Below are 72,089 nucleotides of genomic sequence, written 5' to 3'. Positions count from 1 at the left end.
TAGATTAGTTGATTCTGCCTATACAAGCACTGCCTATACAAGCACATGAGGCATAATTCTTTCTCATTTTTGTTAAATAATTATTGCAAATAGGCTATAAGTTCTCCATCTTAAAAACAAATAAGCCCGACCTTGACCCCAGTTCCCTTTAGCAATGATACCCATTCCCATTTCTCTAATGCTGATTACAGCAAAGTGTATTGACAGCATGGTTTATGCTTATAATTTTATTCCCTTTCTTCCTTCTTCCTCTTAACCAGGTCTTCATCCCATCACTCTCTTAAAATCTTATTTTCAGGTTATGCAGACTTCCATTTTACCAAACAGGTCACTAATCAGTCTCCTGATCACCTGATCTGTCAGAAAGATTTGACATTCTACATCATTTCCCTTCTTGAAATACTTTATTCTGTTGATATCAAGGGAACCTACCTCTCTTGGATTTGCTCCTACCACACTGACCCATCTTTCTCAGTCTTATAGGCCATGTTCTCTCGTCCTTCTGACCTTCAAATGTTGGGTCACCCTCGGGTTTAGTCTGGGATCCCCTTTTCTTCTTCATTAAAAAAAAATTTTTTTTTAACGTTTATTTATTATTGAGAGACAGAGACAGACCATGAGCAGGGAAGGGGCAGAGAGAGGAAGACACAGAATGTGACGCAGGCTCCAGGCTCTGAGCTGTCAGCACAGAGCCCGACATGGGGCTCGAGCTCATGTACTGCGAGATCGTGACCTGAGCCGAAGTTGGAGGCTTAACCGACTGAGCCACCCAGGTGCCCCTTCTTCTTCATTTCATACTCATTCTCTAGGTGATCTTATATAATCCCATGATTGTATACCATGCAGTCTGTATGCTAATAATGCCCAAATTTATATTTATGTAGCTTCTCTCCTTTGATTTGAATATTCAAACTCCATGATGTCTCCTTTAGGAATTAATATTTACAGGGAAAAAAAAAACAAAATAAAACAAAAAAAAAAACTTCTTTGCTTCCCTCCAAACTTGATTTCCTAGTGTCCCCAGTTTGATAAATGGCACCACCATTTGATAAATGACATCAAGCTTGATACATGGCATTTAACCAGTGGTTCAGCCCATTTATTACTCTTCTGTTTTTCTACCCACCCTCATCTAGCCCAGGAGGAAATTGTGCAGCTTTTCCCTCCAAACACATCAGGAATTTGATGGTGCAGCACCTCCTTCAACCACTATCCATGTTTCTCCTGTACAATTGCAATAGCTTCCCAGTTCTGTACTCTTGCTCCCTAGAGTGTATTGTCCACCCCACCATCTAAGAAAATTTTCTGTATCATAAGATCTTGTGAGGTCACTGGTCTTGATTCTCCAATTTCATACTATGACACTCAGCATGAAAACAAAGTCTATATCATGCCCCATGAGATCCTACAGGTCCAAATGCTGTTCTATAGGTACTAACATGGTTTCTTATTCACTCCTTCTTTTTAAAATATAATTTATTGTCAAATTGGTTTCCATACAACACCCAGTGCTCATCCCAACAAGTGGCCTCCTCAATGCCCATAACCCACTTTCCCCTTTCCCCTACCCCCATCAACCCTCAGTTTGTTCTTAGTATCCAAGAGTCTCTATGGCTTGTCTCCCTCCCCCTCTGTAACATTTTTTCCCCCTTCCCCTCCTCATGGTCTTCTGTTAAGTTTCTCAAGATCCACATAGGAGTGAAAACATATAATATCTGTCTTTCTCTGACTGACTTATTTCACTTAGCATAATATCCTCCAGTTCCATCCACGTTGCTGCAAATGGTCAAATTTCATTAGCTCTCGTTGCCAGGTAGTATTCCATTGAATATATAAACCACATCTTCTTTATCCATTCATCAGTTGATGGACATTTAGGCTCTTTCCATAATTTGGCTATTGTTGAGAGTGCTGCTATAAACATTGGGGTACAAGTGCCCCTATGCATCAGCACTCCTGTATCCCTTGGGTCAATTCCTAGCAGTGCTATTGCTGGGTCATGGGATAGATCTATTTTTAATTTTTTGAGGAACCTCCACACTCCTTTTAGACTTTTTCTTAGAATTATTCTCTTTAGATAGACCTCTGATATATCTTCATAGCAGTTTCTATTACTCTATCTCCTTACCTTGCTTAGAGGTTATTATACTAAGAACTGATGGATATTACATTAAATATGTGCTTGTTTGTTCAGTGTTTCTCATTCCCACTGGAATATAAACTACGTGAGGGCAGGAACTTTGCTTTATCCACTCAGATATTCTCTATACTTAGAATCACACTTGGCACAGCCAATTTCCTTACTGGGCTTCCATATTATATAGAATCATTAATATTGCCAAAATCATTCCTCTATCTCACAACACTGCTTCCCCACCCCCACTTTGGTTTTTTATTAAGCTAGTCCACTGAAATTAATATTACACATATTTTCTGTCTTCTTTTTTTTTTTTAATTTTTTTTTTCAACGTTTTATTTATTTTTGGGACAGAGAGAGACAGAGCATGAACGGGGGAGGGGCAGAGAGAGAGGGAGACACAGAATCGGAAACAGGCTCCAGGCTCTGAGCCATCAGCCCAGAGCCCGATGCGGGGCTCGAACTCACGGACCGCGAGATCGTGACCTGGCTGAAGTCGGACGCTTAACCGACTGCGCCACCCAGGCGCCCCTTTTCTGTCTTCTTTTAACAAAAGGAGACAGCACTGAAAAATTTGTCACCTACCTCTCTAACCAGCATAGAGAAAATGAGTTGACCTGGACAAATTTTGTTCTGAAAGAGTCACAACTTTGGTTATGTGTATCTGAGACATGAGACATCCATTCTTGGGGAAAGGTAGAGCTGTGCTTCCCAAGATGTTTCATCTAACATCAGGAGAACAATGTTATTACTGACAACTCTGAGTGTTTAAAGGTGCCTATCTCAGTTGGGCTTGATAAAATTAACTGTATTTTCCAAATATATTTAAAAACATAAATTAATAGAGAACAAATTAAATAGTGAACTTGTATAACATTTCAAAATCAAGTATTTTAAAATTTAAAAGGACGAATTTGAATTTTTCTTACAGACATGACTTTTTCAAGTCAGGGTTTATGTATGAGATGCCATATGTAATCCTGATCAGGACATTTAAAGATAATCTCATCAAACTTCCCAAAATCCCTGTAGACAAGACACATTATTAGCATCAATAGATGATAAAATTTTAAAAAATTGTTTATGTTTATTTATTTTTGAGAGAGAGACAGACAGAGTGGGAGGGGGGTAGGAGCAGAGAGAGAGGGAGACACAGAATCCAAAGCAGGCTCCACGCTCTGAGCTGTCAGCACAGAGCCCAACACGGGGCTCGAACTCAAACTACAAGATCATGACCTGAGTAGAAGTCAGACACTCAACTGACTGAACCACCCAGGCGTCCTGATGATAAAAGGTTTGAAAAGATATTGCCTACCTTACATATTGGTAATTGTAATTTATGCCAATTTGATGGGTATAAGTCAAAATGTTACAACTGCAATTATATTTAAAGAACTAAACAGACTTTTTTCTTTCATTAATGATTATAAAGTCAAAATTTCTTGTGGCAAAGCAAATCAACTTCCAATCATGTTGACTATTTTCATGTTAAATACAGTATATCAAGATAATCATGGAACTCTGGTTTGACAAATGGCACCGCGTGGTTAGGATGGTGAGAGCAGTGACCCTGCAGCTAGCCATGGGTGTTACTAAAATCTCACACAAACTATGAAGTCAGCATATGCTTGAAGACAGAACTGTGCCTTCTGGGTGACTCCATCTGACCTCCAGGAGCTCTCCAACTTCCATTGGTTCTACCTGGGCTGCCCACCATAGTTGTGATTCTTGGGGACCCAAGAAACAAACTCCCCCAGCAGCCCCTGGACCCCTGTGATCTACCCTACAGTTAGCCACTGAAAGAAATTGCATACAGTTAAGGATCTTTAAAGTCAACGTAGAGCAGTGGCTTGCACTGTTCCTCACTGTGTAGCAATCTGCAAGTTCAGCGCGGTTTACCTGCAAGGGCTCCTTGTAGCACCCTTCTAGAAACACATATCAAGCAGTTCGCAGCTGGTGGTGATTGCCTTGACCGGGGCCCCGCGCCAAGCCTCTTCTGACCACCCTGACAAAGAGACACATAATTGTAGCATCCACACCACATCAGCGTGCTTTCGTTCTTTCTTGTGCCTTGACACGCCAGTTTGGAGTTTAGGGGAAAGAAAATATAACTAGGAAGACTTGTGGAGCCGTTTCATTTGGACCTCACAGTGTTAATGCTAAGAGTCTTGTTTGTTTAGTTGATGTAGTTGGTCATACAGAAATTTATTAAATATGTAAAAATACGAATTTTGTTGCTGAGAAAGAGCTAGGTTCTGTATCCCTAGTTTATCATTATCCTTATCCCTCCTTTTTTTTTTTTTTTTTTTTTGGTCTGTTCAATATAGAGATCATGTGACAATTGCACTCATCAGCTTTCTTGTAGAGTTAGAAAGAAAGCCAATGTTTCTTTTATTTGTTTTAAGTTTATTGATTTATTTTGAGAGAGAGAGAGCAGGGGAAGGGCAGAGAGAGAGGGAGAAAGAGAATCCCAGGCAGGCTCTGCACTGTCACCATGGAGCCCAATGTAGGGCTCGAACTCATGAACCTATGAGATCATGACCTGAGCCAAAACAAAGAGTCAGATACTTAACTGAGTGAGCCACCCAGATGCCTCCAAATGTTTCTTTTTTTTTTTTTTTTTTTAATTTTTTTTTTCAACATTTATTTTATTTTTGGGACAGAGAGAGACAGAGCATGAACAGGGGAGGGGCAGAGAGAGAGGGAGACACAGAATCGGAAACAGGCTCCAGGCTCTGAGCCATCAGCCCAGAGCCCGACGCGGGGCTCGAACTCACGGAGCGCGAGATCGTGACCTGGCTGAAGTCGGACGCTTAACCGACTGCGCCACCCAGGCGCCCCTCCAAATGTTTCTTTTAATCACATCTGTTAAAATGGGAAATCTGAAGACAGAGATGGCTTTATGTTTTAAGAAAAACAGAAGCAGTCACATTTCTTGGTGGAAGTGAAATTACCCCTATGTGTTCTAAACCAAGTCTGTGTGTATTGAAAAACTAGACATTCCATTCCTGCCCTCTGTGCAGGGCAATATGGCGATATCCTTCGTAGTCAAAATGCATGTATCTTTTCATCCAGCAATTCCAGCCGTCAGCCTTGTTGCTTTGATGGTACTTACCCTCATGTAAAATGATGCGGACAAGATTCTTCTCTACCACATATCATCCGAGTGAAAGGTAGGTGAAGGAAATGGCGCAGACTTGACCTGATGAAGACGAAGTGTTAAACAAAGACAGAGAGAATTTTGAGGAATAGCCTGGCAGGTATATTTTATGGTTAAAAAATCTTGAGGTTTTTCAAAGACTCCATCATAACTGAAATTGTCTTCTCCAATGATCTATCCAGCTGTCCAAGGCAGAAGACCCCAACCAGTTCCAGAGAGTTGCCAGCCAATCACCAATTTACCCAAGGACATGAAAACAGGTCACATTTCCACGTAGTTGGTGTTTTCTCCTTCTTCCTTTTTGCTTCTTTTCCTCTTATATAAATCCTGTTGGCTTTTTTAAATGACAAAATAAATTTATTGACTGGCTTCCCTTGTATACAAGTAAAATCGTATGTTAATCTTAATGTAACTGCATGATTTATTATTCGACACTGTAATACCGCTAAAGGATTGGAAATAGTCTTTTAAAAGGGGACTATCCAAGTAACTCATCAAATATCCATACTTTGTAATAGCATATAACTATAAATAAGAACAAAATATTTCTATGTGCAATAACCTGGAAAGTTTTCCAAGATACAAGCACTGTGCAGCAAACTACAAGTAGTAAAATATTATTTGAAGCTGCTAAAAAGAACAAATAATTCTATGCTTTTAATATATACAATATCTTGGGGCGCCTGGGTGGTGCAGTCGGTTGAGCGTCCGACTTCAGCCAGGTCACGATCTCGCGGTCCGTGAGTTTGAGCCCCGCGTCAGGCTCTGGGCTAATGGCTCAGAGCCTGGAGCCTGTTTCCGATTCTGTGTCTCCCTCTCTCTCTGCCCCTCCCCCGTTCATGCTCTGTCTCTCTCTGTCCCAAAAATAAATAAACGTTGAAAAAAAAATTAAAAAATATATATATATACAATATCTTTAGGAGGACAAACAAAAACTGGTATTAACAGTTGTCTTTTGGAAAGGGACCTTGGTGGTGAAGAACAGCAAAGGGAGACATTTTTTTTTTACTGTTTGAGAGAGAGAGAGAGAGAGAGAAAGAGCGTGAGTGCCAGGTGGGGTGGGGGCGGTGGAGGCAGAGAAAAGGAAGAGAAGGAGACACAGAATCCCAACACAGGCTCCAGGCTCCAAGCTGTCAGCACAGAGCCCAAAGGCAGGGCTTGAACTCACAAACCACAAGATCATAACCTGAGCCAAAACCGGATGCTTAACCGACTGAGCCACCAAGGCACCCAGGGAGACATTGTTTTTTAATGTTTATTTTATTTTTGAGAGACAGAGAAAGTGCACACGTGAGGTGGGGAGGGGCAGAGAGAGAGAGAGAGAGAGAGATTGAGAATCCAAAGCAGGATCTATGCTGATGGCAGCAACCCTGACACAAGACCTGAACTCCCAAGTTGTAAAATCATGACCTGAGCCAAAGTCAGACGCTCAACCGACTGAGCCACCTAACCTCCCCAAAGGGAGACATTTTTGACTGTATACTCTTTTATACCTTGTTAAATGGATTCGGTACCTTAATACCATTGTGTGGAGGTTTTTCCACACCATCAGTAAGCAATTCTGTAACACCACCTGAGTGTTCTACAATTTAACTCAATTCTGACATCATATACCCATTGAGCATCAGGTTCCACAGGTTAAGAGCTCAGTCCCACATGACTCTCCCCACCTTCCCGCAACCACCATACCATCACTTCAGAAGGCAGTTGCAAACCCGGGTTATTTATCATCTGTGCTTCTGATTGGAGGTTCCCATGATCCCCTCCTTGGGTTTGATTAATTTGCTAGAGTGGCTCACAGAACTCAGGAAAACATTTTGCTTACTAGATTACTGGTGTATTATAAACAGCTGTAATTCAGGAACCGCCTGAGGATTCAGAAAGAGATCCATAGGGTAAGGTATGGGGAAGGAGCACCGAGTTTCCATGTCCTATCCCAGCGTACTACTCTCTCCAAATCTCCATGCGTTCACCAACCTGGAACCTCTCCAAGCCCCATTCATTTGGGGTTTTATGGATGCTTCATTACCTAAGACATGACTGATTAAATCTTCAGTTGCTAGCAGTTAGTTGATTCAACCTCCAACCCCTCTCCCCTCCCTGGAGTACACCTGAAAGTTCCAACCCTCTAATCACGAGGTTGGGTCTCCTAGCAACCAGCCCGCATTCTAAAGTACAGTCACCTCATGAGCATAACAAAAGACACCTATGTTGCTCTCTTAAGTAATTCCAAGAGTTTTAGGAGCTCTGTGCCAGAAATGAATACCAAATATTTATTTCTCATTACCACAACACCACACTTGTGAGTTTAGTACTTTGTGAATCTATCAGCTATTCGCTCTGGAATACATTATTAAGTTTGTGTTTGTGTTTTGCTTGACAAACAGTGACCTTCATAAATATTTATTAGTATGCAAAATTGGAAAGTTGTCGAAAAAAGGCGAGGAAAGTGGCAAAGAGCCAGACAACTTCCTGAAGTACAGACACAGAGATACTTCTTTTTAATTACCCCTTGTCACGATGTACTGAAGTGGCTCCTGCTCAGCCTGGTAGGAGAAGGCAAAAAAGGCTTTCCAAATAGCAAGAGAAGTGGTGATTGGCCTTGTGTCTGGGGTCAACACCGGGCATGGGTTGTCTTGGGATATGGTTGCTTCCTGGTACAGATCACGGCCCATGCTTGAAGTAAATCCGCCCACTTGAACTACAGACCTTCTGGAACTTTGAGTGTGCCATGGGGTTCTGTATGGTACGTGCTAATTAAAGAGCATCTAGGGCCAGACACAAACTGGGATCAATCAGCTCTCCATTCCCTAATCTCTTCACTAGGCTCAGAGACTTCTGGCATCAATCCTTACAAATCTATGAGCCACTTCCCATATCCTGCATCCCCAAATTTGTCCAACCACTTTTTGTTACCTCCACTGCTACAACACCAGACCAAGTCTCCATTAATCCTTATCTGGGCTAGTAAGGAAACCTCCCAGTGCGTTACCCCTCATAGTAGCCTAAGAGAATTTTTTTTCAATGTTTATTTATTTTTGAGAGAGAGAGAGAGAGAGAGAGAGAGAGAGAGAGAATCCAAAGCAAGTTCCAGGCTCTGAGCTGTCAGCACAGAGCCCGACATGGGGCTTGAACCCACAAACTGTGAGATCATGACCTGAGCTGAAGTCAGACACCCAACCAACTGAGCCACCCAGGAGGCCCAACAACTTTTGTAAGTGTATGTCTGTTCTGTATAGAAGTTGTTTGTGCGACTTGTCATGTATTTCTGCCCAGAGCTGCACATACACTATCATGGCGGGGGGGGGGGGGGGGGGGGGGGGTGCATGCTCCGTATCTGGCCTTGGGATCAGAACTGGCTCTTTGTTCCTGATGCCAAGAAGGATTAATGTGCTCCACCTCCTTGAGCCAGATGAGGCCCGCCCCCTTGGAATAAATCAGGGAGGACGCCCAGGCTCCTAAGATTTCAGAAACAGCAAAACCAGCTCATTTGGGACTGCACTTCGGCACACATAATGACTAACCGTAAATCACACATGCGTACTATATATATCGCCCTGGCAGGAATAGCTAGCTGGAAGCCTCACTTGAGGACAGGATGTTCCACCCAGGACCCTCAGTTGGGACTCCAACCAGGCTCTTCACTGTGGGGCTTCCTCATACAGAAGGTTGGAGGTTGTAAGTGCCCCAGTTGACGTTTTAAGCCTTCTTTGTTTTTCTCTATACTTCTCTCCCTTTATGTTGACTATAATTGTTTAATTCTTTATATTCCCTTTCCCTTATAATTAATAGCTTTCCTCCACGAAACTGAGAGTGCGTCTATTGCACTTAGAACAATGTCACATCTCTTCAGCCCCCAACTAACGCTCTTCCATTGCACTTGGAATAGAATACAGACTTCTTAAAATGGCCTCAGACTCTCTACCTAATCTAGAACCTTCCTTCCTCTCTGGCCTCATTCCCTTCCTCTCTGCTTCTTGTTTACCACCCACCATGTTGGCATTTACCCTCCTCAAAGCCTCTACACTCAATGCACCTGCTGCTTGGGCTGGTTTTCCAAGTCATCCCAGAGTTGCTTTCTTCTCATTTCAGGTTATGACTCAAATATCTTTTTCTTCAGAGATGCCTCCTCTAACCTTCCTGCTGAAAAGCAACCTTCCACCTCTCAGTCACGCTCTATCACATTAAACTATTTTACCTTCTTCATAGAGTTTATCAGAGACTGGAGTTATTTCATTTGTATATTTGTTCATGTGATTTCTGTTCGCCTCCTCCTTACCTCACTGTAAATTACATGAAAGCAGGGGCTATTACTGCTAAATCCCTAAGGTTCATAGAAGAGTCTCACACACTGGCAGCTTGTTCACTGCTTGATAAACCAGCAGCTTTGATATGGAGCAATCAACATCTGGTAGCCTTGTGATCATACTCACAAGCTTTAAAGGTGTAGCTCTGAGTTCTAAATCTAGTAATGACACTCAGCGTAGCCACAGAGTGACCATGCACTCCACTCACCAGGACTGAGACCTCTCTGCAGAGTGTGGTTCAGCACCCACACTTGGCATATCTGAATTTAAGCTTTAGTTAAAAGATTATTCTACCAAGATTCATCCTTCAGCCTGAATGAGCTAGTGAGCCCAGGGCTTGCTTGCTATCTTTCCTTCCTCCCTCCCTTCCTTCCTTCCTTCCTTCCTTCCTTCCTTCCTCCCTCCTTTCCTTTCCTTCCTTCCTTCCTTCTTGCTTGCTTCCTTCCTTCCCTCTCTCCTCCCTCCCTCCCTTGTTTCCTCCCTCCCTTCCTTCTTTCCTCCCTTCCTTCTTTCCTTCTCTCTCCCCTTCCTTCCTTCCTTCCTTCCTTCCTTCCTTCCTTCCTTCCTTTTCATTGTTGTTGCTTAATATTACCATAGGAAGGATAGCAAGAAGGAAAGAAGAGTTCTCTTGATAGGGCTCAGCCTATTTAATTGTAAATTTTAGAAAATATATGAACTTTTCCAACTTAATGCAGTCACATACACATATATGCACACACAGAACTTCCATTTTTTTTAATTTTTTTTTCAACGTTTATTTATTTTTGGGACAGAGACAGAGCATGAACGGGGGAGGGGCAGAGAGAGAGGGAGACACAGAATCGGAAACAGGCTCCAGGCTCTGAGCCATCAGCCCAGAGCCTGATGCGGGGCTCGAACTCATGGACCGCGAGATCGTGACCTGGCTGAAGTCGGACGCTTAACCGACTGCGCCACCCAGGCGCCCCACAGAGCTTCCATTTTTAAAATTTTTGTTTTTTGGGGGGTGAAAAATTATGTCGTATCTAAAATAACATTTTAAACTATTTGCAATAGTCATTAGAACTCTCATTTTTAATGCCATTTTAATAAAAAAAATGTTTATTGTTTATTTTTGAGAGAGAGAGAGAGAGTCAGAGCATGAGCAGGGGAGGGACAGAAAAGAGAGGGAGACACAGGATCCAAAGCAGGCTTCAGGCTCTGAGCTGTCAGCACAGAGCCCAACACGGGGCTTGAACTCACAAACCATGACATCATGACCTGAGCCGAAGTCAGATGCTCAACTGACTGAGCCATCCAGATGTTCAGCCATTTTAATTATATATAAAATAATTTATATAATTGCATCAAATAATAGGGTCCTAGCTCGTATATGTACTATATACATATATGCACATATATATATACATTACGAAAAACATGCAACGTTTTATATTCTGTTTTTATGTGGGGGGTGGTGGTGAGGGCAGAGACGGATGGAAAGATAATCCTAAGAAAGCTCCATGCCAAGCACAGAGCCCTATGCAGGGCTTGATCTCACCACTGTGAGATCATGACCTAAGCTGAAATCAAGACTTGGATGTTTAATAGACTGAGCCACCCAGGCGCCCCTTTTATATTCTGTTTTGAACTTGCCCTTTAATCAGCCAAGAAATATTCATCCAGACACCACTGAAAAAGTAGAAATACCAAGATGTGTAAAATATAGTTCCATCCTCCTAAAGCTCTCATTTAAGTTGGGGAATTGCATATACATATATAAGTACAAAGGTGAGACCTTCAATAAGAGTTATTTAAGGCAGGGAAACAGTGTAGAAAAGAAAGTAACTGAGTTACTCTGGGTGTGTGTAGGATCACAGTGGATTTTCCCTAAAGGGAATCCATGAGCACCATAGAGTTCATTAATTTTAAGAGTTAAATGGCTACACATACAAAAATGTGAGTGAACATTAATCAGTCTCAGAAAGGGGTTGGTTTCATTCTATTTTTTTTCAAACCAAAAGGTTTTCTTACGCGTGCGTGCTTACCGCAATTCTACCGATAATAATTTTGTTTTAAAAGCTTAGAAAGAACCCTAAAGCTTATCTCAAAAATGAAGTGGGCAAGAAGAATATCCAAGACAAAATACCTGAAAGGAGTTATTAGAAGGTGTGGTGGGAATGTTGCTTTTCTACTCAGTGTTCAATCTCGGTTTAAGCCCAGCTAGGACAGTCCTCAAAACTGTAATTGAATCAAGGATGAGTCGTCTGGGATGAGTAAGTCGATCTGATCAGACCAAAAGAAAAGACATATCTGTAATGAGAAGTTTTTTCTGTATCTCTCTATATCTATATTCATATAGATGAATGAGTCACTGTTTTGTTTTGCTGTGCAGTGTTTTAAAAATTGTAGTAAAATGGACACAAGACTTACCATCTTAACCATTTTTAAATGCACAGTTCAGTAGCATTAAGCACACTCGAATTGTCATGAAGCCAATTTCCAGAAGTCCTTTCATCTTGCAAAACTGAATTTCCATACCCATTAAGTAACTTTGTTCCATGTTAGTTCTGGCAATATAAAAAGGTTTCTAGTTTTATTTATGAAATTTCTTTTATTTACTGGTAATTTGATGGGATCTAAGTGACCCGTGACATCTTGAGATGTCATATGGACATACGTCATATGGAAATATGTTCATATGTTCATTATATATTGTTGAGCGGTAAATTCTGGTAACCAAATACACAGCTTGATCTCTATTTTAAGGAATAAAAAAAAGTTTGTATATATGCATGTTATGTGTATGTGTTCTATTTCTTTATGTAGAGAGAGAGAAAATATAGAAATGCAACACATATAGGTAGCATGGGAGAGACAGAGACAGAGATAGAGAGACACGGAGGAAAACAGAGATAGAGGGAACTATATCTCTGCCTTCTTCATTCTCAGCTTAATTTCAACTACAAGAAAAAATGCACCGGAAATTAAAAGCTGGGAGCGTACAGAGTATGTTAACTATGAATGTTTCGGGGAGATGGGAATGTGGGTTATTTTTGCTATTTGCACTTATGATTATTATTAAGAGAGAGAGAGAGAGCGTGCACAAGTCAGGGGGCAGAGGGAAAAAAAGAATCCCATACAGGCTCCACTCCACGCTCAGGGCAGAGCCCGATGTGGGGCTCAATCCTACCACCCTAGGATGATAACCTGAGCTGAAATCAAGAGTTAGATGCTCAACCGACTAAGCCACCCAGGTGATGCTGCACTTTCTAATTATTTCATAATTTTATAATTACATTACCTTTGTAATTTGTGTAGTATTTCAAGTAAAAAAAAAAGTTTATATCCAAATTTTCTTTTTTTTTCAAAATTTCAGTCATTTCTAATAAAAGGTATATCAGCATAATATAATTATTTCATCTTTAAAAAAGACTTTTGTGTGGTTAACATAGTGTTATATTAATTTTAGGTGTACAATATAGTGATTCAACCATTCTATACATTACTCAGTGCTCATCATAAGTGTACTCTTAATCCCCCTCACCAATTTCCCCCATCCTCGCCCCCGCCCCCCACCTCCCTTCTGGTAACCATCTGTTTGATCTCTATAGTTAAGAGTCTGGTTTTTTGGTTTGTCTTTTTTTTTCTTTTTCTTTTCTTTGTTCAATTCGTTTTCTTTCTTAAATTCCACATATGAGTGAAATCATACGCTATTTGTCTGTCTCTGGCTTATTACGCTTAGTATTATACTCTCTAGATCCATCCATGTTGCTGCAAATGACAATGATCATTTCACCTTTAGCCCACAAATAAAACTCACACCACATTTTCCAATGTTATGAAATGAAATTTGGCACAATCAATAAATAAGAGGACCCAATAAAATAAATCTTCAATGATTAACTTTAATTAAGCAGAACATGAAGTATGCTACTAAAAAGCAGACATTAAATACATCTCCTCAAGTAATTCTTAAACATCCTAAATTTAGTGCCAATAATTTAATTAACATTATACAATTACATGTAACATGTTCCAAAATAATCAAATCACAAGAAATTTTAAAATAAAAAGAATTCAGGGAAGTCTCTAGTTAAGCATTTACATAGCATTCATTATTCTGTCAGCCAATGTACCTAGGAAGCAGGACAATTGGTAATATCTTTGCTTTGTGTAGAATGGAAGCATATGGGTTTAAATACCTTTTATTACAGCACTATTGAAATTAGAGCCAAGATTACCTCAGGAAAATTTGTTTTCCATACTAGTTTATTCTTGGGAACTACTTTGGCTAACATGCAATTTCTCCCATTTTGAGAAATTCCTTTTTTCCATTTTACTGTAGCCTGTGACCCAGAGCTTAAGAAACTTCAGTACTCCCCCCACCCATGAAATAATGGTGGAGGTGCCCAAAGAGCTTTGATCTGGTGGAGTTATGGAGAAGGCACTGGAAGAATAAGGGACCACTGGAGAGAATCGAAACGAACTAAGTTGGTAATGACCATGGCTACAAAAGTTAGTGTGAAAGTTTTATCAGATCTCAAAATTGTGGAATGGCGGGCTGATTACAACCGGAAAACTGGACACCTGATTTCTAACTTTGGATTCTTATGGTTAGTGATCTGAGCTTGGGAAAGTCAAAGCAGTCATTCAACTTAGAAATAGTGTTTGGGCCAACTTTATGAAATTATTAAAACCCTTCTAGATCCATAGTTTTATCACTCCAAGGTATATACAACTGGGAACACTTAACTATTTTCAGCTACCGCTTTGGCAACAGTGAGACATCAGTTTCAATACTATTTAGAACAATAAATGAACTACTAACATTTTCAAAACAGGATGCAATACAAACCACTGGAAAATTGTTATCCCTGAATGGTTCTTATTTTCTTTAAGAAAACTGCCACTTCCTACTGATCTAAAATGCCATATAGTTTTTCTCTATTTATAGAACACACTACTGTTTTCTTGCTTGTTACGGGGAAAATACATTCTGTATACAATTTTATTTTTGTATTAATCTGACAATTTCTAGGGAAATTGTTTTCAGTCATATTGCAAAATATTCATTAAATTCTTATTTTCTGTACTTTGAAGTGTTAGCATTCAAGTGATCAATACAGTTTACAAAAGTAGAATTTTAGTCTGAAAATCTATATGCTTTTAGTGTCTTTAATTTGAATTTGAATTCCCTATTATAAATTAATGAAAACTTGATGAGCAAATGTATTGATATTTGATACTTTAAAGGATATATGGGAAAATCATACCCCTTAAATAGATAAATGCATTCAAGAGAATATTACCAGGTTGGATTCTCTCCTTTGGATCTCAGAAAGTCAACAGTACTTTACTTTCATCCAGCTCTTAAAACTCAGCTTTATTTTTGCTACGGGAAGAAGAGAGGATTTCATTCAACTAGATAACTGATCAGCAGGTGTTACTGTAAACAGGAAGTAATTTATTATTTATCGTAGTTAAGACAAAATTCCCCACTGAGGGAGATGAATTGCTGGGTCTTCGCAAACACCTCAATTTCCCATTTCATTCTACTTCACAAGCAGTGCTAAGATTTAGATTTCTTTGGATTTCTTTTTAGGAGGTCTCTAATCCAACTCACCTCCATATTCTCTTTTGATGGCCAGACTGGCCAGGAAAGTGGAGATTTCTTCTTGCATGCTAAGAACGTGTAAGTCAAATAACCATTATCAATCCCATCTGTGTTGACCTTCTCCTCACATACATGAAGTGGGGAAATGCAGGGCTTATGGAAGTAAGTAAGTGAAAATGAACATTTATTAAGTCCTTATTATGTGCCATAGGCTTTACATTAATTACTAACTTCATTCAGTGCTCCTGCAACTAAGAAGCAACGATAGCAAGCCACTAAATGATAATGAAGAAGAAAATAATTGGGAAGTGTAAATATTTAATGTGAAATTTATGACATATGCATTTATGATCTCATATCCCTGACCTTTTTTCCTTTAACTTTCCTGGAATTTGCAAATACCTTCTTAGCTCTGAATAGCTAATTAGATACCATAAACGATTCATCCTGGTAGGCACTATATATATCTATTTGGTGAAAAACAGAGGAGCTAAATCCCATATTGATAATACACATTGGTGATAATAGTTTCAATTTCATGAAGTATTCTCCTGGTTCCCGGCAGTATAAAAAGGCTTCTAGTTTTATTTATAATAAAAAAAAAAACCAAAAAACAAAAAACAACTACCTGTAGCACTGACGTGATCCAGTGATCCGTGATGTCTCTTATCTTGAACACACTGCAGCCAGCCTAATCCTCAGAGTGGGACCTTCTGAGTGACTATCTCAAAAGCCTATGTTCCACTACCTGCTGGGTTTCCTGACATTCTAATACTACATACAAGGCATTTGACTAATTCTTTACATATTATGAAATCTTCTTTCATTTTATAGATCTAATAAAGTTCACCATCTCTAATAACAAACAGATATTTCTTAAAAGGAAATACAAGCTCTAAGTAACAATGCACGATTTTAGGATCTGAGAGGTAAAATGTGTTTATAAAGTTGATATAATACAGAGCATAAAAATGAGCCTATTGATTCTGGGGGGAGGAAGACTTACTCAATTCTAATCTCAAATGTCACATGCTAAATGTATGGCAAGTTACTTCTCTGAGTCTCAGTATTTTTAATCTGAAAAATAATACCTGCGTTGAATACTTGTTGCAAAGAATTAACATTTGTAAAGACCCAGAAGAGACCATACAATAGGTGCTTAATAAATAGTAATTATATTCTCACCCATCATTGCATCCCATCATTGCCTAAAGTAGTATCACAACTCTGAGAGCATACATTTGGTCTGTGATAAATTAGCTGACCAGTTCAAGTATGAGTCCAATTAATATAAAGATATGCACAGATCAAATAAATAAATAAAGATTCTTTGGGCATTTTCTACAAGTTACCTTCCTATACAGCTGTCTTCTAAATATAAGCTATAAGACTCTAGAATAGGTTAAGAGGTCAAAAATTGCCTTTATCACCTATATGGCTTAAATCTGGAAAATAATATTAGTGATAATGACCTTGAACTCTTGTGGAATTTCCATCTCAATTGTGTGAGTATTTCACTGCCAAGAAACGGATATCTTTTGATATCACCGAAATAATAAAGTGAGATAGAATTTAGAGGACAAATTTGAGAGGTCTACTCAAATGCCTATGTCTATGATTGTCATAGAAATCTGGGACAGATACACTCATATTAAAACATAAGGCATACTCCTTAAATAGAACGCCTGGAGGATTAGAGTTCTACTGAACTACTGCCTCACCTGACCAAAACCTAACTTGTACAGTGCAAGTGCAACCGCTCAAGTTAAAGATAAGTTTTGGAAAAAATAATACATGCGTACTGCCAGCAATGATTCCTTTTAAAACCTGAGTCTAGGTGGACAATCATTCACAGAATGATTCAATTATTTCTATGATTGTCATACCTAAATGGTTTCCTTTATTCTGGGGAATACACACACTTCAATACCGGGCACGGCTGAAAGTGGTCATGGGTCACCTGATTGTAACAATGGCAAAGACATGATAAAGGGTTCTTTTAATGGTAAGAGCGATCTGATTATTAGCTTCTCATTTGAGGCAGCTTATCTACGGTCCAAAAAAAAATGCCTTCAATTATTTCATTGATTAAACTCCAAAGCATCTTATCCACAGTCAGTGGAAATGGCTGGCGTTTAATAACATAGAACTCTTCTAACTATAACTAACTGAATAAATAGTTTGAAACTCACGGCTAAAATTAGTGAATTGATAAATAACTACATCTCACGTAAGAATGAGAATTATCAAAACACTTTTGAGAACACAGTTCGACTTGGAGGGCTCCAGGGAGGAAGTGCCTCATTTTCAAGAAAGGAATGACGTTTCTTCTGTTTTCGTTCAATTCTTTCCTGCCTTTCTTTCTTTTCCTAAAGAGAAAACAGAAAACTGTAAATTTACATACATATATGAACATTATTGTCAAATAAAGTTGCTCATTGAAGAACAAAATAATCCATTACAGGAGATTTAAATGTCATTTCCTATTTAATTGTTTATAAAGGAATAGTAGTTAGAGAATATTGCTTATAAAGAATACTACCAACAGGAACTAATACACCACTTAATCACTTATTTTTTAATATTAAAAGTGATAATATTTAAATAAAATTGTGAAAAATGGGAAAAAAAAACCCTAAAATTCCATAACTCAAAGAGAATAATTATTAGAGGTTGGTGGATGACTTTCTGAGAACAGATTCTCAGAACTAAATTTACTGGCTGCAAAGGTTGAATTTGCCATAGCAGCAGGGATACTTCAAAATTTTCATAAATAGTTGAAAGCTAAGTCTCATGTTTCTTTGCTTATTATTGAGTTTGAGCACATTTTGATTTCTTTAGCACTTTTAAGTGAATTCTTTTCTCAATTATTTAGCTCATCGATATGGATATCATAAACACCTTTTTCAGAATTTATTTATTTATTTATCTTGAGAGACATAGAGCATGAGTCGGGGAGGGGCAGAGAGAGAGGGAGACAGAGAATCAGGCTCCGTGCTGCCAGCACAGAGCCCAATGCGGGGCTCGAACCCGTGAATGATGAAATCATGACCTGAGCCGAAATCAAGAGTTAGACACTTAACTGACTGAGTCATTCAGGCGCCCCCTGCAGAGTTTCATACAGTAAATATTATCTTTGCAGCAAACATTTTATCTATGTTACTTTTAGTCCTTTTTACCAAAATAAATAAATAAATAAATAAATAAAACAAAAAATAAGAAATATTTCAGCCCTGACAACTGTTTAAAGAGTAATATGGTCAAAACCTGTGAACCACTATCTGCCTTCTAAAAGAACATGACCAATACTTTTTTTTTTCAACATTTATTTATTTTTGGGACAGAGAGAGACAGAGCATGAACGGGGCAGGGTCAGAGAGAGAGGGAGACACAGAATCGGAAACAGGCTCCAGGCTCCGAGCCATCAGCCGAGAGCCCGACGCGGGGCTCGAACTCACGGACCGCGAGATCGTGACCTGGCTGAAGTCGGACGCTTAACCGACTGCGCCACCCAGGCGCCTCTACTTTTGAAGCTCTCGGTGTTCATTCTCTTATCACAGTCCTTCCTCTCCACCCCACTGAGGTATCCATTGCTCTGAATTCGATGCTTATCATTCAAGTGTATCTCTTAATTTTATTGTAATATTTTATTATAATATTTAATACTTTTATCATATATGTATTAATCCCCCAATAAGTAACTTTTTTTGCATGTTTTTACAATTTAGAATAAAAGGGAACACACTATATTATTTTTTGCAACATCCTCTTTTATTCATCTTAATATTTCTAACATCCAGCTATATGAGGTATAACTCTAGTTCCTTGATATTCCATAGAATACTCATAGAATTCCAGCATAGCAACTTATCACAACTGATCAATTTTTATTGTTGTTGTTGAAAGAATGATGTTCTTTTTTTTTTTTTTCCACGCAACGACCATGTTATAAACATCCTTGTTTGATTCCTTGTATTTATAAGTGAAGATTTTCTCTCCATGTATATGCTTGGAGTAAAATTGGTTTGTAGGGTTTGACTACGTTCAACTTTACTGGGAAATAATTTTTCAAAGCTGCTGTAGGAATTCACCAAGCAGCACCTACACTGACTTTTTATGTTAGTGCATTAATGATTTTAAATTTCATATCTGTTCATGTTTTTCTGTTACTTCCACAGCACTTCGAGGTTTAGAAAAGCATCTTATCTTGTGAGACTTGATACTGTTTTATTTTCTTTTGGTTCTTCTATTGTTTGGCATTTTATATTCATTGCTTTAGTTCTTTTGGAGTTTCTATTGTTGTAGGGTAATTTTCTGAAGGGATTTTATGTCCAAATGACACACAAATAACCAAATTATAATTTCCCTGCATGTATTAATTTGCGTTACTTTATTATATAGCATATCCTTACTTGTAACATGTTCTGAGGGGCCCTGGGGGGTCTAATATTTTACTGGTACTATATTGCTTTGATTTGTGTTTATTCATTCACCTTTTAAGCACTGAGATCCTACTCTGGGTCAAGTAGCATAGTGAGGGCCATGCATAAAGTGATTCTAAAATCCAAACACACCGATTTGGTCCCTGTCCCTCAGGGGATTTTCAAAATAGGCAGTTAATAAACAACCAAATAAACCACAGATCATTTCGAGTTGTGAGAATTTCTATGGAACATCATGAAAAAATCGTTGTGATTGTTAAAGAGCAAAAGGGAGTACTTCCTTGCAAAGAATAGTGGACTCAGGAATGTCACTGTGAGTGAGACAAGATGGGTAAGAGAAGCCACTTGTGATATGCGATGGGGAGAGAGCATTTCAAGCAGAGGGAGCAGTATATGTCAGGGCTCTGACAAGTCAGAGAACCTTGGGATGTGAGGAGAAACGAGAGAGCCAGAGTGACTCAAACTGGGAAGATGGGAAGGGGGTGCCAGGTGAGAATAAAAAGACAGGGGAGTGAGGTGCGGTGGGGCCCGCAGGCCACAGTAACAACTGGCACATATGTAAGAGAAGAGAAGTCAACAAGTGACGCTGGGAAGGAAGGCCGGGAAGTGAGAGAAACCAGGGGAACAGGGCACCCAGGAGAGAAGATGGTTGCAAGAAGGAGGATGCGACTATCTAGAATGTTTGAGAGGTCCGGGGAATGTGGCAGAAAACAACACATTGGATGGCTACATGGTCTGACAAAACTAACTGTCAAAGCGTAGTTTCTGTAACACAATGGCAAAAGAGACAAGCTCGGAGTGTGTGGAGGGTGAAAAGGGTATGGAGAACTAAGAAGTGTAAATAAAGCTTTAGAAGTTTAGCTGTAGAAAAAGCAGTGAAATGTGGGACCACCTCTGGAGGCAAATGAGCAATTAAGGGCTACATATCCTGGAAAGTGGTGGGAATAATCCAGGCGAGAATGCTGGCTTCTGGGTGAATGGAATGGTAAGTTTTTATTTTACTGCTTGATGGGAACAGTTCTGACCTTCATCTTATTTGAAAATATTATCTTCCAGAACCTCACATTTTCATGAAAGCAGATGAATTTTCGAACCATTCTGTTTCCCCGTACACATTCCCGTCAAAGAGATGACTATGTGGGAAGTACCGTGAAATCTAGACATTAATCTAGGACTACCTGAAATGTTAACAGCTCTCGCTCCTTTCACCCTGCAGCTCAGATTGTCTTTCCATTTCTCCAAGTCTCTGCTAACACCTGCAAGTTGGGTGGTTTCCTCACCTTGGTGATTTTCTCAAAGAGCAGCAGTACCCAGGAACCCTTAAACAGCACTGCCTCTGCAGACTGGGCGGCTTGGGAGGGACAGCATTTTTGGTAAATTATTAGGTGTCTACGGTTCTTTTACCCGTACCTGTGTGGAACTGATAGATGTCACAAAGAGAATACGATAATGCAAGGTTTCCATCGACATACAATTATTCACATAAAACAAAAGGAATAGAGAGGTATGAAATTATTTTAACACCTTGCTCCAGATCATGAAAATGTTTGCATGCCTGCTAGTCCTACTAAAGCAAAGAGGGAATCTCCTTTCAGAATCTTAATTGAGAAAACAAAAAAAACTATCATTGAGTCACAATCATTTTAGTATCTCAGAGGGAGGCAGACCCTCTTGCTAGGTAGCAGAAAAGCAGACTAGGCTGTGTCCACAGAAACTGACCAAACAAACCTCTTTTTGTCTGTTCCATTTAACATGGGGAGAGAGAGGGAAACATGAAACAAGTTTGTTCTTACTGGTAGATACTAAAAAGGTCAGAATAGAAAATAAGCAACTATCAACCTTAATATCAATTCAGATGATCTACAATGTTATCTTGAGTAATAATTAATTATTGGTAATATTACTCAAGCAATAATTAAAAATTAAAAGAACCTTGTTATAAAGTCCTTCTGACTGTTGTCTGTTGGAGACTGAACTTTTTATTCATTTTCTTACTAAAGGCAACTATTAATTAATCTGGGAACCAGCGTAAAGAAGAGAGTCTTACTGATCTTTGGCTATAACTTTCCCCTAAAATAATAACTCATCCAATGCTCACTACTCAAATTAGATTTTATAACAAAATTTTGACACATAACTTTACATTAAAATGAAAGTCCTTAGATTTCTAAATAGGGGTATTTTTCCAAACTATCTGCAAACAAATTTTAATAAGAGATTGGTAAAATGGAGGAGTAGTTCTGTAACATATTGTATATGGATGTTTTTATAAGTAGCATTATATTTGTTGAGGTTATACTGACATCAAAACAAGTCATTTTCATCGTAGATCTTTGATTGATGAGTTTTTGTTCTCTAGAGGACTGATCAGGATGAGAAAGTGACTAAGTACTGTAATAAAACACAATGTACCTAACTGTGGCTTAGTCATTAAGGAGATTCTATTCCACTTTCAAGAATAAGTGAAAATAAAACTGAAAACTTAAACACGTACATTTAGTTGCTATAAGTGATACTAGCACACAGTATATGTCTCCTTGATCTATGAAGAGTTTTCATTTTTCTTAGAACCAAGCACTATTTAGGAGTTTAAGGAAGGGGCGCCTGGGTGGCTCAGTCAGTTAAACGTCCAACTTTGGCTCAGGTCGTGGTCTCATAGTTCATAGGTTTGAGCCCTGCATAGGGCTCTGTGCTGACAGCTCAGAGCCTGGAGCCTGCTTCGGATTCTGTGTCTCCTTCTCTCTCTGCCCCACCCACCCCCCTCTCTCTCTCAAAAATAAACATTAAAATTTTTTTTAAAAAAGTTTAAGAAAGCCATCACGAAACACTACCTTCCTCATTCAAACCATTAAACCAATTTTGATCACCTTATTCCTTACTGTTTTTCTGCCTGAAATTGGCATAAAGCAGCACTAAAGTCAACACATAAACAATAATAAATTCTGTTGCTATTTTTATTAGGATTGAATTAAATTTGTAAATTACTGCAGGGAGAACTGACATCTATAACATCATTATAAGACTGAGTGTTTCTATCCAAGAGCAGGTTTTTTTTTTTTTTAATTTTTTTTTTTCAACGTTTATTTATTTTTGGGACAGAGAGAGACAGAGCATGAACGGGGGAGGGGCAGAGAGAGAGGGAGACACAGAATCGGAAACAGGCTCCAGGCTCTGAGCCATCAGCCCAGAGCCCGACGCGGGGCTCGAACTCACGGACCGCGAGATCGTGACCTGGCTGAAGTCGGACACTTAACCGACTGCGCCACCCAGGCGCCCCTATCCAAGAGCAGTTTTGATCCATGTTCTCAAGTCTTCATTTGTGTCCTTTAGGAGTGTTCTAAAATTTTCTTCATAGTTGTCTTTGTCTTGTACATTTCTTAAGTTTATTCCTAAATGCTTCATGTTTTTATCTTATCTTTACATAGTCTGCCTTGTGTCCTGAATGTTTCTCTAGCTACTGTTGATTCTAAAGTTTATGTGAAAAAGTAAATAATAATAGATACTTGAAAGTGGAGCTATGAAGGAAGATTAAACAAAACAGATATGAAAACATATAAAGTCCTGATAATGAAACAGTATATGGAATATGTACAGTGAGATCTGAGATTGACCCATGGACCAGAAAGTCAAGAAACAGATCCTGGGGCACCTGGGTGGCTCAGTCAGTTGGGCGTCCAACGTCAGCTCAGGTCATGATCTCATGGTTTGTGAGTCTGAGCCCCGTGTCAGGCTCTGTGCTGACAGCTCGTAGTCTGGAGCCTGCTTCGGATTCTGTGTCTCCTTCTCTCTCTGTCCCTCCCCCACTTATATTCTGTTTCTTTCTCTCTCTCTCCCTCAGAAATAAATAAACATTAAAAAAAAAAAAAGAAGAGAAGAAACAGATCCTAAATTCTGGGAATGTATCAGATAACAAAGGCAGTACCTCAAATCATTGTGTAAGAGGCTTTTTTATAGGAGATGTGTTTGGAAAAAATAAAGTTGGAATCATATATCCCATCACGAGTAAGATAAATTATAAGCTGGTCAAATGTTAAAATGTCAAGATATTAAAATCATAAAGTTACTAGAAGAAAAATGAGAACACTTTATTTAACTTCAAGTTATGAAGAAAGTCTTTTCAACTATGCCTGAAAATAGAACTCAAAAGACTGATAAATTTGACACCAGAAGATAAAACAAAATTGTTCATCGCACAAAATACTATATGCAAAGTTGAGAGATCAACAAAAGCATGGGAAAAAATGGTTGTAACTCCTACCAGAAATAGGCTTATTTCCCTAGTGTATAAAAAAGCTTCTGAAAATTAATATGAAAAAGACCAACAGAAAAATGTGCAAAGCCTATGGATTAAGTCTACAAAAAAAAATGACAAGTGACCCTTCCACAAATGAAAAGATGCTAAAAGTCAGTCCTAACCAGAGAAATACAACAACAAAATACCCTGAACAGTATTTTTAACTAGCACATTGACATGAATTCAAAAAGTTTATAAGAAATCTTACTGGAGAGAGCCCTACCGGATGCTATGCCCCTTGGAGCAACTTTGACACTTTGTGATTGCTGCCCCAGGCGGAATGCTAACTACCCACATGAATGTGCCACCTATGGGGGTGCTAACTACCCGCGTGAATGTGCCACCTACCGATGTAAAGTGCTCTTCATATGAACACGTTACTTAGTCAAAAATTGATAAACACGTATATATATGATGATATGTTAAAACAGAAAACAGTATTTTGCTTAACATCAATGAAAAGGAACTATAAACATAAGTAGACTAAAACAGAAGAAAAATATTTAAAAAACAGAAACATGTTAAGTCCAGCTAGACATTTTCCTCCCGAACTTCTTATTTGCTTTCTTTCGTTAAAAAGCACCAAAATGAGACTTTCTCCTTGAGGTCATTGGAAAGAGCAAAAGAGAGAATTTAAAAAGTGGAATAACTTTCTCACCGTTCAATTTTACTATGTGTCATGACAAGTCCCACCTAAAAGCTGACAAGTCCTTCAGCAGTGCACTTGTCAGCTTTCCGTGATTTTACACCTAAGAGTCATTGCAAAGGAAGACTAGGCACGACTGGTAAGTGACTAACCCTGGGAATGCGGGTAAGGAAGAGTATCATGCCTGAAGGCTTAAGCCTGAGTGCTTGAAGGAATAGTAGAAGCGTTAACAGAAATGAGTAAATCAAAGACAATATGATAGACATAGGGAGAGAACAGATTCAACAAGGCAGCTTTGAGTAGAAATGGCCAGCAGGCAGGGGCAAAAAGAACTGGAATTAGGCACAGAAAAGTCATGAATAAAGTACATTAATAAGACACAGGTTCATTAACAAACAATACCTACCAGCCATTTTTCATATTCATCAATAGCTTGCTTGTCTTTATCTTTCTTCTCTGCTTTTTTCAGTTCTTCTCTTCTTTTCTCATTTATTCTCTCTTTCTCCTTTTCTTTGAAAAAGGCGTCCTTCTTTTCATTCCTATGTAGGACAGTACAAAACACTGGGTGGTTAAAGGAGAGGCTATAATAAAGATTTCCCAGTACATCTTTGTGGTAATGAGATGCCGATACATTAGTAAATTTCAAGCAAACAATGTTTTAAAAGCCTAGAGCGTTATTCATTTGAAATGGAGCAAAACAGTTCTCATTTGGGATTACCATTTCTCTACAGCTGTTAAGTTATCTTTCCTTTTCTCAGCAATAGTTTCCTCCTCTTTCTGCTTCTTTGCTCTTTCGTATTCTTTCTCCTTTTTATTTTTCTCTCTAAGATACTCCATCTTTTTCTCTTTCCATCGTTCAAACGCCTGAAAGAGTTCACAACGAGTTTCTTACTGACCGTGGATGTGACCAGGTAAGGAGAAGCGCAGTCAATCAGTACCATAGGTGCTGAGCGAGGGAGGATAAGGAAGGCAGATGTCCGAAGCCCCTGCATACCTGTAGTGCCTCTCCTTTTCTCACAGCATTTTCTTCCTCGGTTTTTTTCTTGTTTTTTTCCTCAAGTCTTTTTTTGGCGGCGATTTTCTTTGCTTCCTTTTCTTTCATAGCCTTCCAGGCCTCAAATGATGCTAATGCTTCCTCTCTCTTAGCAGCTCTTTTCTATTTCAGAAAAAATAAGAGACAGTTAGATGTGTGCAGGTAAATAGATGGCCAAATATCGGGAGATGCCGATATACACATTCAGATTGTATTTCATTCCCTACATAGTCATCGTTTCTAGAAATTGTTTTTCAAAGAAGATAATTTATTTAGGATAGTTTAGACAAGTTGATTTACAAAAAAAAAAAAAGTCATCTGATTTTTTCATTGCATTTTAATTTTATTTTTACTCATTGCATTTTAAAATGTCCTTTTCTTAAACCATTTATCTGATATTGATCTGCTATTCATGGGAAAGAACTGTTTTTTGGAAGTGTACTGAACAAATGTCAAAACAAACTAATAGGCCAAGTACTACTGCAAAATACTAATAATAAAACATTCTATTAAGGGGGCACCAGGGTGGCTCAGTCGGTTAAGCAACCTACTCTTGATTTCGGCTCAGGTCACGATCGCAGGGTCATGAGATACAGCCCCGCCGTCGGGCTCTGTGCTGACAGCCTGCTTGGGATTCTCTCCTTCCCTCTCTCTCTGCCCTTTCCCTGCTCTCTCTCTTTCAAAATAAATAAATAAATTGCAAAAAAAACCCCACATTCCATTAAAAGAAAGATATCAGGAAAGTTATAGGCTTATAAAGTAAGTCAGAGTGAGGTAGATTGGCCAAGTCACACAGATTTTTGCTTTGAACCGGAGTTCTGACTGACATCAAAGCATAAAATTGTTACTAAACAACAGAGCCCACATGTTGAAACTATGTGCAGACGGGAAAATATGTGGGTGAGTGTACGGTAAGTATGTTATGACTTTACTTACCTCCATCTAATCCCATATTCTTGGCTTGCTCTAAAATATTGCTTACCATTAAACGACAGAAAGCCTTAGAGAAAACACGATTCAGAAGGGAAGGCACGACGTACCTCCCCGAGTTGCGCAGATCACACGAGAAGGTGTCTGGCACTGAGCACAGCAGAGAAACGCTGCAAAAGTGGTGACGGGGATGTGGCACACCCCTGCAGGGCTGCTCCATGCAGTACCCTGCACTTGGGAAATAGTTTCCTCTCTGAACCCATTGAAGTATTGCACAGCACAGTAGAGGGCTTTTAGTTTAGAAGATGTGAAGGAACTAAGCATGTCGGAGACGACCAGGCCGGAGTTAGAGGTAGAGACTCAAGTACTAAAATAAGAGCCTGCCTCTGGACAGCGGGAAGGATATGGCTCAAGAGTTCACGTAGGGGTTGGTCTTGAAGATACATATAAAATTCAAGGTGGAGGGGCGCCTGGGTGGCTCAGTCGGTTAAGCGGCCGACGTCGGCTCAGGTCATGATCTCACGGTCCGTGAGTTCGGGCCCCGCGTCGGGCTCTGTGCTGACAGCTCAGAGCCTGGAGCCTGTTTCAGATTCTGTGTCTCCCTCTCTCTGACCCTCCCCCGTTCATGCTTTGTCTCTCTCTCTCTCTCAAAAATAAATAAACGTTAAAAAAAAATTTAAAACAAAAAAAAAATTCAAGGTGGAAAAGAGGAAAACTAGAGGTCAATGTCTGATGACCCTTTACATTCTTGGCTAAGTTGTAAGATTGAAGTCAATTTTTCACAGGGAAAAGTGAAGTAAGAGTGAACAGGTGTCCACAAGCAACAACAAGTTCACGATGAGTATGGTCAAATGAGTACGAAAAACAGAAATCTCTGTGTATCTGTTTTCATGTAAAACGGTTATATTCATATCAAACTAAAAATGTATGGTACCAGAGAAATAAAATCAGAAATCAATTCTTTTATGCATGTTATTTTGCCATTTAAACAACAGTAGATTTAGCAATGTTAAATATTTAGAGATCTTTTACTGACTTAAAAATCCACAGTATTTTCCACTTCTATATTTCAGAATACCTGTTCGTTTTGGATCCTTAGGTTTTCACTTTCAATCCTTTTAATTCTGTGCATTTCATGTAAATACACATTTTTCTTTTCTAACCACTCCTGTGAGAATAAGAAAGAAACTATATGATATTCAAAGTTTCCCAAATGAATTAGAATTCTTATCCATTTCTGAAATATTTGATTAAAATTTTAAAAAGGCAAAACACAAAATTTAGAAATTCTATATACACTAGTATCATTTTTCTTTTTCTAATAATATTGTAATATATAAAGATAAGTATGAATAAAAAATATGTCTGTCATCTTTCTTAGATTTAACAACAGAATTCAAAGATTGAATATAATGGCTACAGGAAAGTTCACATTTTTCTCCAAATTTCTCAAGTACAATTTTCTAAAGTGTACTATGTAGTGTAATAAACAAGACAAGAAAAAAAAAAAAGGACCTTTTTGGAAATGAGGAAAAATCAGGAAAGTCTTTTGCTATGCAAGCTTACTTCAAATACAAATTCTTAGGAAAGAAAAAAATTAAAACTTTTTGTTCATAAATTTGTTCATACATTTGTTCATTTGTTCATACATTTTAAGAAGAAAAAGCATAAAAACGTATATAGACCTTAACCATATTTTTGCTTTGGCTGGAATTTTATAAATTTTCATGGCATATTCTCTTTCTTTAAAAACAGCTATGGGGGCGCCTGGGTGGCTCAGTTGGTTGAGCATCCGACTTAGGCTCAGGTCGTGATCTCACAGTTTGTGGGTTCGAGCCCCACATGAGGCTCTGTGCTGACCGCTCGCTTAGAGCCTGGAGGCTGCTTCGGATTCTGTGTCTCCTTCTCTCTCTGCCCCTCCCCCGCTCATGCTTTGTCTCACTCTGTTTCTCAAAAATAAATGAATGTAAAAAAAAAAAAGAAAAGAAACTTACAAAATAAAAATTAAAAAAAAACAGCTATGATTGGTTAAGCAAAGCTTAGAAAGAAATAATTTAGTAAAAACAAAACAAACAAAAAAAAAACTTTGGGTTGCTCAGGTATTATAAAGGAACATTTTTCCCAATAAACTAAGTATTAAACCACCATTTCTGACAGGGTCATTTTATTCCTTGATAAACGGGTAACCTTATTAGGTGACTCTTCATTTTTAAAGAATGTTTTCCTTTTTACCTGATAAACAGCTGCCCTTATGTTATCTGCTCGTTCAGGTTCTAGGTTCTGTTTCTGTGGGGGCTTTTGGTCCAAGACTTTCAAAGTCCCTAAATAGTGAGAAGAGGTAGATGCTGATGGTGGTCTCCTTATAGAACTAGATTTCTTTAAAAAGTCAGAGGTCATTAATCTGAAAAGATCCAAAGAAACCAACACAGTTACTACAATTGCACTTGGTAGGAGAAAAATACATTAGAATTTACAGCTACTATATTTGAAATTACATTATAAATTAATAAGTTATAAGTACTTTGAAAATGTAAAAAAAAGACGATGATAGTCTTTTCTTACTAAGAGCTTCAAAGTGCTTGCTCTTTCTAGAAAATTGTAATTAGAACATTTTGAAGAAACATGGATTACATCTCAAGTTACATGGAGAAAATAAATAAAGTAGATTTTAAGTCTCTTGTATCATTTTGTTACAAAAAAACCATTCTAAATAGTTAGAATAGCATTTTCTACTTCAGGGGTTGGCAGGAAAATATGGCCCACTGCCCAGTTTTGTACAGTTTACTTATTTTGTAAGTTTACTGAACCACAGCTAAGATCATTCATTTACATGTTGCCTAAGGCTGTTTCCCTGCTATAACAGCAGAACTGAGTCGTTACAAGAGAGTATGGCCCATAAATCCTAATCCATGTACTAACTGGCATTTTACACTTAAGGTTTGCTGACCCTTGCTTTATTTGATCAATGGTAATTTAAAAGACAGAAGCTTTTGATTAGCATTTATGAGTTAGACATTCATTATCATCAGCGTGAATGAAGCAATATAGAATCTTGTCATTTTAATAAACCACCTTAGTCCACAGAACCTCAAGGTTTTAAGTATAATTGTCATGTATTAGACAAAGACACTTAATAGAGAAGTCCAATGCTGGACTTTAGCTTTATTACCATACAGCAAAGAAACTCTAACCCAGGAATAATGTAGAGTATAGAGAATCCCTAATAAATTCCTCATCATAAAAGAACATGATCAACTGAGGAGTCTTATCATGAAATAACTACTTCATTCATTTCATGAGATGGGAATTTAAAGAAAATCAAGTAACACCAAATGAAATTCACTTTACAGAAGTTAAGCTAAAATTAGCTCTGTTGGAAATAAACTCATAAATTTGGGATAATAATAACTTTATTACCTGCCAGATGCACTGGATGCTCTATTATTTGTTGATTTTTTATTCTTCATATTTCTGTCTTCAATTGTTTTCTATTAAATAGAAAATACCATAGATGGATTACTCCCCATAACTATCACAGTTAGACTTAGGGGCCAAGCTGCAAGGAAATCAATGTTTTTGAAGCATCTACTATGCGTCAAGTACAGCAGTCCCTGGGAACTAATAAGGATACTACACTTTAGGGAGGGCTGACGGACATGAAACACAAAAACAAATGTGAGTCAAGAAGGGGTTAAGCTAGGGCCCTGTGACAGTGACTAGAGTGAGGGATTATGTTAAGGACAGTGATCAGGAAAGGCCTCCCTGAGGTCTTGACATCAGTGCTAAGATAAATGACGAGAACAAAGGGGCCACATGAAGGAAGGTCTACGGAAAGAAGTAGTAAGGGCTAAGAACCCGAGAAGGGAGAGAACTTGATAATGTTGAGAAACAGAAAAAGGTGAATGATGCTGAAGCATAGTGAATGACAGGGAGAGTGGAGGAACAGATGGTCAGAGAAGAATGTGTGAGGTCCTTAGGAAGTGGTAAAATGTTTGCATTTTATTTTATTTTACTTTATTTTATTTTATTTTAAGTCGATTAATTTATTTTGGGGGAGGGAGGGAGAGAGAGAGAGAGAGAGAGAGAGAGAGAGAGAATCCAAAGCAGGTTCCGCGCTGTTAGCACAGAGCCAGACCTGGGGCTCAAACTTATGAACGGTGAGATCATGACCTGAGCAGAAATCAAGGGTCAGACGCTTAACCAACTGAGCCACCCAGGTGCCCCTCTGCATTTTATTCTTATGATGACAATCCAACAAAGAGACCTTAGCAGGGAAATGATGTGATTCAGACTTAAGGAAGGTCCTTTAAGGGGAGTAAGGATAAAGCCAAGGATTCAGTCAAAAGAAATGTCATGGTCTTACTTATTATATATAAATTGCCTGTCGTAATTTAGAACTGCCTCTGTTTGACATTTCTAGGATCCCATCTATAAATTCCAAATACCCTTCTTCTTTTTAAGGAGTAACTTCTCTCCTTTACACAGAAGGCTGCTAGCATTCAAGTGAGAACACAGATAGAAACCTACATGGCTTACTTGGCATGAGTGATTTTTCCTAAGGAAAGTGGTTACGAACAATATACCTGGAACATGGTTTAATGAGCCTTCTCTGTAAATTTTAATACAAAGCATTAGTATTCTGTATTATAAAAGTCCTATTCAACCACAAGTCTTCAACTAGCACTGTTACCTTCCCCAATAGTAAATACACATAGTCACCAGCTGACTATAGCTATAAGAAATAAAGACTAGCTTCAAGAGAAATAAAGACTAAAAATGCTATACCATAAATTTTAAAAGTATACTACTCTGGCATAGTTTCAAGTAATCCTACACACCATAAATCTTGTTCTCAAGGTTATAATAATAATAATGTTTCTAATAATGATACTGTCCATCCATTTAAACAAGAAAGATGTTGGTAAACATTTCTTAAAGATTTCCTTTAAAATGTATAAAATGTTTAAAAATGATATCCAAAATGTTTAAAAATTCACTAATTCAAAACCTTAGAAATTGTTTCAGATAGATGCATTTTTATAACACGAAGACCTATAGAAACCTACCCACTTATGGGTTTATGTTTCTAGATATTTAAAAGTATATTATGATCATATACCTTTGATAGTTTTTAATGAAATATTGAATTTTATTATATTCACTGCAAATCTTCCCTGAAGTAAAACAGTACTGAATTAAATAAGAACCACTTGATAATATACCAGTATCAAAAGATGAGTTTTCTACGGATAATTCAAGAGTACATAATACGGCAGGTAAAATATTTAACAGATCTATTTTGAGTTTTGCTGTAGTATAAAAAGTATAATTTTATACAAATACCTTTGAAGACGCAGTTGCATCAGTGGATATTACGATACTCTGAGATTTCAATAGCGGTGGATCAGCTGTCAACTCATTCATGATCAGTTCAGCTTTCTCCTTTTCTTCTTCAAGGTCATCAGCAATCACTTGACTTTCCTTGGATTTCTCATGTGGAGTAGTAACAAAGTCTATCAAAAATGAATTCTCTTCATTTTCATTTGATTTCAAGGAATTGTGGTTTTCAGTAAGTTCTTCATTCTGATCTATTTTGAGACAGAGTCACAAAACTAAAACTCTCTTCTGAACTAATAAGGTAGATAACAGATTCATTGGCTTTCTACTAAATGAGGATTGCCTAGGATGTCTTTGTCATGCAAAATAAAATGTGAAGAGAGCTATTGTATTCAACTTGAATAAACTTTTCTCCAAAGTGATGTACAAAAGAGAAAGTGGCTACTTAATGTACTAAAGCATTTGACTTACCTAATACTTAGGAAAAAAAAACATATTAGTAAGTAGAATGGAATAACTACCCTAAACCAAAGGCACACCAAAAGCTCCTGTTGATGATAAACCAAGTAAGTGAGAGGGCAGTATCTATTCTATTTGAAAGCCTGTGTTTCTTAGCTGGAACAAGAAGCTGTACGGGCAGGAGGTACACATCTCTATGCTACTATAGGTACAAGTGGTACGGGAGCAAAATTGCTGAGCTGCAGGAGAACCAAGAATTCATGAAATTTTAGAAGAGTCCACCACACAGAGAGTAAAGCCTTTTTCTAGACAGGTTGTTTTTTTTTTTTAATTTTATTTTAATGTTTATTATTTATTTTTGAGAGAGAGACAGAGTGTGAGCAGGGGAGGGGCAGAGAGAGTAGGAGACACAGAATCCGAAGCAGGCTCCAGGTTCTGTCTGAGCTGTCAGCACAGAGCCCGATGCAGGGCTCGAACTCATGAACCGCGAGATCATGACCTGAGCTGAAGTCGGAAGCTTCACTGACTGCGCCACCCAGGTGCCCCCATCTAGACAGTTTTATTTCTGCCAAGATGCAGAAATGTTGTCTATGATACCAACAGGGCACTAAGAGCTGGCCTATTACTCATCTCCATGCTCTAAGGGACAGCCTCAAGCAGTGGCATGACAAGATTCTGTTTCATTATGACAGAACTTCTCCTATTATTCTGCCTGCCCCACTTTGGAATGTTCAACAGAAAGAAGTCCGTGATCACCAATTTTCAGTTCTACTAGGATCCACCTACTGGCCAACTTTGTATTTTTATTGTCAAAGTCTTAATTCTGCTGCTTTCATTATTACAGCCATTTTTTGGAACTGGTTTTGAACTCAGCCGGATTTTAAATAATTTTGCAATTATAGTTATACATTTTCATTTGGGGAGCACTCACGACTCCAAGTATCATTAATGAATTCTTTAGAACTGCTAATTAATGTATTCAGTAAAAAGAACAAGGACTTTGGAGCCAAAGATTCAAATTATGGTTTTAGCACTGACTTTTGGTATGTTTCCCAATATCTTTGCACTTCAGTTTTTCTCATCTGTAAAATGACAAAAATTATACTACATGGCAAGCACTTAATAAATGCACACATCCTGGTCCTAGAAATAGCTATGCCTTTTAGCTCCCATCAAGCTATATGTCACAGGACTAAGGAAAGAAATGCATTAGTAAGTCACAGCTCACACTTACTTACGTGCTTACCGTGGCACTGTTCTAAGGGCTTTACAGGTATTATTAGCTCATTTAATTCTCACAGCCATGAGAGACGAGGTAGCTTGCTCTTAGATCCCCCTTTGCAAGATCAGTATACAGGGCCAGAGAGATTAGGTAACTTTGCTCTCGTAACCTTGTCTAGTTCTGCATCTAAAATCACATGGTTAGTAAACAGCACACGGGGGGTTAAAACTAAGGCAAATACAAACGTATCATTCTGAAAAGTATGTCTTTTGCAAACAAGATTCTTAGCAATATGGAGTTCAAACATAAAATGCGATGTAACAATTTGATATAACTACCTTGTATGGATGCTTTTTCCCCAGATCCTGGTGATAAGGAATCTCCAAGACTTTCTTTAAGAGATGACGATGATAGACTTGTTAACCATGGATCCTGTTCAAAAAAAAAAAAAAAAAAAAGAAAAAGAGTATTTACTATGTAAGTTTACTTCTTAAGATTTGTGTGGGACAATAGCATTATTAAGACTATTTCATAACTCTGAAATCGGCCTTATGAGGAGTTTGCAGATGAAACACCAAAAGCATTAAGCCTGTGGAGGCTAATATGCTTTACTTTCAAACATTGATGTCTTGATCATTAACAGGGGTCACTAAAGAGTTTTTCTAGCTCTTTCATGGGCATCTCGATATTTGTTTTTAGCAATTTTCAAAACTCTTGCTCTCAAATCAGATCTCATAAGTATTTGAGACAAAGATTTGATATCTTTTTCTCTAATTCTTATTTCTAAGAAGGTATGAAGAGAGTAGAACAAAAACCCTTGGTGTCAAATGTCCAAATAAAAGCCATTTATAAAACCAAGTAGACAACAACTACCAAATATTTAGATAGAAAAAGTGCATAGACTCCACACACTTGAGTTTTCCTCACAATTCTGAAAATTATATCTGAAGTGAAATAATTAATATTTGTATGTCTGCACCATAATCTAGCCTAAAGTTGATGGCATCATAATGTAAGAGTTTGACTTTACTGCATAAGTAACAAATTCTATTTTTCTTTCCCACGATATTTTATGGGAACAAAGACAATTATTTACCAAAAGCAAGAAGCAGAAACTATCTGAGAAAATGGCAGAAGGGCTGACACACGGCAATCTACTTTGAGAGACAAAGCTCTGCCAGAGGAGACTGGCAAGTTAGTAGATTTTTGCCTGAGTTCATTCACCCATCCTTGCGGCCCAAGTGGTAGAAGGTTGCAGCCTCACCAGGCTGGCTTAAAGGGAGAGGGCACGGAGTTTGGGACTATAAAGTCAGCCAGTAAATTTGAGGAAGAGCTGCAGTGGCACGAACCCCAACATTTGTTTATAAAATTCGTCCCAAACCCTTGGTTCATCTATGCATGGCACAGGGACGACATCGGAAGATCCTGTAAAATCAGAGCAATTAGAAACCAAAAGAACTAAGCAGAGATTTCTGTTGATATCCATGGCAAGGGAGACAGACTTGGCAATTTGACGTTTATTTATTTTTGAGACAGAGAGAGACAGAGCATGAACGGGGGAGGGTCAGAGAGAGGGAGACACAGAATCTGAAACAGGCTCCAGGCTCTGAGCTGTCAGCACAGAGCCCGATGCGGGGCTCGAACTCATGGACCGCGAGATCATGACCTGAGCCGAACTCGGCCGCCTAACCGACTGAGCCACCCAGGCGCCCCCAGACTTGGCAATTTGAGTCCAGCCACAATATCTGTACACTAAAACACATGTTCAGAGGAACATAACAGACTCTAGAATCTCTATAACATATTGTTCATAATATACCGTATTCAGTCAAAAAGTTTCTAGATAGGTGAAGAAATGGAAAATGGTGACTCATATTTATGAAAACAAAAACAAAAATAATAAAAACAGCCCTTGGGGGGCACCTGGGTATCTCATTCGGTTAAGTGTCCGACTTCAGCTCAGGTCATGATCTCATGGTTCATGAGTTAGAGCCACGCATGGGGTTCAGTGCTAACAGCTCAGAGCCTGGAACCTGCTTCAGATTCTGTGTCTCCCTCTCTCTGCCCCTCCCCTGCTCACACTCTGTCTCTCTCTGTCTTTAAAAAAAAAAAAAAAAAAAAAAATTAAAAACAAACGAACAAGCAAAACAGTCCTTAGGAGTCAAGCTAGAGATGACCCAGATGTTGCAATTAACAAATGAGGACTTTAAATAGGTATTAAAAATATTTTCAAGCACTTAGAGGAAATGCATGCATGGAAGTTGACTAGATGGGGATCTTATTAAATATATGAAAAATAAATAAAAAAACCAATGGACACTATAGAGTTGGAAACTATAATACTAAAATAAAACATCTGCTGGGTAGACAACAGCAGATCAGGGATGGCAAAAATGGGCAGTGTACTCAACGACAGACCAATACATTGTTCAATCTGAATAACAAAGGGAAGAAAGACTGAAGAAACATGAACAGAATTTTAGAGACTGAATGAGACATATCAAAGATTTCAATACTAAAAAGAAGAAAAGAAAACTAGGGCAGGAAAAAAATACATAAAAACTTTCCATTTTCAAAGAAAGTATCAGTTTATAGATCCTGAAAGCTCAGTGAAACCCAAACAGAATAAATATTAAAAAACAAAACACACATCGGGCACCTCGGTGGCTCAGTCGGTTAAGCGTCCGACTCTTGGTTTCAGCTCAAGTCATGATCTCACAGTTTCGTGGGATTGAGCACCACATCGGGCTCTGTGCTGGCAGTGCAGAGGCTACTTGGAATTCTCTCTCTCCCTTTCTCTCTCTGCCCCTCCCTCACTTGTGCTGTCTCTCTCTCTCTCTCTCAAAGTAAATAAATGGATAAAAATTAAAAAAAAAAAAAAACACGCATCTAGTTACCTTGCAGTCAAACTATTGTAATAAAAAACTTTTTTGAAAAAAATCTTGAAAACATTTTGCCGGAAAAAAGAAAACATACATGGGAAGACAACAAAATGAATTATTGCTGATTTCACACCGGAAATAATACCGGCCAGGAACAATGGAAACTGATAAAGAGCTGGGGGAATGGGGTTGATGAGAAAGGAACTGTCATCAGCCTAGATGTATATACTCAGCTAAGCTGACCCACAGTTCCCGGGTTTGAGCCCCACTTTGGGCTCTGTGCTGACAGCTAAACCTGGAGCCTGTTTCGGATTCTGTGGCTCCCTCTTTCTCTGCCCTCCCCTGCTCATGCTCTCTCTCTCTCAAAAATACATAAACATTAAAATTGTTTTTAAATGAAGATGAAATAAATATTTTTTAGATAAGTAGGATCGAGAGAACCCATCACTAGCAAACCTGCATTACAAGAAATATAAAAATAAGTTCTTAAAATTGAAGGGAAATAATACCAGAAAGTAATCTGGCTCTATAGGAAGGAATAAAGATCCTTAGAAATGGTAGACACATTTAAGAAAACTGTAAATATTTATTCTTTTTTTTCTTTTAATTCCTTAAAAGTCAAAGACAAAAAAGTTTTTTTAAAGGAAAATTGTAACACTGTATTGTGGGAATTATGTGATATGTAAATGCAGTGTTTATGACAACAATAACAGGATGGATGAGGGAATACATGGAACTACACTATGACAAGATTTCTATATTAAATATGAAATAGTACAGTACTGACACTAGGTAGATTGTGAGAATTTATATCTGCATCTTGTAATCCACAGAGCAACTACTAAAAATATAACACAAATAGGTACAGTTAAAAAGGCAATAGAGGAATCAAAATTGGAAACTAAAACCTATGTGATTAACTCTCAAGGAAAAAAAAGAAAAAAAAGTCAGGGAAAATGTTACAGAGGAACGACAATGACAGCACTAACTTAAAAAACAAAACAAAACAGATAAATAGAAAACACACAGCAACAGATTGGTCCTAAATTAAAAGTAAATGGACTAAGCACTCCCAAATGGACAATAATTAAAAAGAAGACTGTCAGGTTTGATTAAAAAAAAAAAAAAGTGACAGTTTTTTATAACCTAACAGTTATTATAAAAGAATTATTATAAAAATTATATAAAAAAGAAAAAGTCACAAATAGTTTGCAGAGAATGATACAAGATAAACTATGCAAACACCAGTAGTAAGAAAGCTGAAATATTAGACAAATCAAACTGCAAGATAAGGAGAATTACCAGAGGAAGAAACATTTCATAATGTAAATAGGGTCAAGACATAATAATGATAAATGTGTATGTGCCTAATAGAGTCATAAAATACTGATAGAACTAAAGGGAAGAACAGACAAATTCACAAACATAACTGGAGATTTTAACACTGTTGGTACTTGGTAAACCAGCCAGACAAAAAAATCAGTGAGGATAGAGAAGATCTCAGTGACACCACCAGCCACCTTGACCAAACAAATTATAGAACAGTATATCCAACAGCTGCAACACTTACATCTTCTGTAAATGCAAATGGAATTTTCACAAGATACACTTAGGCTGATCCATAAAAAAAATCTAAAAAAATCTGTAAAATGTGAAATTATGTAAGATATAGTCTCTGATCATAACAAACTAAATTACAAATCAATACAAAATTACGTATAGAAAAAAATCCAGATATTTGAAAGTAAAATCACTCACCACAAATTAACCAATCAGCCAAAAATGAAATCACAAAGGAAATTAGAAAATATATTTAAAAGAAATGATAATGAAAATAAAAGGTATTAAAATTTGGGTGCTGCTAAAGCAGTGCAGAGAGGGAAATTTATAGCATTCAAAGGTTTTAATAGAAAGGATGAAAGGCTTAAAATCAATGAATACATTTTCCAACTTATGGGTATGCAAATTAAACCAAAACAAAGTAAAAGAAAAAAAAAGGAAGAAAAAAAAAATGAAGAGTGAAAATCAGTGAAATTGGAAACAAACAACAGAGAAAACTGACAAAGCCAAAGTTGGTTCTTAGAAAAGTTAATAAAACTGGATGATGCTTATCAAGATATTACAAGAAAGACAGAAAACATAATCTATATATTAGAAATAAAAGATGGAATGTTATGATAATCTCACTATCATCAAAAGAATAAAGGAATTATCACAACCTCATGTTTATAGATTCAACATCTCAGATGAAATGGACAAATTTCTTAATAGACTTAAATTACCAAATTGATGAAATAGAAAACCTGAATACCAAAATATCTATCAAAAAATACACTTTAGGGGCGCCTGGGTGACTGAGTCGGTTAAGCGTCCGACTTCGGCTCAGGTCATGATCTCACGGTCCGTGAGTTCAAGCCCCGCGTCGGGCTCTGTGCTGACAGCTCAGAGCCTGAAGCCTGTTTCAGATTCTGTGTCTCCCTCTCTCTGACCCTGCCCCATTCATGCTCTGTCTCTCTCTGTCTCAAAAATAAATAAATGTTAAAAAAAAATAAAAAAAAAATACACTTTACTATCAAATACCTCTCCACAAAGAAAATCCCAGACAATTTCACTAGTGAATTCTCTTAATTAAAGAAAAAAAAAATGGTACCAAACTTTTAGAAAATAAAAGAGGAAGAGATACTCCCCAACTCATAGGATACCCAAGCCTGATAATAACATTATAAGGAAAAAAATATACACAGATAGCCTCTATAAGTATGGATGTGGAAATCTTAACAAAATATTAACAAATCAAATCCCACAATGAAATATTCTACTGTGATCAACCAGATCTTATCCCAGGAATGCTAAGTTTGACATATGTACATACATACGTATCATCTCCACCTTTCTCTCTCTCTCTCTCTCTCTCTCTCTCTCTCTCACACACACACACACACACACACACACACACACACACACACACACAAAAGGTAGGAGGTGAGGATGGTAAGAAAGTAAATGTCACCTTTCAAAATCTAGCTGAGACATTTGCAGGAAGGTAAGGTTGGGGGGGAAGAGGTGTGGTATCAAGCGAGAGTGTATACACAATTAAAGAGACTTGAGCATAGTAGAATGCGGATAGACACAGACCCCTCCAGTTTTTGACTTCCAGTAAAGAGCCAAAGGTTATAGACATAGAAGAGAGAAGAGCTGAACAAAAAATAGATGAGAAATCCCTGAGGAGGTGGGCTTAAAGAAGATTCAGAGCATAGTCCACAAGATCTTTATAATGAGAAATAAGGAACATTCGGATTATTAAAAATAGAAGTATCCAACATACCCAGAAATAACATAAGAGTTTTATGTTATGGGCTATGTTATAATCAGTAAGGTGAATGTAGTCTTCTCAAGATCACCCAGCAATGTGGAAATACTTTATGACCCAATGCTAAGAGACAAAGAAAAAGTAGGATACAAATTACGTTATGACAAGTATGCTAAAACAGGTATAGGAAAGTAGCCTAGAGGGGAATAAGAATGATGAATGTAGTTGTTATTAAATGGTGCGATTATGGGTTGATATTTCATTTGATTAAATCTTGTCATAATATGATGTTAGTTTAAAAACTTTAGGAATACCTTCTTTTTTTTTTTTTTTTTTTAAGCAAGGGATGCAGAAATGCTAGCAGGGAGCATCTAAAGTTAGGTGTCAGTACCACTTTGAAGAGTGTTCCCTCAAAATTTCATCCAGAACCTCAGAATGTGATCTTACTTGAAAACAAGGTGTCTGCAAAAGGAATTAGTGAAGATGAGAACATAGTGGATTAGGTGGGCCCTAAATACAATGACTGGTGTCCTTTTAAGAGAAAAGAGAGGGAAACACTGAGACACAGGGAAGAAGAGAAGGCCACATGATGATGACGGCAGGGATGGAAGTGAGGCAGCTCTAAGCCACGGAGCGCCAAAGACTGCTGGCAACCGACAGACGCTGGAAGAAACGAGGAAGAATTCTTCCCTGGAGCCTCCGGAGGGAACACGGCCCTGCCCATAACTTGATTTTGAACTTCTGACCTCCAGAATGGAGACAGTAAATTTCTGTTGTTTTAAGTCATCCAATTCATGGCAATTTGTTACAGTAGCTACGGTAAACTGACACAAAACCCACGTGGGCAATTAGTTTTACTAAATATAAAAAAATACCAGTTTGATTACACCCTCTTTTCTTCTCCTGATTTCAGAACAAATTAGGAAATAGCACCTTGAGCTCAGATAGATTTATATCAAATTGTTGGCTTTACTGGTAAAGCTAAGCTACAAAGCCAGATTTGAATCAGTAGCTTATTGTGCTCACACTTCCCCTCCGAATTGGAAGGATCCATCTGTTTAGTCCTAACATGAAGGAGGTGCTCCAGCTCCCTTTGTGCCGCCTCGAAGGGACCGGATCCTTACACGCACACCACCACAGAGGAGTGAGGAGAAAAAGAAAGAAGCTCAACCAGGTATCATTTAGTTCTTTTCCCTGATCTGCTAAAGCAGATTATGGAGAGCAAACATTCTTCCCATAATTACTCCTTCTGAACTGTTACGTGTAAGTTCACTAACCATAGTGAAAGGTGAAGAGAGGGGCCCAAGTGTTCTCCCCTAATAACAATACCTAGTGTACTCTCTGATGAAATCCTGAAGGATCACATTTACCGTATCCCCCCCAAATATGGGACATTGCCATGATCATTCAATATACACTTGCTGAGGGGTGCCTGGGTCGCACAGTCGGTTAAGTGCCTGACTCTTGATCTCGGCTCAGGTACTATTCTCACAGTTCGTGAGATCAAGCTTTGCATTGGGGGCATTGTCAGTGCACAGCCTGCTTCTGATTCACTCTCTCTCTCCCTCTGCCTCTCCACCACATTCTCTCTCTCTCAAAATAAACAAATAAACATTTAAAAAATACACACACACACACACACACACACACACACACACACACACACATTTGTTGAGTGAATAAAACCAAATGAATAAAATGACACTGGCTATACTCTTCTTAGCCATAAGTTATAAAATTCAAAGATATGTGACTAAAACTATAAATTAAAAAAAATTGTTTACTTATTTTTGCAAGAGAGAGACAGAGTGCAAGCAGGGGAGAAACAGAGACAGAGGGAGACAGAATCTGAAGCAGGCTCCAGGCTCTGAGCTGTCAGCATAAGCCCGACATGGGGCTCGAGCCCACAAACCATGAGAGCATGACCTGAGTTGAAGTTGGACACTTAACCGACTGAGCCACCCCAGGCACCCCTAAAACTATAAATTCTGAACAATTAAAGACAGACATTATTGCATAGACTCAAAAGGGCAACTTCTTTTTTTCACATTTACTTTCCCTGAAATTGGATGGTGCATCTTATAATTACTGCTGGATTACAGATTCATTGTCAGAGTTTTCTTCTTTCTTCGCAGTACATAAAATAATGTTATGTACATCTGTGTTATATCTTACAGTTGGAGCTTTAGATTCAATGGAATACTGTATATTATTAAAAACATCTTTAAATTATTTCCTTGTCAAAATAAATCAAAATAAGTAATTTCTCTATCAAGTGCTGAAAAGAACATGTAACACACACACACACACACACACACACACACACACACACACACACAAATTCTCTTCTTCGTAATCAGATGCAAAGTCCTGAGTTCAAGAACAAATTCAGCAGTTGCACAGTAGCACTAACCTCAGGATCTAGGTTTTCCGAGAATGCTTTTTTCTCAGCTTCTAGTTGTCCGTCATTTAGCACTGGGAGGGGGGAAGGTGCAGAATGTGGCTCTAATTCTTCACGGAGAGCAGTTGTTTTATCTTCTCCTGGCCCATCTTTCTCCTCCTTGTGGCTGTGTGTTTTCAACATGCTCCGTGGCCGAGGTGAAGGCCTGAAGTGGTTGTCTGCTTCAAGGCTGCTGTTGTTTTCTGCCAAAAAATAAAGTGTTTTAAGGTGAGCATACCAAAAAAATGACCATGACTTCAATTACACCCTAAGGTGCTGCCATACTTCCCTCCTGTGTCCATGCACCTTAGCTCTCTTCCCTGGACAGTCCAGAAGCCCACAACCCTTCTCTACACAGAGCTCCAGGAAGCACAAATGAGCCATAGTTCAAGGTCGATTTTTTTTTTTCTTTTCAAAGTAGCTACCATCCTGGAAGTAACTAGTTTACTTTTGTGAGAAGTTGACTCTTCAAGTTTATGAACTCTCATAGTCAAAAAAATAACAACTAAAAACCAAAACACCAACGGTGCCCCAGTTTCTGCCTCTATGGGGGTTCATGCATAAACCTTGAGTGAATGTCTGCTGTCAGGCCCTGAACACAGTACATTGCTGGACTTCATAATCAAGACAGCGACAATGACCCTGTCCAAGGATTTACACATTTGGAGGGGAGATGATTCTAAACAAAAGAAATTGTAAGAGCAAGGTAAGTTGCGTCACAAGCATGAAGATGATGTGGGTACCGGGGACAGGAGCGCTACTCTCATTGCAGAGAGGAACGAAGAACTACATTTGTGAACTGTGTTCTTTTGAGTCCATAAAACCTCTCCACAGTTGTTAAAGCGTCTGAGTTACTATTTCCCTTACTTCCAAGTTTAAAACGACAATGTAATGCTGCTATACTTCCAGCCCTCAAAGGTAAGAAAGCGTTTTACGTAAACTTCTTGCTTAAATGTTACCTGTTATACATATTCGTTTCTCCATTGTTCTACCAGTGCTTTCTTCTGACAAACTTCAAAACTGAAGTAATCAACACCTTCCTCCTCGTTAGCTATAAATGGGCTTATGAATGCTGCTAGAAGATTCCGTCACCATACCAAGCTGGCACCACTATAAATGTTTTATTGCCAATTTTAGCTATGTTCTCAACTCGGGCCAAATGTTCAAGCCATCCTGGATTCCTCCTCATGTTCCCCTTATGTCCGAAGCATCAGGACCCCCTGTTGAGTCTTCTTGCTAAATCTCTCTTTTACCCCACTTTCCACATCCCCGCCATCAGCAACTCATTTGCTCTCTCCTCAGAGATATTTACAAAATGCAAATCAGATCACATCACTCTTCCCCACAAAATTCCCCAATGGCTCCCCAGCATCCAATCCTACCGAATAAAAGCTTAATTGCCTCTGAACGGTATAAAAGGTCTCATGGTCTTCTGCCTGGCTACCAGCGCTGCCTTGTCTCCTGGTACACCCACTGTGTAGTCTGTGTTCCTGAAATACTCGGCTCACTGCTCTCTTGGGGCTGCGCCACAGACCCTCCTGCTACCATACCTTTACCCAAGCTGATCCCTCTGCCTAGAATGTCCGCCTGCTGCTTCTTCTCCTGACAAATGCTTGCATGCCATTCGAGCCTCAGTGTAAGCGGAATATTGTATAATGCCTGAAAGAAGGGGCTGAGTCAGTTTTTTTTTTTTTTTTACTGTGATAAGAACACTTAACAAGGGATCTTACCCTCTTAGCAAATTTTAAGTGCATAATACAGTATTGTCAACTAAAGGATCCGTGTCGTACAGCAGCCCTCTAGAACGTTTCATCTTGCCTGAGGGAAACTTTACACCTGTTGAATAGCAAATGCCCTTTTCCTCTCCCCAAAGGCCGTGGCCACTACCCTTCTACCTGCTCTCTGGATGAGTTTGTCTATTTAAGATATTTCATGTTTGAACCTTGGCTCTGACAGTCATTGGCACCATACTCTTACACAATCATATAACCTCCACATACCTCAGTTTTCCCGTCGGTAACATGAGTTAAGAATTCCTAAGGCACCTGTGGGACCTGAGTAAGAAAATACATATAAAGTGTATGGTACTCAATGAACATTGATAACTCTGGTAAACTATTCCCTTCCTTTTTCTTTCTTTGTTTGTTTTTTGGTTTTGGTTTTGGTGTGTCCATCACTCCTGTTTTCTTTGGGGTAGTCTCTCCTCTTCTCCATCCTTGTGATTCTAGTGGATTAACAAATACCTCCTCTGTACCTCAGTGAGGGGGGGGGTCCGCAATGCACCCCACCCTCCCAGCATATCACAGAAACTTCATCTCCCCCATCCACAGCAGGCGGTCAGGAGGTCAGTACTTTTCTATTTAGAGTTGAAGAATATACCTTTAAGATCACATGCGTCTATGAGGATACAATTTGGAGACTGCTAGTGGCATTCTTTCCTGCCAAGTGAAGGGATGGCTGAGACAGAGACCAAATGATTAAAAAACAAACAAACAAACAAACAGACAGACAGACAGACAAAAAACAACTGGACCAAGGGATGGAGTAACTGGGCCAGTGACAGGGGTGAGAGGAGAGAGTGAGAAGGTCTCAGAGTCAGGGAGGAAAGACAGAAGTGGAGAGAATCCAGATGACATAAAAGGACTCTCTCTAAACTTAATCACACCTAAAGAGAGGTCTTCTGACATTCATGCTCAATTAAGTGATAAATTCCTCTTTCCACTGAAGTCTGAACTGAGTCATTTGCAACCAAGACTTCTGACTATGGGTACTATTATTTGTCAGTTATTACTATTATTGCCATTTCCAGGAAGACTTCCCTGATGCCCTCAAGTAAACTTAGGTGCCTACTTTCCTTAGGTACCTTTTATATACTTTGCCATTGAATTGTAAAGTCTTTGCTATGGCTTAAATGTTTGTGTCTCCACCCTCCCCTCAAATTCTTAGGTTGAAATCCTAACCACAGAGTTGATGGCATTAGGAGGTGGGGCCTTTGGGAGGTGATCAGACCATGAGAGTGGAACTTTCATGAATGGGATTAGTGCCCTTATAAAAGAGGCTCCAGAGAGCTCCCTCACCCCTTCTACCACACAGAGATACGATCAGAAGTCTGAGACCCAGAAGAGGGTTCTGTCTCATCTGACCATGCTGGTACTGTGATCTCAGACTGCTAGCTTCCAGAACTGTGAGAAATAGGTTTCTGTCATTTAAAACCCATCCAGTCTATGGTGCCTTGATACAGTGGTCCAAATGGACTATGACAGTCTTGGAGGATTGGTATTAGGTCTTTATAATGTCGTATTCTCAGTTATCATCACAGCACTTGTAACATTATGGAAAGAAAACTATATTCACAATAAATATGTGTGGAGAAATAAATTGATCTGCTTAAGAGCAAATGCTAAATAATAAAATAAATAATAAAAGCACTTAGAAAAGTGCTGAATTTCCACCAGATTGTTCTAAACACTTCAAATATATAAACCCACTTAATTGTCTCAAACCTGTAGCACACGTTCAACTATTCTGCCCAATTCACAGACAAATAAATGAGGAACAAAGAGGTTGTACACCCATGATCATAAACTCTAGCTTGTGGGATTAAAACAAGAGCACCCTGACTCTGAAGTTCATGCCTTTAGTCATTTTAATGTTAAAATAAAAACAACATACCCTGTAAAAATTACTTTCTACAATCACTGCCCATGTGACATTTGCTTGAAGAAATGAGAATCTACTTTTTCCAAAAGCCAACCAAGAGCAAAGGAAACTTTCAGATTCTAATATTTTTATAAAGCATTAATTGCTACTTAGCAATGTCTCACCACATTAAAAATATTAAGCTCTAGGGGTGCTTGGGTGGCTCAGTCGGTTAAGTGTCCAACTTCAGCTCAGGTCATGATCTCGTGGTCCGTGAGTTCAAGCCCCGAATCGGGCTCTGTGCTGACAGCTCAGAGCCTGGAGCCTCCTCTGGATTCTGTGTCTCCCTCTCTCTCTCTGTCCCTCCCCCACTCACACTCTTGTCTCTTTCTGTTTCTCAAAATGAAATGTTAAAAAAAATTTTTTTAAATATTAAGTTCCAAATTTGTAAGAAAAAGAGTCTAAAAATTTAGAGAGGGATAAAGCTTAACCCGTGAACCACATTCTTTCTTTCAGGAATGAGTCATTCATTTATTCATTTATACGTTAAAATACTCACTGAATTGTATATGCCAGGCACTGACCACTAGCCTCAATTTTTTTCTTCAATCTGAAGAGGCTAGGAATAATGACTTTAATATACTTTATACCACAATTCCACTTCTAGAAGTATTGTCAATTCAGACAGAAAAAAATACTTCTATACGTTTTCAAAATGCTTTCTTTTATAATGAAATGTAAATGATTACCGGTTTTTGGTAACTAGTTTTACATTACATATAGTGAATTGCAAATGGCTAATGACTTTAAAAATAAGGTATTGCACATTTGTGTATAGTGTTTAGAATCCTGGTGCCATCTTGTGGTTTAAGAAAAGTATTTCTTTATTCATTTTAGCTTGTCACAGGTTTTTAAAAAAGGTATTAAATAGGTGGATTATTGATGATTATCTACCATAAAGTTCTAATTATATGCTTCTATCTACATCAGACCAAGTTTTAGCTTCTGTGTGTTTATACTTTCTTATTTACCTAATGAAAAGCTTTGCAGAATCAAGTCAAATAGGATAAATATAATCCATAAAAATAGACTTCCAAATTCACTAGGACTAGGAAACACTGTCTACTCTATCCTTCTTAAAGATCTCTCATGCATATTTCTTTCTGAATGGCTCCAACAAGTTCTCTCATAAAGAAATTACTTTAAAACTTCCATATTTCTGTGTTTTTCCAATGATACAAATGAACAAACTGTAGGCTGTGTTTTGGGAAATGGTGAACTACTGGATAGTTGCCAAGTTCCCTTATGTTCCCTTTCCCTTCATTTTTGATGCTATTCAGTACACTGGGAAGGTACATTTCAGCACTTTAATTCTGTTTCATTAGGCCTTGTGCTTATATTTTTGTAGACTTACATAGTTTCTCAGGCACACTTCCATAGAGTCTCAAAATGATTCTGTAGAACAAGAAGAACAGGTTTCATCCTCCTCCTCATAAAGACAATAAGGCTTACCCTATTTGCCAAGGTCACCTGTAATTAACACACGGTGGCTTTTTTCCTGCTCTGTTCATATCTTCTTATTTGAAGGTTAATGGGATATGTCTGAAATAAAGTTCTGCCTGATGTTACCAGTGATACCTAACAGGTGAAGTAGGAAGTATTTACCAGTACAGTATTTAATGATACAAAGGAAATAGACTTTTATGAAGGTAAGTATCAACGAATATTTTTTCTATAAAACAGGAAAAAAGGGCTAAATAACAGACACCAAAGCCTTAATCTTCTATGCCCATATTTTTGTGTGGTGGCTCAGGGGGCCTCAGAGAGTCTGGCTCTTGGCTTCACATCATCTTCACTTCACTGTGCCTAGAGCTCAGGAGAATTGTGGAGAAACTACTATATTCCCAATCGCACCAGGAACTTCCCTTCAGGAAACTGAGTTTCAGTGGATTTTCCCAGGGAACAGAGAAACTAAATAGAGATTCTCTTTTCTGAAGGAAAATTGGAGGCTTCAATAACAACACCGACAACAAAACCCTCTCCCTTCAAATACTCAAATGTCAGAAAATCTTCTGGCAAATGATGGCATGGAAGTGATTGTTCGAAGGATTAGTTCTGATGCCGCTGGAACACTAATTTCTGGAGTGTAAAATGGATTAGAAAGGACTGCATTGCAGTCCACCCCTGAAAACAAAACTGAAGCCCAAAGGCCTCGCAAGGCTCGAGAAGCTTTGGGAGCCACAGTTGTGAATGACAAGGTACCCTGTCTGACCTTCTAAAAGGCACCAGCATAGATGCAAGACTGACATACAACTGGATGCCAGAACTATATGTTTTATAAATCCATTACTTTGATTGATAAGTCTAAAATTACAGGTGAGCCTAGGTGGCTCAGCCAGTTATGCAACTGACTTCGGCTCAGGTCATGATCCCACCGTTCGTGAGTTCCAGGCCTGCGTTGGGCTCCGCGCTGACAGCTCAGAGCCTGGAGCCTGCTTTGGATTCTGTGTCTCCCTCTCTCTCTGTCCCTCCTCCGCTCATACTCTGTCTCTCTGTCTCTCAAGACTGAATGAAAGTTAAAAAAAAATTGAAATTACAAAGGTAAGTCTATTTCTTAAATATTTACTAGCTACCATATAAAGATATTTTGTGATTATCTGAAAATAAATTTATAAGAACTGTGATTACACCAACCTAACAAATTACCTGAAGATGTGCTTTTGACTGGGAGACTCCTGGGTTTAGGTTTAATTTTAATTTTGTCTTTTTCGATTTCCTGGTCTTCACTTTGAGATTCAGATAAGGGAGCTCCAACCACGTCTCCACAACCATCAGGTGCCATGTCCTCATCATTTTTGACAGAGAAAGCTGGCTCATCTTTTGTCATGTCAATGTTTGATTTCTTGGTTTTCAAAAAAGATAGTTTTGGGGAATTCTTTTCTTCATCATCTGATAAATGGAAATCATTCATTTTTTTCTTATCTGAATTTTCATCTACTGAGGTATCAGAAAAATCACCTAAGGAAACTGAAAAATGGGAGAGAAAAAATGTTTTCCACAGTCTTCTTTAAAGTTGTGAAGTTTACATTAATCAAAAAGACAACCTTAAAAACTGATCTTTAAGGTTGTAACATGAACTTACAACTAGAATGGATGCAAGTCTGTTTTACCAACAGGTCTGCAGTTCTAAGACACAGCTAACTTAGGGAGTTTTTGTCGGTATTTATGAAATAAAAATTTCAATTTCATTAATTTATTCAAAACATACTTACTGAGTATGAAGAGTGTGCCAAGCCCTACACTTGCTCTGAGCATCATCCAAAGGTCCCGCAAAATAACAATGACATGGGATATTTAGGCTGGGTTTTGGACTGTAAAGCTTTTATCTGCAAATGACTTCATTATATAAAATCGAGAACATCGATAAGTGGAAGAATTTTACTGGTTATTTGCTAATTATATATTTCTTTTCCATAAAAATTTCAGAACTACAATTTCATGCATACCAGAGTATTAGCTTTTACTATGAGAAGGTTGATAAAGAATGCTAACTTAACTATATAGCAATGATTTAACTATTGTTCTGATTATTTTTAAAGACAATATCAAGAGCTATTCACTGAATATTAAAGTATAATACACTGACTTGCGAGGTTGGAATTATGTGTCTTTACACTTGAAGCCTAAAATGCTAATATTTTTATATGATCAAAGAACCAAATTAAAATACCAGTGCCGATATGTTAGGCTTTTAAAACGGAGCCCCTATTATAGCCAAAAAATCTGACTTATAAAAACCATTACAAAAGTGATTCTGATGTGCACCAAAGTTTAGCTCCACAGGCCCTAGTTTTCAATTCGCTGAAGGGTCTCATAGGGTCGACACTTGTGTCCAACATGGTTTACAACTGACAGACATCCTTTCACTGCAAACCTATCAATTAATTTACATTTTCAGTATACACGCTCAGAAATAAACAAAGACAATCATACAACTTCTTAAAAGTTGTGAATGGCTTTTTACTCATTAAAAAGTTGGAAATTTAAAACCAGTGTATTTGTAGGTATTATTTTAACGTAAGTGGTTGTTTTTGTAGGGATGGGCTAAATGCACCTAAAGAAGCAAAAAAAGGACAAGTGGTTTACTTTTCCATATTCACACATACCAATCTCATCACTGTCAAAGTCATCAGAGTATTCAGAACTTCTTTGCCTGGCTGAGCGGGCTGTAATTGCTTTTATTAGCTCATCCTGAAATGAGACAATTAAGATTAATTTCCACCCAAACAGAGAGGTCTCATATTTAGAATTAGTTCTTTAAACAAATAATGCTTGATTAACTGCTTTCAAACCCAGGTTTCATTCATATAACACATAATCCTTATGCCATGCACCCAAACCCTCAGACTCCATTGTAACACCACCGACAAGATCCCTCTCCTCATGAAGCTTACAGTTAAATTGGAGGAAACAGGCAATATCAAATAAATGAATTACAGGCTGTAATCAGGGTGGGAGAATAATAAACAAGGCAGGACTCAATTTATACAGGATTTATTACACACTGGCATTTTGGAAGAAACTGGTCCTTTTTGTGATCTTTTGTTTTAGCATATTGTGGTAATACATGTAATCCATACGGCAAACTTAGAAGCTGAGTTCAAAACAGCAGTGACTAGACAGAGAGAACTGAAATGGTATTATGTCACAACAGAAAAAAAAACTTAGATGCAAATTTAAAGTTGCTATATAACTTAACTTTTAAAAGCTGATTTAAAATTTCAAAAGCTAGTGTACTAGTCTGAAAGCCACACAGAAGAGTTGGTAACACTGGAGCCCACATATGATCTCCAAAGGAAATGCAAAATCTCCAAAGGAAGGTAGGATTTACTCCTGCATTTTACAGGGTCATTCCTAGAATCATTTTGAGTCCATCGTTACAAATACAGAGTTAACCTTGTCAAGTCACTCAAAATAAAAATGTTTTGAAATACTTTACCTGGAAAGTAGTCCTTTTCGTGACTTTTGGACTCTTTGTATAAGCCAAAGTTGTGCTAAAAACTTCATCAGACATAGTGTTTCTTTCTTTTTTTCTTTTTTAAATCTTTATAAAATGGCTAATAGGCAAGGGAAATAATTCAAATTCTGATGGTGCCTGAAATGTACAAAAAGAAATCAGACTTTTTTGCACATTTGAGAATTTCTATTACTACCCTTTAGTGCAAAGAGAAAAAAAGAGCCAACAAAAAACAATTGAGAAAAGCATCTCATATGAATATTAAGCTAATAATCACTTAAATATGTAGAGTTCTTCTAAAGAAATATAAAATTCTCACCAGTCTGTTATCAAAGAAAAGTCAAATTGAAGTTATCCTAAAATTGTTTTGCAATTATCTTAAGGATGATCAAATAAATGACTGCAACAGGTTAATATGATAAAATGTTGCCAATTAAAATACAGCATCTTATTCACCTCCCTTCCATCCCCAAAGTACATTGTCCAAGAAAGAGCCATACCTTATTTAGAAAACTACCAAGGAGACTGGCAGCATAAAAGATACACCCAAGAGCGCTACCAAAAAAGCAAAACAAAACAAAACAAAAACAAAAAAACCTTGCGTACAGTTCTAGTGAAAGACAAAGATCATAATGCTAAACTGCAATAGCGATATTTTTTTCCAGTCGCTCTTCCTTCCCATAAAAGTGCTAGTAGGGCGAGCTAAAAACAAAACGAAGCCTCCGTGATAGGCAGCATTAAAATCACTGCACAAGTGGGCCCGTGAACCTTTCTCGTGCTAGGAGTGGAGGTTCGGGCCTCCGTCACCCCGCCATCCACTGCAGCGCGCGGCCGGGGACCGCTCTTGCCAGGCCAGGTGGCACCCGGGTCCCCGCCGGCTCCGCACTGCACCACGCCGACAGACAGCCCAGGTCCCAGCACTCGACCGGCCCGTGCACACCGAACGCTGTCCCAGTCCCCTTCCTCCGAGACCCCGGGACCCGTGTTCTGTACCCACCCAGCCGATCCTGCGGTGAGCTCCCCGCTACCCTAGGGACTGAGCGCCTGGCCTTGGGCAAGAGCCTCTCGCCACAGCCTGGGCCTGCCGGCTCTAGGAGACTGTCACAGGTCTGAGCAAAGAGGAGGGACTAAAAGCGGAGATGGGAGGAGGTTGCTAGGAAACAGCGTCTCTGGGAGGAAGTGACTTCCTCACCGCCAGGTCTCTCGGGTACCCGACACCGCTCTTCCGCCTGACGCGTCGCTGGGGCAACCGCCCAGACGGAGGAAATGACGTCACCCCTTTGGGTCCTGGGGAAAGGGTGCATTGAAGCCTACAGTGCTACTGCAGTTGCCTAGGAGACAGGACCCCCAGGCTCCCACCCGGGACCAAGCCTTGCGCTTGCTAGAGGACTGAGAGCCCTTACCTCCGCCTGTTTAAGTCAAAGCACAGTCACCGTTTTGTCAGAGTTAGGATTTGAAGTTTTGCGAATCGGAGTAGTGTACTGACAGATGGGAGAGAATAGCTACAGAGAGACATTTGCAGACTGAGACCAACTGCCCCCGTTGAATCCTGGCACTCCTTCTCTATACCCGTGAGATGTCATGCAAATTTTGCCGCCCCCCCCCCCCCCGTTTCCTCTTCTGAAAAAAAAAAAAAGCCACTTTAGAGGGTTGCTGTGAGTATTGAATGAAATAATGTAGGTGGAACACCTGCAAGAGGCCTGAGATGGCCTTCAGTCAATATTAGATACACTTTTTATGCAACAGTCACAAAGTCCCTTGTCCACACAGCTGAAAACCCATTCCAAGTGTTTCTTTCATGGAAAGTACCCCCCCTCCCTCCTTTGTATACGAAGTGGATGGATAATCTGGTTAAAATCAAGCCAGGCAATGAACAAAATAGTCTCATAGACTGGGGGACCACATTCTGCTGAAGTAACCAATATAGACATCATTTAGTACAGCAAATCCTTAAACAAACGAAAGACAGAAGCAATTCTTTAAAGACTTCAAAATAACATGATTTCTACTATTTTTTTATTTTTTTAAAAATTTTTAGTGTTTATTTATTTTTGAGAGAGACAGAATGTGAGTGGGGGTAGGGACAGAGAGTGAGGGAGACACAGAATCTGAAGCAGCAGCAAAGAGCCTGACTTGGGGCTCCAACTCTTTCATTGAGATCATGACCCGAGCCAAAGTCAGCCACTTAAGTGACTGAGCGACCTAGGCGCCCCTCTACTATTTTTAACTTAAAAAAGACTTAGTCCTTGCTAAATTGTCCAAATGAATTCCCTGACTAGAATTAAACTTGTTCCTGGTATTTTCCCCATATCTCTAAGGTTTATTAATTTTTAACTTATGCAACAATTATTTACAAATAAACCACATTGAGATTTTATTTATTTATTTATTTATTTATTTATTTATTTATTTATTCATTTTAGATAGAATGGGGGAGAAGAGCAGACAGAGAAAGAGAGAGAAAATCCCAAGCAGGCTCTACACTCAGTACAGAGCATGACAGGGGTGGGCAGGGGTTGATCCCATGACCTTGGGACCATGACTTGAGCCGAAATCAAGAGTCAGGTGCTGAACCGACAGAACCACCCAGGTGCCCCCAGATATGTATTTAATAAATTAATGTATTGAAAGCTAAATGTACATCACAAGAACTAGGAAATTTAGTTTAAAAACTATACTTTTAACAATATTTACAATGCAACTTTAAAAATATTGTGCTCTGTTCATAGTCTACTTGTGTGGAAAACTCAGTTTGATCAATATTTCTCTTTCAGTTTGATGTTTTCAAACATTTTTGTGTCTTTGCATAAGAGAAATATTATCCATTCTTACCAGTTACTGTTAACTTTCTATTTCATATAAGTTATGGATAAACAAATATGATTCCATCATGGTACCCGTGCCCGCAGTAAGAACACAGCATGCACATTGTCCTACTATGTGAAGTCCTAATTTTTCATGTTATATATTTATATTCATTCAAAAAAACTCTGCTCATTTTTTATCCATTGAGCTAATATATAGTTTTCACTTAGATGTAATTTAAGAAAACAAAATTCATGTGGCACCTGGGTGGCTCAGTCGGTTAAGTATCTGACTCTTGATTTCTGCTCAGGTCATGATCTCACTGTTTGTGGGATCAGAGCCTGCATCAGGCTCTGTGCACAGAGTCTGCCTGGGATTCTCTCTCTCCCTCTCTCTCTGTCCCTTCCTCTCCCCTCAAAAATAAATAAATAAACTTAAAAAAAGGAAAAAGAAAAGAAAATTCATGAAAAATATTAGTGAAAATAACCTTTAAGAAAAGATCATTGGGGCTACTGGGTGGCTCAGTCAGTTATGCACTTGGCTTTGGCTCGGGTCATGATCTTGCAGTTCGTGAGCTCGAGCCCCGCATCCGGCTCTGTGCTGACAGCTCAGAGCCTGGAACCTGTTTCAGGATCTGTGAGTCCCTCTTTCTCTGCCCCTCACCTGCTAACACTGTCTCCTCTGTCTCTCAAAAAATAAATAAATGTTTTAAAAAATTTTAAAAAAAGAAAAGATCCTATCCTTTCCACAGTACCCACTAGATTTTTATTTTCAACTTAGTACAAAATAATTAATAAACAATATTAAGCTATCCTTTACAAAGCTACAGCAAACAGACAGTTAACCTGAACTTATTGTACACAAGACGTAAAGCACAGTATTTTTCTATTACCCTAAGCTGCAGAATATTATGTACTTTATCAATATTTTCAGGTAGCTTCAGTATAATATGTTAATAACAACATATGATACCTGAATTAATACTATTATTTTTATCTAACACAGTTTGCAATAAATACACAATTGTTTAATGAACTCATGAATAAACACATAGCATTTTAAACTGAAAAATAATTTTTGAAGCATTCCAAAACAAGATCACATATATTCAATTAAAAAAAAAATAAATACAACACTGCAACACACAAAACTTCCGTAGCTCATGTAACATTTTTTTTCATTTTCCAAAATACATTTGATCTCAGACATATTTGCTTTGCAAATGTTTTTTGAGTTTATGCCCTTTTCATTGCTCAGCCTTGCCTTCACTCATCCATTCATGTATTCAGTGGGTACACCCATGTCAATAACATTCTTGGTCAGATTTTGGAAGTTCAAATGTAAACCAGACTAGAGCTCTGCCTAGGGATCTTACAGACCAGAGATAGCTGGAAGGTTGGGCAAACAGTGGTGATTTTACATCATGCTAATTTCTCTGTAGAAGTACAAAGAGAGATGCTGTCCGGAAAGAGCAAAGAATTCTTCCTGGAGACACAAAGTTTTCAAAGAGAAATTAAGCGTGAGTTGATTAATGACTTTAGGAGAAAAGGAAGGATCAGAAGTATATTTTAAGCAGAAGAAATGGTCATTGAATATGGAGTCTATCTCATTGTAGATTCAAGCGTTTGAACAAAGTGATAGTGTGCCCCCTTTTGGGTGACAAAGAGAATGAGATCTATTTTCAATCAAGAAGCATCTGAGGAGTGACTCTTTTTTCAAAAGTTCCCTGCCCTCTCCTCAGCAGGCAAATTATTTATTGTCTTGGGACTGGCAGCACAACTTAGAAAGAGACAAAGGATCTTGTATACTCACAGCTGGCCCTGGGTGAATAAATAAAGCACCTGTCTGGCATTGTGAGAAGTGTGCTACAAAAAGCAAATCCCCTTCCATGTCAATTGATGAAAGACTATATTTACATTAAACACGGAGTGTGCAGGGCAGAAGAGAATGAGAGTAAGCACCCAGATACAAGTGCATTTCTCAAAACCGCAGCCAGCTTGTAGGGTGAGCACGTAACAGAAGGGAAGTATTCGAATCTTGACGAAAGACAGCCATGACCAGCCAAGACTTTTACGCTGATTAAAAGTGATTTTAAGTGATTAAAATTGATTAAAAGTGCTTATCAGCTTCTGATGAGTGAGGGAAGCTGGCCATTTTTAGTCAAATATGCCAGCATTATACATGCTTACGATGTTACTTATACATCTTACTTACTTATACATCTTACGACGTTCCTGAAGTTTTAAGAAATCTTCAGTTTTGGTAACGTTTCAAAGACAGAACTCAATTATTCCTACTTCCGAAGTTGAGCTAGTGTGTTCTTTCTTTCCTGATCTGTTAGCCCACAAGGTGTAAGGTAGTTTTACATGTCATCTTCCAACTGTAGCTCCCTTTTCATCTACGTTTTCTGAACTGCTCAAAACCTTCCTGCTTTGTGCACCTTCTCTCTAAGACAAATCTGGTTTAGGGGTAGAAAAGACAAAAAAAAAAAAATTGCACAAAAATTTTGTGAGTTTTTGTAGAATTAAGACGCGGCATTGAGGAAAGCCCAGGCATTGCTCAGTCAGAGTCTCCTTGTAAAAGATCACCCCTTTCAGGATTTTCAAAGAAAGAGAGGCCAGAATCCAGCTGGGGATAATTTAAGATAAATTCATCACAGTATACAGAAAAGCTAATTTTGCTTTAGCGTTGCACTCCTGCAAGAATGTAATTTTTCTTTGTTTTTCTCCTTTGGGAAGTCTTTTCCAGAAGGGAAGAGAAATCCCATGGCATGCATTAGTAACCTACTTCCAAAAGATGGCAGCAAAGGATTTAGCACCAGGGAATACAACAGGAACATAACCGTTAATATTTTGGAGCTATTTTATTATGCTTAGAGTGATTAAAAATTACATTGAAAAATAAACCACTTTTAAAATAATTTTCATGAGGCTTATTGAATGATCAGCTTTTTCCTTATATTAGAATGTTAGAAATTTAGCAGTTTAATGTGACAAGAAAATATAATTTTAATAACTATTTTTAAAAGACTTTGTGGATCCTGAGAAACTTAACAGGAACCCATGGGGGAGGGGAAGGAAAAAAAAAAAAGAGGTTAGAGTGGGAGAGAGCCAAAGCATAAGAGACTGTTGAGAACTGAGAGCAAACTGAGGGTTGATGGGGGGTGGGAGGGAGGGGAGGGTGGGTGATGGGTATTGAGGAGGGCACCTTTTGGGATGAGCACTGGGTGTTGTATGGAAACCAATTTGACAATAAATTTCATATATAAATTAAAAAAAAAGAAAAATAAATAAACAAATCACAAAAAAAATAAATAAAAAAAAATATAAAAGACTTTGCATAACTGCTCATACCCCAAACTATTCCTGACTCTACCAAACTCAGCCATGGTCATTGTTAATAGTAGCCTTCTTTTCCATACTGTTTTTTCTATTCACATGAAAATGTCCAGGTTACATGTATTCTTCTAGAACCTGATCTTTTCAGTTGAAAATCCTTTCATGTTAATTATAATTTGAATTGTGCATTACTTTATAGTTATACAATTATGTATATTCTAAAATTATTATTAATAGTCCTTTAGACTGTTCCCAATTTTTATGAGCAACTTTGAATAAACATTGGGTCTTATTATTTATTTATTTATTTATTTATTTATTTATTTATTTATGTTAGAGAGAGAGCGAGAGCACGAGCGGGAGAGAGGGGCAGAGAGAGACAGAAAGAGTCTTAAGCAGACTCCACACTCAGCACAGAGCCTGACACAGGGCTCCATCCCCCTACCTTAGAAGCATAAACTGAGCTGAAATCGAGAGTTGGCCGCTCAGCCAACTCAGTCACCTAGGCGCCCCCTTAGTTATTTACTTTGGGTAAACTCCTAGGGGTGGAATCGCTGGTTCAAAGTATATGTACCTTAACTGGCTTTGTAGTTATTGCCAAAATGCCTTCCAGAAAAGTTTTTACAGCATATGTATAAAAACATAAAGGCATAAGAACAGTTTTCACCTAGATTTATTCATTCATTTATTCACCTTATTGCTCCTTTATAAGATGTGATTTGGCTTGCTAAGTTTTGCTTCTCATTTTATTCGGTGCAACTTTATTGTATCTTTTTTTTTTAATAAATTTCAGATATTGGCACAAACTTAAAAACTACATATCCAGTAAAAACATGAACATAAAATATTTTCTTCAGTGTTTAAAAAGAAACATTAAGGGTTAAAGAAAGGAGAAATTGTTTTAAAATGTAAAAGGAAAAATATTCTTATGTGAGTCAAAGTAAAACATTTCAAATTTCCTTAATTCTATAACTATTATTCCTAGCATTAGGAAGGCACTATTTAATATAGTGCCCTTCAGGAAATCCATTAGGTCACAGGCACTAAAAATAACATAAATTAAAGCTCTTCATGTTTAAAAAAGGCAATGATGAATGCTAAGGTATTACTAAATAGTTTATGTAACTTCAAAGGCACTATATTTGCCCAATCAAGGATTCAGTTTTAGGCATTTTATATACATATGCTGTAGCCAAACTTAGAATAAACTTTCATAAAAACTTTCTACTATGCAAGTTTCTTAACCTTAAAATGAACTTTTGTGACTCCTGAGTAAATATATAAGGTGATGCTTTTATTCCTTGGGCTGGATCCAGATGTCAACTTTTTGCTTTAAACAGCATGTCCATGCAACCCATAATCAACTGATTTTTTTTTTTCTATTATGGAGAAAGAATAAAGAATGTACTCTATAAAAATCTGGTGCAGGCTTCTTTTTTATAAAATGTTTATTTATTTAATAACAGAGCAAGCAAGCAAGGGAGGCACAGAGAGAGGGAGAGAGAGAATCCGAAGCAGGCTCCACACTGTCAGCATGGAGCCTGATGCCAGGCTCGATCTCATGAACCATGAGATCATGACCTGAGTGGAAACCAAGAGTCAGATGCTTAACCAAATGAGCCACCCAGGCACCCCTGGGGCATTTTCTTATTTTAAGTGTGCCTAAAGTCCGGGTGCCCCCAGACTTCTTTTTTTCTGCATTATATATTACAATGTCGCTTTTCTTTCTATAATTAAGGCTCACAAAATTTTCCCTTTAGAAAAGCCAGTACTATACTTGTTAATAAGACAAATTTTCTGTATTAGCTTGTCAGTGAATCTGTTTTTTTTTCTTTCTGTTTTTATTGTGTTTGTTTTATTTTACATGTTTTAAAAATTTGTATTCATTTTTGAGAGACAGAGCATGAGTTGGGGAGGGGCAGAGAGAGAGGGAGACACAGAATCCAAAGCAGGCTCCAGGCTCTGAGCTGTCAGCACAGAGCCTGATGCGGGGCTCAAACTCCTAAACTGTGAGCTCATGACCTGAAGCTTAACTGACTGAGCCATCCAGGCACCCCATTGTTTTGCATTTTCCAGTGTTGTGTGCTTGGGGTTGGTAAAATTTTGTGATGTCTGAAAAGTTACAGATAGTACAGACTTTGGATTCTTTTTTTCCCGTTCTTTTTCTTTTTCTTTTCTTTTCTTTCTTTCTTTCTTTCTTTCTTTCTTTCTTTCTTTCTTTCTTTCTCTTTCTTTCTTTCTTTCTTTCTTTCTTTCTTTCTTTCTTTCTTTCTTGTTTGAGTGCTTATGTTGCAAAATCTAAATCTTTTGCAAATTTGGACTCACCTTTTTAAAAAGGAAATCTTGCTGTTTTAGATGGAGTAAGACAATGAAGTAATCAGACATGATTTCGCATATGGTTATATGAACATCAGTTTTAAAGTTTATATTTGAGTATGTTTTAGATTCTTTTAGACAAAGCAATTCAAGAACATTATGTCTCACTTAAAGAGCTCTCGTCTCTAAATGAAGCTGTGCTATCCTGCAAGAATGGAACTTGAATCCTAGAATGCCATAGAAATAATAAAATAATTTTGCTATATGAATGCCTTTGACAATATTAAGGGAAAACAGCTGCTGGAATACTCCCAATGACATAGGTGAAATACATCAACATATGATACATGTTTTCCATTGTTGGGCAGCTTTGTCACAATTGTATTCTTCATACTTAATCAAAATGTGCTTCCCCACTTTCTTTACATTGGTTCTAGTCCTATTCTGCAGAGTTTCAGAGAATAAATACAATCCTTCATTCATATGATAAAACTTCCATGTTGGAAAGATTTAGCATACTCCCCCTCCACCCCCTTCTCCATTTCCCTTTACTGTTATTTCCCGTAGTTGCAAAAACCCATTACCATCCTGGTTGTTCTTTTCTGGGCAATATAATTCAATTTTGTCCATCAAGACTTATGTCCAGGTGCTCCTGGGTGGCTTAGTCGGTTAAGTGTCCGACTTTGGCTCGGGTCATAATCTCATGGTCCATGAGTTCAAGTGCCACGTTGGGCTTTTTGCCAACAGCTCAGAGCCTGGAGCATGCTTCAGAGTCTGTCTCTCTCTCTCTGTCTGCCACTCCCCTGCTAGTGTGCTCTCTCTCTCTCTCAAAAATAATTAAAAAAAATTAATTCTTTTTTAAAAAAGAGTTGTGTCTAAAGATAAACAGAATAACATAGATGTGGCTTAACCTATGCAAAGAAATGATTCCTTTTTAAGGTCTGAACATTGCATAACAGTCTGAGCTTACGTTAACATCTTTCTAGGGTTCCACATTGGTACATGTTATAGACTTGTATTCAACCAGATGCTGTGGTTTTCTAGATACCATATGATTCAAAAGATTCTTTGAACCTAAATGTGGGATTTGATATTTTAATGTGTTAAATAACATTGTCTGGTTTGGGGCATATTTTTTCAATCGTTCAATCTATAGAAAATTTCTTGAGTTCTTATTTTGTCACCCAGCATACAAGTTTTCACTTCTGTATTATCTTTCAATTTAATAAGGATATGTACATGTCACGTGTCCATACAAGTCATTATTAAAAATATCATTGGAACATTTAATTTATCCATATTCATGGATGTCTTTTTAATCAGGGCTAATGCAAGTTGATTTTGCTATTTCCCATTTGGCAGTGGTTTAGAGAAATGGAATCTACTTCTGAGCCACAATCTTCTTTCTCATTCCCAAGGCAGCAATAGCAACATCAGGGCTCTCTTACATTTGGTTCTCTTGTCCTTCAGTAGCATTATAGTATTTATGTGATAGTCTGTTAATAGGTTCAGTAGTCGAGCAATGTGATTGAAACCTAAAACATTGTATAGAAAATCACAAATGTCCAATAAATGTTTAACTGAATGAAGCCCCAGTAGAAATTAATGCCCCATGTATTTACTATAATATGTAGTTTATTATTTCTTTGTGTTGTGATTTCTTGAGAATTGCTTTTCCTTTCTACAAACTCCTCAACAGTATCTACTAAGAAGTTGCTATGGCTGATGTCAAAGAGGTTACTGCCTGTGCTGTCCTCCAGGATTTTGGTGGTTTTCTGTCTCACATTTAGATTTTTCATACATTCGGAATTTATTTTTGTGTGTGGTGTAAAAGAGTGGTTCAGTTTCATTCTTTTGGATGCTGCTGTCCAGTTTTCCCAACACTATTTGTTGGTGGTCGCCTTTTTTCCATTGGATGTTCTTTTTTGCTTTGTCTCCTGAGGCAAGGGAAACGAAAGCAAAACTAAACTATCGGGACTTTCTCAAGATACAAAGCTTCTGCACAGCGAAGGAAACAATCCACAAAACTAAAAGGCAACCTTCAGAATGGGAGAAGATATTTGTCAGTGACATATCTGATAAAGGGTTAGTATCCAAAATCTATAAAGAACCTATCAGAGTCAACACTAAAAAACCAAATAATCCAGTTCAAAAGGGGGCAGAAGACATGAATAGATGTTTTTCCAAAGAAGACATACAGATGGCAAACAGACGTATGAAAAAGATGCTCAACATCATTAATCTTCAAGGAAATACAAATCAAAACCAAAGTGAGATATCACCTCATACTTGTCAGAATGGCTAAAATTAACAACACAGGAAACCATTGTTGGCAAGGATGCCGAGAAAGGGAGACCCTCTTGCACTGTTGGTGGGAATGCAAACTGGTGAAGCCACTGTGGAAAACAGTATGGAGGTTCCTCAAAAAGTTAAAAATAGAACTACCCTCAGATCTAGCAATTACCACCCAAAGGATACAAAAGTACTGGTTTGAAGGGGCACATGCACCCCAATATTTATAGCAGTCTTACAAACAGTAGCCAAAATACGGAAAGAGTCCAAATGTCCATCAACTGATGAATGGATAAAGAAGATGTGGTATATACATATATACAATGGAATATTACTCAGCCATCAAAAAAGAAATGAAATCTTGCTATTTGCAATGATATGGATTGAGCTAGCAAGTATTATCTAAGCAAAATAAGTCAGTCAGAGAAAGACAAACACATGTGATTTCACTTACATGTGGAATTTAAGAAACAAAACAGATAACGTGGAGGAAACAAAACGAGGGAGAGAAAGGCAAATCATAAAATGGACTCCCAACTATAGAGAACAAACTGAGGGTTGCTGGAGGAGAGGTAGGCTGGGACATGGGTTAAATGGCTGATGGGAACTAAGGAGGGCATTTGTTGGGATGAGCACTGGATATTGTATGGAAGTGTTGAATCACTATACTGTATACCTGAAACAAATATTATGCTTATGTTAACTGACTGGAATATAAATAAAAGCTTGAAGAAAAAAACCTCCTCAACACTATTATATTTAAAATATTTAATAAATAATAATAGTTATATAATTATGCATTATATATAAATATATAATATAAGTAATTAATAATACTTAATTTAATTATGCATAATTAAATTATATTGAACTTAAGATGGTTTTGGGGGGCCGAATTACTCTATAAAAATTACTATTATCAGACACTTCAAGTATTGAAATATTAAAAGAGATATTATGGGGCACCTGAGTGGCTCAGTTGATTAAGCATTTGACTTTTCATTTTAGCTCAGGTCACTTGATCTCACGGGTCCTGAGTTCCATCCCCATGCTGGGATCTGCACTGACAGCCCAGAGCTGCTTGGGATCCTCTCTCTCTCCCCCTCTCTCTGCACCTCCCCTGCTTGTGCTCTCTCTCTCAAAATAAATAAATAAACATTAAAAAAAAAACCCAAAAGAGATATTAATAATTTTCTTTTTATTTTGGCAAATAAAGAATTCAAGCATAAAGAAGTCAAAGTGAAAAGAGAAATAGTCTTAATTAGGAGACTTTGATAGACTAGGCTGACTAAATTTAAAAAATGGAAGAATTTTTTCTTTTTTTTTTTTTTTTTTTTTTTGAGTATTACATATGAAGAACCCAAAATCCTAGGATAAGCTACATTTCTATTACAGGAAACATTAATAGACATACTTCCAGTTACTTTATTTTATTTTTAATTTCAGACATTGAATTATTGATGAGAATATTTCTGCTTGATTTTATGGTTAGACTTTTGTTGCATACACATGTAAAAACATTCAGGCTTTCATAGTTTTGGAATAGGATTCAAATGATTGTTGAATAAGGTCTTTTGTCACTTTGGGCATTGTTTTTATGTTTTGGAGGTAGATTTTGCCTTCTTCCTTCCTTCCCTCCTTTTTCTCTTTCTTTCTTTCTTTCTTTCTTTCTTTCTTTCTTTCTTTCTTTCTTTCTTTCTATGTTTATTTATTTTGAGAGAGACAGAGCATGAGAGAGGGAGGGGCAGAGAGAGAGGAAGACACAGAATCCCAAGCAGGCTCCAGGCTCTGAGCTGTCAGCACATTGCCCAACTCGGGGTTCAAACTCAGGACCGATGAGATCATGACTTGAGCCCCGCCAGACGCTCAACCCACTGAGCCACCCAAGCGACATTTTGCCCTATTTCTATCACACCACTCTCACCTTAGTTATTTCTATGAAATTTCAATCCTACTTCCTGTATCCATGTCACTATAAGGGTAAATCTTGAAAAAGAGGGACTGTAGTGGTGCTTTAATGATGATGATGATGATGATGATGATGATGATGATGTTACCATTTTCAGTGTGCATAGAGTCGAGAGGCGTGCAAGGCGGACTCCAGGGCGGTTGCCGCCACAGCTCTCCGGAAGTTCACAGAGAACTGGTGGAACCCGCAGGGCAGTGAGAGCCCGCGCAGGGAGCAATACACAGGAACGGATACTTACCTCCCCGGTTCAACAAAGGAGTTGCAAATCAGATACCGTATTTGTGTCCATTTCTAAAATGGAGGTGCTAGGAATATATGTGGAGTGAAAGAACATGAAAACCAGGGAACGCTGCACAGGACGGGACGAAGGAGTGGGTGGTGTGCCCGGGGCAGGAACTGCTTCAAGCTATATCCCTGAGTGTGTGCGAGGAGGGGCCGCATTTTCCAAACTGTGAGTGTGACCCACTTAATGAGTCATCGCATTAATTTGACTGTGATCAAGATTACAAAGAAATTCCTGACACAAACTAGACTAGAATGGTACAAAAATACACAGACATTACAAACTGAAAAAGTATGTGCTATTTCAGAAAGTCTGTGTTCCCATATACATAATGAGTAATTATATATGGGAAATGCATCACACATATGTGTAATATATTACATAAGATATAAATATATTTATATTGTAAACACACATATGTTGAGATTATAGAATAAAATATCTTTTTTAGAGTAGGTAGTGGCAAAACATTCTGACAGCCACTGAAGTGTTGAATATAGACTTCTATTTTAAGAAAAAGAATGGGAGGAGAAAGATAAGAATCTCCTGGTTCTTGTGCAACCTGAAAACCAGTTTCCCAAACCATAATACTTAATTTATCCACCATTACTGGAAGACAGCTCCAACTTGTATGACAGCTTTACAATTGGAAATGGACTAAGCCCTCTAAATAATCTTGCAGGGGTCGATACAATGAATAGCAACAAAAATGTGAACAAAAGTTAGAGAAATCCAGAATGCCATGAATGTACACCTGCCTCCAAGCCTGCCTTCTCACTCTATTCAGGCAAACCTATGTTTTATTATTACACACACACTGTGTTTTGAAACCACCTTTTAAATAGAAATGTCCTTTCTTCTGATCCTCCCACGTACCGTCATTCAAAACTCTTTCCCACATTTACATCCTCCACAAAAACTTTCATAATTAAGCAAATGCAATGTGATCATTTCTCCCTGTGTATTCACCTTTATTCCTCACTGGCCAGATGTTAAAATAGAGAGATTCCATCATTTAATCTCTATTATATGTGGGCAGTTACAGAATAAAGTAAAAATGATTCTTGTATGTAACTTACAGACATGCAAAGTTAGGGATATTGTGTGCTGTGTGTGTGTAGATATGATATGGATCTTATATAATTATAAGGGTTTTTTTTAGTTAAATATTACATCAGGTAAGGGTTGCATGAATTTCCATTTTTGTATTTTTTAGTGGAGAGGGATGAAATTTGCTTAACAGTCTTTTGAAAGGACAGTGCAATAAACATAACAGCTTATCTACTTTTGGATTCTGGTAATGATAGTAATGATGCTAATTTTGTTCTGAAGAATATATTGTTTAGTGAATCAGCTGCCATAATATGCTCCTCAAATACTGCAAACTTAGACAGCTTTGTAATATATTAAAAGTGCATGCAAAAATTATATTCAAAAACAGTAAAGAGGACTGTTTCAACAATTGCGTACGTGTGTGTTAGAATAAATCTGTGAACTCACCTCTGCTTATTTCTTATACCTGGCTTTTTCTTATTGACTTATGGTGGAATATTACTCTTTCAGTAGGCCAAGAGGTTTTACAAGACTAAATTGAACATTTATGATTCAGGGATGGGGTTAATTGCTGATGTTTCCTTTAAGTTTAGAATATTCTTGTTATTGGATATGTATAAATGGCAGGTAAATAGAGGAAAATAAATCTTTGAAAAACGGAATCAAAATATATTTTAGACAGGAAAACAAGGTAACAAGGAAACAAGGTAATAGGCAAGATTGAAAATCAATTCAGTGGGGCGAGAATATTGATTAAGTAACAAGAATAATGCTGTACAGAACCACACTTGTACCTGTGACTACTGTGCTCATCAATTCTTGTATATCAATGGGCAGTCAATTTATCAATGGGTATATCAATTTATCAATCTTATAAATATTCTCCATGCCTGTTAACACTAGATATAAACCTATCATGTTTTAGTCATTCATATGAATACCTCTTAGATTTATGTACCATTTTTGTGTCGTTATTCATTAATTTCCTCCATTTGCTTATTAAATTTGAATCTGTATTTTTTGTTTTCTCTTTTTATGATTTTTTAGTTAAACATCTGTTTCATGCTTTTACTTTCCTTTACATCTTCAATTTCAGTGGAAATGTTGAAAGTAGATGTTGCAAGTGGGCACTACATTCATGTGTCTTGCATAGTGGCATTTTGCTTGTTTTAATGTGTCAATTAAGTTTGGGTTTCGGAATCATAACTCTGTGTTAAAATCTTGCCTCTTCCACTTAATAGCTTTGTGACTTTGGGTAAATTACTCAACGTTTCTAAGTCTCAGTGTCCTCTGCAAACAGAAAAAAATGGAAATACCTATCTCTGACTGCTATTGAGAAGATTAATAAAGATAAACATGTAATACTTTTATCCTAATGTTAGCCCATGGTAAAAAGTCAATAACGGACCTGTGAATATATGTTTGTATGTGATAAACCTTCCATGTTTTATATTACATATTCCATCACATATTAAGTATTGTATAATACATGCTATATATTCCATATAAACTCCTCCTGTCCCTATTTTATAGACACAACCCAACTGCCCCTTAATAATCAAGATCAATTACTCTCATGTTTGCATGGTGGCAAAAGAAGCCACAAATGGCCAGGCCACAGTCTCAACTTCTAAATGAGACCATTGTTTTATCTCCTGATGGAAGCATTCATCTTTTGGGAAACAACACCTTCACAACAAAAAGAACCTACCATTTCAGGGATGAGAAACACAGAGTCTTCAGGTAATTTCATTAGGAATAATAGTAAGATAAGGCTTTTCTACTTCCTCTCCTGGTTCTTGAAACTGGGTACCTATGGGAGAGCCAGTCATAGTATCTATACTGGTTTAATGCATGTACTGCATCATGTGGGAGAGTATCCTATTCTGACCAGTACAATAACTGAGGCTTCAATAATCCTTTCAACTATAATATCAGGCCAGTCGCTTTTGAGTAAGGGGGGGGGGAGGGAACATGATACAATCAGTGGTCCCGTGGGATCAGCCTAGCACATCACATCTGTCTTCTGTAAAAAGTGTTCTTCCGTCAAATGTAGTGCTCTGATGGATACTATGATGGTAAATATGGCATTCCATAAACCTCTGGGTGGTGTCTCTGGCAGGGCAAGCTAAACAGAGAAAACAAAGCCGTATACAGAGTAACTATGTGTATTTTAGTGATAACAGATCTCAACCTCCTCCATGATAGGTACAGTCTAATAGAATCAAACTGTATAAAAATGGCTGGTTGGTCCTCTCTGCCTATGGTGCCCTAGCAGGGGCTTGAGTTGGTGTCACCTGTTGGAAGGTTAGGCATTCAACATTAACAGTAGTTAAATCAGCTTGGGTGAGGATAAATGTAATTCGATGAGCTCATTTATAACCTCCATCATTGTGTGGATGCCACTTTGAGCACTGGGATAGCTGAAGAAAGCTGACTAACATTCACAGAACATCAGCTATTCTTGTCCACCTGGTTATTAATATAGTCCTTCTGGCTTTCTATGTAGCATTCTGTTAGACCAACAATATACTAAAAATTGGGTCCCATTCCAATGGTCTATCCACAAACCTTCTTGTCATCAGTTCTCTATTTTTTTTTTATTCCCAAGAAATCATCAGGCATTTCATTAGCTCCTTGTAGAGGAATTGCCGTCTCCCCTTTATTGCACCAAAAGTGAATAAGTGGATTGACTGCCCAAGTTCTGCCCACTGGAGGATTTTTTCCTCTCACTCTCCTTCAGGAGCTGTAATACTGCAGGTCTACTGCTGACCAACATCGGCATATTGCCTGGTTATTTTCTCTCAGTAACTGGTCATAGGGAATTCCTCAAGTGGTTTTTGTTTAGGTTGAGGACGAGGTTAAATGCAGTTGGAGTAGATGCCACAAAAATATGAAGCTTATGTAAATTTACTTCTGCCTTCAGGGCTTGCGTGAGCCCCAATCTTGCACGAACTGCTTCCGCTTGATAATTGAGTGTTGTTATGTAGCTTCGACTGCATAACTTGGCAGTTTTGACAACAATTCATGTTTTCTAAGATGGTAAGTTTTGATCAGCAGCCAGGTCAGGGGCTCTTTCTCAAAGAGATTAATTATTTGCAGAAGTAAGCATGGTTATGGGGTCTTTGCCATGGGTTCTTTATCAAGACTTGCCAGAAGCTCCATATAACCTATCTATTTGCCTCAGATTGGAGCAGCAAACTCACTTGGTTTTACACGTTGCTTCCAAAAATACACAGAGACCCACCCAACAATACCTTTTTTTTTTTTTTTTTTTTTTTTTTTTTTTTTTTTTGGTGGTAAGGGTTACAGGATCCAGCAACATATCTTTATGTTTGAAGGTAACATCTCAATATGTCTAGCATATATGGAGATAGAGTGGTATTCCTGGAGACCTACCACTTATCCTCTTGTATGCACAAGTCTTACCAAGATATCTAGGATATTTGCCCCTTCCTGTTCACAAGGTACAAACAGCATGGATTTACCAATATGGTGGACAATAGTGGATAATTTGTAAGAAGGGAAGCCTATCAATTATTTTGAGGACAAGATTACAACAGAAATAGATCATATATCCTTAAGTTAAAACAGAGAAGGCATGGTGTGCTCTCTGTCATGTGCAAATTAGTGTTTCCCAGTGGTTTTTGCTAAACAATATGTATTTTTAAAAAGGTTCTTAATGTGGGGCAGCTGGGTAACTCAGTCGGTTGAGAGACTGACCCTTGATTTCGGCTCAAGTCATGATGCTGGGGTCGTGGGATAGAGCCCCATGGTGGATTCTGCTGAGCATGGATTCCGCTTAGGATTCTCTCCCCCCACCTTCTCCTCCCCCACTCACACATGCACTTTATTTTTCTCTTTCCCTTTCAAACACAAAAAAGGGTTCTAGGGGCATCTGGGTGGGTCAGTTGGTTAAGGGTCTGGTCATGTTTGGCTCAGGTCATGATCTCTCAGTTTGTAGGTTTGAGCCCTGCATCAGGCTCTGTGCTGTCAGCTGGAGCCGGGAGCCTGCTTCATATTTTGTCTCAATTTCTCTCTGCCCCTTCCTTTGCTAGTGCTCCATTTCTCTCTCCCTCAAAAATAAATAAACATTTAAAAAAATCTTTAAAAAAAGGTTCTTAATCCTCAGTAGCTTCAAACAATGCCTCATGAGCTCTATGGACTTCTGTCTGTAATGAGATCACATCTGAAACAGAAGCTGCAGTTGGAGTCACCCCTTGATATAGCTATAATAGACCACTGTTGTTGTTGTTGTTGTTATTATTATTATTATTATTATTATTATTATTTTGAGATAAATCTGTCTTCCACACAGACTTAATAGGTGAGTTAACTGAAGACTCAACAGGACTCACTACTCCTGTACCCTTCTAGTCTTGGGTGGATGCCATGATATTTATAGTCACCTCAGATAGGCAGTACTTTTTTTAAAATTTATTATTTGAAAAGGAAGATCTGTTCCAGGGTTTCCTCTTAACCCTTCCTACCACAATCACCCACAAGCTAGTTTCAGTGAGCCAAGGTGGCTTCTAAAAGTTGCAGGGAATGCCTATGTCAATTGCCAATTCACAAATTAGCAGAGGGTTGATTCTCAAGCCAAATGGACCAAAGTAAAACTGACCTGGGTAAAACATTCATTTATTTTGAGCTCATGTATAACCTCCATCCTTGCTGTAGATGCCGCTTTGAGTATACACTGGAGTAGCTAAAGGAAGGCTGACAAATATTCACAGAGCAAACCTCTCTTACTGATGGAACACCATGACATTTTGGATCCCCAGATTTTAACTTTACCTCAGAGCCAGTGTTCTGTGTTTATCTTCCCCCAGTGCCTCATAAAATGGCTATAGATCCCTTAAAATTAAAGGGAAATTTAGAGCTCATACTTGTGACCCTTTTGCCTGATCCACAATGATATTCATCTTCCCCTCAAGTGAATTTGAATCCGTGAACTGAGTCAGGTCTAGGAATTGATTTAGGGGATATTGTGGCACGACATATCTTCGAAAACCTGGAGGTCTGCATGTTTACGTTTTTTTTTTTGTAATTGTAGAGATCAAGTGAGACTTCTGTAGGCTGCCCAACTGTCTAATTGGCATCATCAATTAGCTGCCTCTAAAGATCTCTACAGGTTACTTCATTCTCATTACTGCTCCAGCGTTCCTACTTATTACAGAATCAGTCCCACCTCATTACTAGAAATTAAGTGCTGTTACTTGGCCTCTAGCATTCTCAGATCTTACTTCCTCCCCAGTAAAATTAAGGAATATGTTCCATGGTATAATATCTACCATCAACTCTGGCCCACAAAGAACTGCATTAGAGCTCTTCAAGGATGCTGGAGGTCCCCTCACCGACATATGTCAATGCTTCAGAGGAGTGTCCTTCAGGGTTCTTCAAGGCATCTGGTAGAGACTGGTTGAATCAGCTACACATAATAAAGCTACTCCAACATTTCCATCTTCTTATTCTTTAGATTTCTTCTTGGGATTACACAAAAAAAAGTTCTGGAATCTCAAGTTCATTAAATATACAATACCACCGAGTCTAGATTTCCATCAGACAACCAACAATTAAAGCTACTCCTAGGGTTTGAGCCAGCACATTAAATAAAGACCCTCTGATAAATATGCAATCAAAAAATTACATCTGTGTTAGTCTAGTCCCTCCCTGGTTTAACACCTATAGAATCTATTTTAATAAATATTCTCCAGGTTTGTGCTGAAATACATTGAAAGATACTGTGATTATTTTGGTCTTCATGCTCCCTTTCCCTTTTCCATACTTTTTATTTGTTCACATAGAGCATGTAGGACTCAACTCTAGTTTTGGATCTAAAGCTATTAAGAAGTATGGAGAACACATTTTGAGGAATAAGAAAAATACCTCAAATAAAGGCAATAAAGGATTTCCAAGAAAGGATATCTAATGCCCTGAGACTAAGAAAATGAAGTGCTTGCTCCTGAACAGTCCCAGTGGAATTAAAAAAAATTTTTTTTTCAACGTTTTTTATTTATTTTTGGGACAGAGAGAGACAGAGCATGAACGGGGGAGGGGCAGAGAGAGAGGGAGACACAGAATCGGAAACAGGCTCCAGGCTCCGAGCCATCAGCCCAGAGCCTGACGCGGGGCTCGAACTCCTGGACCGCGAGATCGTGACCTGGCTGAAGTCGGATGCTTAACCGACTGCGCCACCCAGGCGCCCCAAGTCCCAGTGGAATTTAAAGGAGAAACGTCACTAGATTATTCCGAATCTCCCCCTATTTCTCAAGTCCAGCCTTTAGGACTCAGACTTTCTCAACCATGTCCTGACTTTTATAAAGAAGACCTGCTCAGACTATGAATTCAAGTAGCACTATAATTCAGTTTGAGCTGTCTTTATAAGTAGAAGGATAAAATTTAGATTTGCTTTAGTCAGATCGTGGCCTGGGGTCTAGGAGGGAGAAGATATTCTTGGGTAGTCATGGAAGCTCTCTGATGCGCCCAGAACGATATCTGGTAGCAAAAATTGCATCATCCAGAGTGCAGTAAGAGGAGTAGAAACCGTTCCAAGTATTTAAGGCCAGAAGGGATGGAATATAGACCATTAGGGGGTTAAAAACTACAGAAAGACCTTTGTACCAGAAGAGCAGGGAAGCTACCATAAATGTTAAGGAAATCAAGTAGTGTGAGAGTCACCAGGAACAACTGTGAATGCTCTGTGCCGCCCACAGCTTGATAATGGCTGATTCACTGGAGGTTCCCAAAAGCATGTCAGGCAGGCAGTGTTCTTTTCCACGTACTGTCTGGTACTTCAAATAATATGCTCCAAAGGAATTACTTCAACCATGAAATGTCTCTGCTTGACTCCCTTTAATGGGGTAATCAAGACTATTGTATGCTTCCAGAAACAAACACATAATTTATTTTGACTGACAAAGTAAACAAGAAAACTAAAAATAAGAAAGAATTCAAGAACACAAAACCAAATACAATGTAAACATTTTCTATTGTGGTCTGTTTTTATTTTTAGTCCCTTAACTGTCACAATACTCTTATAAACATTTAATCTGATAGTCGATGTCATACTCATTTTAGGAATGCAATCTAAAACCCAAAATGAGAAGGACTGTGGAAAAAAATCACCTCGATATTTAGTAAATGTCAAGTTTACATTGTTAAAATAAGCAAGTGATTTTAAAATTAAAATACTTTTGTTCT

The 72,089-nt window shown here is 38.1% G+C and overlaps 1 protein-coding gene across 4 annotated transcripts; it reads right to left on the bottom strand.

Annotated features, from left to right (window-relative positions):
* Positions 1-13,450: 13,450 nt before the first annotated feature.
* Positions 13,451-51,961, bottom strand: MAP9 (microtubule associated protein 9). 4 transcript variants are annotated; one of them, XM_040471720.1, is made up of 14 exons: positions 51,828-51,961; positions 50,813-50,968; positions 49,980-50,064; positions 48,520-48,840; positions 42,148-42,377; positions 33,881-33,974; positions 31,868-32,112; positions 29,942-30,012; positions 28,757-28,925; positions 27,603-27,692; positions 25,556-25,717; positions 25,280-25,425; positions 24,968-25,100; positions 13,451-17,548 (listed from the first exon to the last, which is right to left on the bottom strand). In XM_040471720.1, exons 2-14 carry the CDS (start codon positions 50,885-50,887, stop codon positions 17,426-17,428), a joined length of 1,944 nt encoding a protein of 647 aa, XP_040327654.1. In that variant the 5' UTR covers positions 50,888-50,968; positions 51,828-51,961; the 3' UTR covers positions 13,451-17,425. The 4 variants fall into 4 exon arrangements, with proteins under 4 accessions (XP_040327654.1, XP_040327668.1, XP_040327674.1 ...); XM_040471734.1 differs by having other exon boundaries at positions 31,868-32,037; XM_040471740.1 differs by having other exon boundaries at positions 48,520-48,762.
* Between the last annotated feature and the right edge of the window lie 20,128 nt (positions 51,962-72,089).

The sequence above is a fragment of the Herpailurus yagouaroundi genome, unplaced genomic scaffold, assembly GCF_014898765.1.
Source record: "Herpailurus yagouaroundi ecotype Mexico unplaced genomic scaffold, PumYag 28, whole genome shotgun sequence".
In the NCBI taxonomy this organism is placed as follows: Eukaryota; Metazoa; Chordata; class Mammalia; order Carnivora; family Felidae; genus Herpailurus; species Herpailurus yagouaroundi.
The sequence above is the reverse complement of the archived record's forward strand: the minus strand, read 5'-3'. Positions and strand labels throughout refer to the sequence as shown.

Excerpts from the sequence above, each read along its gene's own strand:
- MAP9 (XM_040471720.1), bottom strand. The coding sequence starts at position 50,887 with ATGTCTGATGAAGTTTTTAGCACAACTTTGGCTTATACAAAGAGTCCA. Across the intron at positions 42,378-48,519 it reads AGTCAAAAGCACATCTTCAG|AAAACAACAGCAGCCTTGAA; the intron begins GTAATTTGTTAG and ends ATTTTTTGGCAG. Across the intron at positions 28,926-29,941 it reads GCATCCAGTGCATCTGGCAG|ATTAATGACCTCTGACTTTT; the intron begins GTAATAAAGTTA and ends GGATCTTTTCAG.